This window comes from Homo sapiens, chromosome 18 (genome assembly GCF_000001405.40).
Source record: "Homo sapiens chromosome 18, GRCh38.p14 Primary Assembly".
Lineage (NCBI taxonomy): Eukaryota > Metazoa > Chordata > Mammalia > Primates > Hominidae > Homo > Homo sapiens.
Window position 1 is genome coordinate 30,131,771 of NC_000018.10, and position 72,089 is coordinate 30,203,859.

Sequence of the window (72,089 nt, forward strand, 5' to 3'; positions counted from 1 at the left end):
ATCTCCCCACAATTTAATTTTGTATATTGTGACAGAGCAAGAGCATTGCCGTCTTGGACAAGGCCCTCATTCTAAAGTTCACCTAAAAAAACAAACAAACAAAAAAACGCCTAAATCCAAAGGGACATCAACCTAATGGCTAAGGTTAGCATGACCATACACCACAAATAACATCTCCAACTAGAAACATCCCAAACTCCTCCTTGACCAGAGACATGCTAGACCTGAGATAAACCCCCTCCAGCTGGGAAGATGGTAGATTCAAGGTAACACTCCTCTGGGCCAGAAAGATGTCTGCCCCAAGATAACCTCCCCTCTTCCCAGAGAGATTCCAACTTCTCCACACACATAAACATTCAAAGCCTGTGATAAGTCCCCTCACCCTAAAACCAATATATACTCTTAGTCTGTAAGAGAAAGAGCTCCTGACTGAAATTGGCCAGGAGTGCCTCTCAGCTTTCATCTAAAGAAAACCTGTCTTTGACTGCCAAGCCATGTTTTGTGTTTCTTTCCTCTTTCTTTAACTCTTACATATTGACCTCGTACCTTGTGATCCTACCTACTGCACTTGTTGGTTCTTGTGTTTGTTTTCTGCAGCACTAAACATTTTCTATGTAAAGAATCATGCCATCCTCTGGGGAACATCACACACCAGGGCCTGTCGGGGGAGGAAGGAGGGATAGCATTAGGAGATATACCTAATGTAAATGACGAGTTAATGGGTGCAGCACACCAACATGGCACATGTATACATATGTAACAAACCTGCACGTTGTGCACATTTACCCTAGAACTTAAAGTATAACAAAAAAAAAAGAAAAAAATCTAGGCAATTTATCAACATATCTAAATTAAGTATTAATAAGCAGAGGGTGTATGCAGAATGAGAGAAGAGATCAGAATCTAGGGAAACAATGCTATTTGAATGGAGACTATAGGGGCAGAGGGGACAGTTTTCAACAGAAAACTATGCATTGCCCCATTCAGGAAAATCTTCCAAGCATTACTTAATTCTAGCTTTTTATTGAGTGAGCTAATTTTCAACTCTATAAGTTGTAGGTCTCTAATAGACCTGTAAATTACATCTTGCATAGTAGAGGTTCAACACGCTTCCCTTGCACTCTGTATTAAGACCAGTTTTGCCACCCTTTATGTATTTCTTTCAACATTCCTGATCTATAAATGTGCCTGCTTATACCATCCCCTTTGAACCAGTTATAACATGTGTATGGTAACCACATTAAATGAGGAGATTATTAAAATGTGTTTATTTTAAATCTGCAAAAAAAAGAATCATGACATCATCAAATATAAATGAATTCATATTTTTGTTTTCAATCCACATACAATCATATTTTCTTGCCTTACTGCCTTTTTCCCAAACTTAGAGCATTCATTATTTCATCACAATTATAATGTGACTCATACATCTTTCATGGAGTCCTCTTACTCAGTTGAGAAATCCCTTTGTATTTCTAATTTGTCAAATTTTTTAAACATGAATAGAAACTGGGTCTTTTATATATACCTATTGGGGTGATCACAGGATCTTTCTCTTATCGTCTCTTAATACAGTAAATTGCAACAGTGGACTTTTGAACATTGAACCAACCTCACATTCTAGGAATGAACACCAATCAGTTAGTGTGTGTTACTTCTATTACATATTGATGGATTTACCATCAGAAAATTCTGTGAGGAATTATTTGTATTTGTGAAAGTGTTCTGCAATTTTCTTTCCTCATAATATTCTTGTCATGTTTTTTTGTATTAGGTTATGCTTTCCACATGAAGCAAGCTTGTAAGTTCTTCCTTGCATTAAGTAACTTAAACCTTTCACAAATTATTTTATAGCAGGTTAGTTTTTACCTTCTAATTCGAAGTGGGGACTGAAGAGGGCTTAATTAATAAGTTTAAGGCAAAGAATAATTGTAGCACGTCTGTAGTTTTTTAACCAAAAAAGCTTACTCTTCCGATGTAAAACGTGATTCCAAAAAGTCTTGGCTATATAGTCTACCTATTTTACTGGTACCATCATGTCCCTAGTTTGAACAAGTTGTATTACTCTATCACATTGAAAACACACATTTGTTTCAAGTATATGTGTAGATGAGGAAGAGCAAAGGAGTCTCTCTGACAGATATATGGATGTTGGGAGAGAGAAGCCCTCTTCTTCCAATGACTGGGAAGTTAAAAAACTATGAAGTAGTGACTGCAGGTATAATAGCAATCTTGCCTAAAATGCAAAAGTGTCTTTCTTTGAAGATTAAAGCCCAGCATCTCAAGTCGATTCAGATAGGAAGAGAGGCAGAGACAGAGAGAAAGAGGGGGAGAGAGGGGTGGAGTTGGGGAGGGAAGGAGGGGGGGAGAGAGAGAGAGAGAATGATTGAGAAAGAGAGAGAGAAAAAAAAAAACTCAGAATAAAGTGGAGTAACCATACATGCTGGTTTGCCAGGGAGTTTTACCCTTGTTGTGTAAAAATTCATGCTTTTAAAATTAATTTTAGAAATTGTCTCTTACTCTGAAACATGTCTTAATAATGGATTATATGTTCACTCTTCCTAAAAATATTGTTTGCGTTCCTAGGGTCTGGCTATACTGTAAGCCAAATATAACCTAGATTTTCCAATTATATAGAATATTACTTCTCCATTCTTGCTTAAGGTAGATCAATTGGATTTCTGTCACTTGTAAACATATTAATCCTGAATATGGCTAAAATCTGGCAGAATTGGGATTTATGCCTTTATTTGCTTAACTCTGGGGTCAATGATTTTTACCTTATTCCATCTATTAAAACAAAAGTGTCAAAGTATTATTTTTTTTCGGATTTCCTGGCTTTTTAACTTGATAAACCTAAGACATTTTCATAATTGCACAAATGTTATCCAGAGTATAAGTTTTTGATACATATGTTTAATTGTAATTAAATTTTCTATTATTGAGTGCTTTTAATGTTTTTTTATTTTCTACCAATAGAAATATAATTCAGAACTAAATTTGAAAGTAGTGGCATTTTTGGTTTTCCCTGAGTGGCCCATAAAGTTATAATTTGAGTGCTAGAATAAAACTTCGATATCACTGGGCTGGGTTTTTTGTTTTTTTTTTTTTTTTTTTACATATTGGGGTAAAAAATTGTCTTATTTATCTTGAACTTTACATATTTTGCCCACAATTTTTCTTGGGATTTGATCAAGTTTTACTTTGTTTTCTTTTATTTCTGTGTGAAATTGTAATGCCACATGTATATGTTATCTTCACAAATATTTGTCATCTATTCCGCTCCCTATCATCTGTCTTCTTCTTGTAGATCTTATCATTTTTTCATATACTCTTTACATGAAAATGAAACTACTTTAATGTATTCTCTTTTGTTTTCTAAAAAAACAAACACATTACAGTATCAAAATTAGAATATCAGATGTAATATTTTATTTTTATTTATTTATTTATTTTTGAGTTGGAATCTCTGTCACTAAGGCTGGAGTCCAGTGACATGGTCTTGGCACACCACAACCTCCGCCTCCTGTGTTCAAGCAATTCTCCTGTCTTAGACTCCCAAGTAGCTGGGATTACAGATGTGTGCCACCATGCCCAGCTAATTTATGCATTTTTAGCAGAGGTAGGGCTTCACCATGTTGGCCAGACTGGTCTTGAACTTCCGGCCTCAAGTGATCTGCCCACCTCAGCCTCCCAAAGTGCTGGGAGTACAGGTGTGAGCCACTGCATCCAGCCCCAGATGTAATATTTTTAAATAAATATTTTAGCTACAGGTTCAAAAGTAATGTCTCAATTTATAAAACACAATTAAATATACTTTCCATTGATATTCAAATTTGAATTTTGAAATTCAAATTTGTGATTTACCAATTTCTGGCCCCAAAGCATTGTTTTTTTTTTCTTCTCTAACCCTTAATATCAGCCTTTGTCATAATGTTGATATTGTTTTTCTTTTCTTCCTAACCAGAAAAAATAATGATCACCTATCTGAGAACAACAAACAAAATACCGTACACATTAGCACAGACAATAATGCTGGTATTGATGTTAATGGTAAACGGGTATCCAGGTTCTCGGCATCTTGAACAAAGAATTGGACAAAATGCACAAACAAAGCAAGGAAAGAATGAAGAGATTTATTGAAAATGAAAGCACACTCCAAAGTGGGAGTGGGCCTGAGCATAATGGCTAAAAGGACCCGTTACACAATTTTGGGAGTTTAAACACCTCCTAGAGGATCCTTTTGTTACTTGGGGTACACCTTATATAAAAGGAGAGGGTGAAGTAAAGTTACAAAGTCATTTACTTGGTCTGTGCCCTATGGAGAGGATATTTCCTGTCATAGCTGAAGTGTGAATCAGCCTTATGTTGCCTGCCTCCAGGCCCTATTTTCCTGCCTCATCTCCCCCCGAGAAATGTGATCCCCGTAAATCTTTATGGGAGGCAGAGAAATCAATGGTCTTTTTTCTGTAACTGCTTCATGCTGGCTTGGGGCATAGTCCCTACCTATTGGGGATCACAGAACTCCCTGTTCTGTCTAGTGGAGGCAGGGTAGTTTCTTGACGGCCAGGAGTGGTGTCTTCACCTGGGAACTGGTTGAAATTCAAATTTGTGATTTGTTTGAGCCTTTGTTGCATAATTATCTGAAGCTTGATGGTCTCTAGGCCAGAGGAAACGAATTTGGTTAAAAGATTTAATGGGAATTTCAGGGGGTGGACACCTATGCTGTACCTATGTTGTGAGAAATGTTTGTTATAGAGATTTGCAGCAGAAAAAAACAAAACCTACTCTGTTCTAGAATCTGTGTGTTTCCTTAAAGTCTTAGCATGAGATACTCCATTTCGGTTTGGTATAGTTTGTTGGGGCCTAGTGCATAAGCCTAGTCCAAAACAATGGCCTCCCATAATTTTGTTTAAAAAAATTCCTCCTCTTTGGTCAGGCTCTCACTTAGGTGACAGTGTAAACAAAACTTAGGGCCTTAGTGCCACTCTCAGTTACCATCATTTTGGGTTTCCAGTCTCAGCAGGTCATTTATAGGTTACAATGTCCTCATGGTTGCACATTTATTTCAGCTCCTGTTATTCCAGTTGGAGAGAGACCATACGACATTCTAGAGATGGCTGCATGCAAGCATTTAAAACCTTTGAGAGAATACAGTACACCAGGGAGACTGTTATTATTACTACTGGGGGATAATACCAAGAGTTCAGAATATGCCCTTTACTTAAGGTCCCCACAAACCAAACCTCCTAAAATCAAACAGATCAAAAAATGGGCTAAAGAGTTTACTCACTTAATTAAGCAATGTCTTTGTTAATCTCCTACCACTGAATTTCTATAATCTTCATTTGATGTATTTCTCTATAGGCCACAAGTGCTTCTCTGTTTAGCCAACTCGATTATAACTTTCACAAGATAATTTAGTCTATTGTGTAACTGTAGGCTTTACTGTATAATTTGCTATATACATTTCTAATCATTGCTTCTTTTACTTTAAACCATGGAAAAAGGACATAACAAATAATGCCCTTTTAAAAGAATGAAGGCCTTCTGGCAGTGTTCTCTTTGGTCCATGATGTGGGTTAAGAAGAGTGAACCAATGTTTTGTTTCGACTGATTATGAGGTAACACATGTACCATTAAAGTTTCTTACCTACATTGGGCCTTCATCTTTTATCTATCAAAGTATAAGGTTGTCCATGTATAAGGTTTGCTGCAAACTCCTACACAAATAAAATTACACCCCATTAGTGCACATAACAGACCCTTTTCCACTTCTATTGTTCATAGAGGCATAAGTGAGAAAAAACTTTCAAAGATAAGAGTTTCATGACAGTAAAAATCTTAATCTGCGAACTGGAGAAAAGCTGTTCACATCAAGGATGCCACCTTCTTCTTGGGAGAAATTTCCCTAGTTAGCTTTACCTCAAGGGTTCCAATGGGTGCACAGTTCCAAAAGCGTGGAGGGACCCTTCTCAGTTGCGAGACCATGAACCCAAAGCCCAAAGTCCTGAAGTTTCGTTTTAGTGGGGATGGCAAGGACAGTCTTTCTCTGATGTTTCCAGAAGATTCAAACCATAAAAAGCTTTATTTACCTGGTGAAAATACACTGTAGCATAATAATCTACTGCTATAACATCAACTCTTTTGCATGGGAAAGCTTTTATACAACCAGAAAACATGCACTGAAAATAACAATGGAATGAAATCCCTTTATAAAATGTTTAAATGGCCCACCAGGTGACCAAATGTACCTGAAGCTTTGTTTTTCCAGAAATATGGGATCAAGCATTGCTTATAAACTATTTTAAAAAATTTCAGCATTAGCTTGTTTAACATGAAAGTATTTTCTTGATATTTAATTCAATTTTTCTGTTTTACTTGGGTTAGTAGCTTTATACAAGGAAATTTGGTTATTTCTGTAGTTTACAATAACTTAACATAATAACTATAATTGTGATTGGTAGCATGTACTTAGACATTAGAATTTTAGAAATCTCATACTACTTTGGAATATATATTAGTATTATTCACAAAATATAACCTAAAGAAGATTGAACATCATTTTGGCAATCCCATGTACCCAAATGTGGCAAATAATTCTGTTTACCTCTTTTCTGAATGTTTTCAGTAAAACATCTATCCAGAAAGCCAGGCATTAGGAAAGACAGTTTTGAAACTGAAGCTTGATTTTGGAATTTCAGATTATTATATATTATTTATTTTACCAAAATGATGACTCAGAAATTGTAAAGCAGCAAAAACCTTTTATAATCTTTAAAAAAATTAAAAAAACACATTCTACTGTTTTTACACACCTTGCATGTAAAACTGTTTCCAATAGTCTTAATTGCATGTTACAATGGTGACTCTTAGCAATTTTAACTTTAATGTAAAACCTGGTAAGTTATGTTCTGATAGTTTGACTGTTTCCAGCATAGTTAGGGCATGGCCAACTCCACATGTCCCCAGGCCTTACCTAGCTGGAAGGCAGGCAAGTTAAACAATTTTTAAAATCCAAAGAAGCAGTTTATGACCTTAAAGCATTTAGCAAACCTAATATTTGAACATAATTTAGACCACATGTTTACATTTTGAAGACATTGTATTTTACCAATAATCTTTAAAGCTGTTTTATTTCCCAAAGATTGCTAAAGTCACATGAACTAAAATGCATTACACTTTCTACTTTTCTGACAAAATATTTGATTATCCAGTTTACACAGAGAGAAAGAGGCCAGAGACTGACTAGCAGGAAATTGTTATCCTTTTGCTGGCATGCCAGGTTTCTGGGTTCCCTCTCCCTGAGCGGCTCTGGCAACCCTGCTAGACTGTATGCAAACAGACACATCGCCATAAATTAAGAATATTCATACATAGTGTACAAATTTTGGAGAAACTAAGCAGGGAGAGAAATATGACTTAAATTCTATTTGTAAGAGTATACTCCACACACTTAAAGTATCAGGCAGCCTAAAAGCCAAAAAGTTAGTTTAAGGATGAAAAGTTCGTGTGCTACATAAATTCCTGTAGCCTCACAAAGGTAGCTTAGAAATTCCACATAAATGGAACGAATAATGACTCGCTAGAAATGCATAGGAAATAAAATAACTATTCACAGAACAAAATAAAATCCTTCCATTAGAAACTAAAAAGCATCATGGCTATATATATATATATATATATATGCATACACAAGCAAAGCCAGAAGAGAATAAACAGCAAATGAATGAAAACTAGAAACAAAAACAAACATGAAATCAACCCTACATTTTCCTACTCAATTTACCCTAGAGCCTACAGTGTTATCTAAGCCCCTAAAAAGCACATATATTGAATATTTTATTCGTGATACACAATTCAATATCCTTAAGTTCACCATTATCATTGTAAATTCTGTGCAATCAAGAAATTCACCTTAGGCATGTGACCAATAACTACTTTAGCACTATCCACACAAAACAGTAAACATACAATGAAGATAAGGGTTTAAGCCCTGGTCACCTGCTGCATTCTGAGTCACCCCTGGTCACCTGCTCCCTCCTGAGTCACCCCTGGTCACCTGCTTTGACCTGAGTCACCTTTAGTCCATAATGGTCTTTCCCACTGAAACTGCTCACCCTGCGACTCTGGATTGTACCCCTGCTCTCTTTAAAATAGCCAACGAAATTAGCTTAGACTGTGCCATCCAACCCTAGCCAACAGGGGAACGACACAGCAGTAGGGGCCACCTGTGTCAGGAATAAAAACCCCTTCCCGTCCCTTGTTCAAGTGTGCTCTTGCCATTGTTCCATCTGTGAGACACACCCTTCTTTAGAAGTAAAATTGCCTTGCTGAGAAAATTCATGTTCAAGTGCTATTTCTTTTGTGGCATTGAAAATTTATTTCCAACATAGATATGAGCATTTACAGGTAAGAATAATTCCACAATTTTAGAACTATTTCCCCTATCATAACCCTTTCTTAATTGGAAATGACCGAGATATTGAGTATCAAAAATAACTTTAAGATTTTAATTTACAAGAAAGTTTACCTAAAATGTTTATCCCATTCACTGTACTTAATTTTTTACTTTTAGCAAGGGAGGCATGAGACATCAATCAACATGTGTAAAACAAACATTGGTTTGGTCCGGAAAGGCAGGACAACTTGAGGCGAGGAGGGGGCTTGGAAGCTTTCAGATTACAGGGGGGAGACAAACAGTTGCATTCCTTTGAGTTTCTGACTAGCCTTTCTTCAAAGGAAGCAGTTGGATATGCGTTTATCTCACTGAGATTTTGAATAGAATGGGAGGCAGGCTCCCCAGAAGCAGCTCCCAGCCCGAATTAACACTGACATTTTAAAATATCTAGCAAAGACAAACATAAAATTCAGACAAAATGTATGCTGACAATTCTGAAGGCCTTTCTATTTTTGTTCCACAAATAATTTTAAAGATAGCTTGTTTAGTAAAGTTATATTTAGGTCACATGGCCTTGAAAATTGCTTAGTCTTATTTGCTTAATTTATGAGTGCTCTTTTACTTATAAGCCAATTTGGTAGACAAAACATATAACAATAAGTGTACATACAAATAAACACATTTAGACATATATACACACACATAAATGAAGATCTGACAGCTTGGAATCTTAGCCATAAGATAGCAATATAAGCTTGCCATTTTTACTTTACCCTAATACATAATCCAAGGAAGGCTGCGAACCAAAATTTTGGCTAAAGCAGTCTCCAAGGCAGTTTGATTTTATTTTTTTTTTTTTTTCAGATGGAGTCTCGCTCTGTCACCTGGGATCAAGTGCAGTGGCGTGTTCTTGGCTCACTGCAACCTCTGCCTCCTGGGTTCCAGCAATTCTCCTGCCTCAGCCTGACAAGTAGCTTGGACTACAGGTGTGCACCACCATGCCCTGCTAATTTTTGTATTTTTAGTAGAGATGGGGTTTCACCATATTGTTCAGGCTGGTCTGGAATTCCTGACCTCGTGATCTACCTGCCTCAGCCTCCCAAAGTGCTGGGATTACAGGCATGAGCCACCATGCCCGGCTGACAGTTTGATTTTTAAAGGCTAAATCTCCCCAGACTCCAAGGAGCACTGGGACGAAACAGTTGTTATAAATTAAGTTCTGATGCCGCAAAAGAAATAGCACTTGAATATAAAATTTTCTTTTTAATTCTCAGCAAGGCAATATACTTCTGTAGAAGGGTACAACCTTACAGATGGAGCAATGGTGAGCACAAACTTGGACAATGGAAGGGAAGGGGGTCTTATCCCTGATGCATGTGGCCCCTGCTGCTGTGTCATTTCCTTATTGGCTAAGGTTAGACCGCACAGGCTAAACTAATTCTGACTGGGTAATTTAAAGCGAGTGATGGGGTGAGTCGTTTGGTGGGAAAAATGGTTATGGCAGAGCAGGAAATCAGAATGAGTCAGGGTGGAGAATGAGCAGGTAATTGGAATGAGTCGGAGTGGAGCAGGTAATCGGAATGAGTCAGGGTGCAGCAGGTAATTGGAATGAGTCAGGGTGGAGCAGGTAATTGAAAAAGGTTGCTTTATGAGGAAGTCAAGTTTAAAAGTAGAAGGCAAAGAATTGAACATACTGACATATTGATTCTTTGAAGAGAAATTTAGAACTCATACCTAACACAGTACCAAAGGAGGGCACCACACATTAACCAGGCCCCCTGCTTACAACAGCAGCACAAAAGCCTGGAGACATGCAACACCATCCCACTATCCCAACACGCAGTAAACTTCAGATTCTAAACAATTTTAGGGTCAAGCAGCATTGAAACTGTGAGATAAACTTCTAAGGAGACCTCAGAACCTCTGCCAAGCACGAACCCTTTGTGCAGGTTGAGGTCTGCAGGACCCACAGAGCATCCTCCTGTGGGGTCCAATCTTAGAGTTTCAGATGTCTCTGACCTTACTTAGGTGGGAACCAGTGCCACTTTGCATGCATTCCCACCAGAACCTGCTATGAGCTTTCCTTCAGTACCTGGGTGTAATCCTCGATTTTTAGCATCCTTATAATTTGATAAGGCCATGCTTTCCCATGCTTCCCATTCCATGAACTTTAATGATAGGAACTGGAGGCTGGGTGGGTTTCCTCTGACTTGGCCGGTTGAATAGGGGAAGGGAAGAATTTAGCATGAGAAAAGAAGGTTTAAGTCTCCTGAAACATGTGCAATTTGCTTCAAGCTGTGCCACATGTAGGGATCAGGGACCACACGTGGAAAAGATAAAAAAAAAAAGTCTTTCCCACTTTAGGGCAAGGCAAATATTCCCATTCATTTCTAGGCCTTCAGGCAGTACTAGGGAGTCACCCCAGCCAACTGCCCTCAATTTCCAAGGAGCTACGAGGAAACAGCCTCTGAAAGACTGAAAAAGAAAGAAAGAAAAAAAATTTGGAAAAGACCTGGGTTCCTAAAGTGAACTGGGTGGTAGTGGTCAGGCTTCTCCACATGGAAACTCCTCAGTTTCACTAGCCATGGCCAGAATCCTGCAGTTGCTTCCATGTTTAGGTGCTGCCCACCAAGCGTCCCAGGTTGGAAAGGAAAAGAGCTTTCCTGTATGGAGAAGAAAGGAAAAAGAGAAAGGAGAAGAATAAATTCCAAACTTTGGGCTTACATCTTCCCCCTGGCTGGCTCACCAAAATATGCTAACGATAGAAGGGTGTCCAGTTCTTGAACAAAAAAATTGGACAAAACAGACAAACAAAGAAAGGAAGGAATGCAGGGATTTACTGAAAATGAAAGTACACTCCACAGTGTGGGAGCGGGCCCAAGCATAGGCGCTCAAAGGCCCCGTTAACAGAATTTTGGGGAGTGAAAAACCCCCTAGAGGATTACACTGGGGTACACTGTATGTAAAAGGAGAGGATGAAGTGAAATTACAAGGTCATTTACTTGGCCTACGCCTCATGGACCTCTCCATATTTCCTGTTATAGCTGAAGTGTGGAATCAGCCTTATGTTTCCTGCCTCCAGATCCTATTTTCCTGCCTCATTGGGAAAACATATCTTCAAAAACAACTCGATTTGGTGAGGGAAAAAATGTGTTTATAATTCAGTTAAATTATGGTGCCATCTATATGGGACTAGAGCCCAATTAGAGCTTGATAAGAAATTAGAGGGTTTTGGTATTACCAATTATTCTATGTGATAACAATGTTCGAAAATTTTTCAATGTAATTTCAGAGGCATCTAGGGAATATCTGTCATGAGTTGATCTTCTTTTTAATAAAATACTCACAACTCCTGGATTCTTTATTAGGCTTCCCAAATCATTTGCTTTTTGCTTCTTATTTTAGCTATGGAACTCATTATTCAGAGACCCAAAGCCTCCTTGTGCTCTGGACTATTTGTGTTCAAGCTCCACAAATTCTTATGCCTTAAATAAGTCCATGGCCCTTATTTTTCAGTCAGAATAGACACTGTATGTAAAGAAATAAAAACATACCAGCATCTTCATGCCTTTTTGATGCATAATTAAAGCAAAGCAATCTTAAATTAAAAAATCAAGCTACCACACTTTCAATCTGCACTTTAATATTGGGATAGAAATTCCAATTCTGCCCTTACTTTTGAATCAAATAAAGGGCCCCTGTTTTTGACTCCATATAAACATGTTTTTGACACCTTTCATTGCACTGTGATTGTCTATAATTTATTATCCAGGCCAGTTATTTTGCTATCATTACCATGGGTTTCAATTAAGCCAGGTGCTTAAGAACATACAAATTTAATGTGTTATTTCAGTGAATGCAACACTAGACTGTAAAGATGACAAAGAACTCCTGAGCCCAAATTATCCAAGCTTTAGGTAATGTTTTCTGTATTAATAGAGCAGCTCTTGCAGCAATAATTTATTCTGAATAGTGTAATAAAAGGTAGCTGGCATCATCAACTAGCAAGTTATTATGAATTTGAAGAGAGTTTTGAAACCTCAAGCTGGAGAGCAACCGCAATTTCATTAAAATAAGGCATTGAATCAAAGATGTTCCCATCACAAGTACATTGATACAACAGAATAAAACATTGTGCTATTTCTTCCTATTAGTTCCATGATGAATTGCAAAACTGATATAACATATTTCTAGAAACTGGGAACATGTATATCACATATGATTTAACCAAATAGACAATGTGTATTGTTAAAAAGCTTTGTTTTGACTTTGAAACAAAATCATTTAGACCAAAAATATACTATATATACAGTATGCAGTGTGACATATTTGTATTCATAAATAATGATCTGTATTAGGACTGTTATCCAAAAAATATCTATGTCCTAGCACATAGTGGTTGGCTGAACAATTATGAGTCTTGTAAAATAATTCAGAGCTTATGTTTTAAAATAGCACACTGAACACATGAATGACTTCTCACTTCCTAAAACCCAACTGAAACTATACTATTTGGATACAAATAAAAAGGTGGAAATCCTCGATGACAAGAAAATGAGAAAAGAGATAGCAACAACATTTGAAAGCTGGAAGAAAGTTGGGTAAATATTGCCTGAAATAGTAAATCTAAGAGAGATGAAGTTGAAGGCACCAAAGACTCTAAAAATTTGATCTTGAGATGAAATCCTTGAAAGGCTCAGGAATTGGTAGCCATGGGAAACCTTTAATGTGGAGGGGGAGGGGTACTGAAAGTAGGGAGATTCAGATTTCTTTTCTCAGTCATCTCAGGTAGGAATGCTTATCTTCTGAAATAGGAGTGAGAGTTCATTCTGGAGAAAGTTAATCAGAGTGACTGACAGTGCTGCAGGGACATCTGAAGATTTTGGTTGTGCTACAAAGTGTATCTCCCTCGTACACTTTCTTGGGAGACTACTGGAGGTTGTCTTTTGCCAACATAAAAAGTAAACAAAGTAATAGAACACATAGGACATAAGTGAAAGATTCTCCCAGGGGCCTGAAGGCTTGAAGGGATGAGTAACTCCTCCCTTCTCAGGCCCAGTCCCAAGGCACAAGGCCACTTGTGCCAGCAGCGTGCGTCAGCAAGATAGCAGAAACAGGAAGAGAGCTGGCCAAAAGACACCTACCCTGGCCAGAAGATACCTACCCTGGCCGGAAGACACCTACCCTGGCCAGAAAACACCTACCCTGCCCTGAAGACACGTACCCCTGAAAATCGAGAAAGAGGCCATCCGGATACTAACGGTAGCAGTCACGTCAGACTGGGACACTTCCTGTTTACAGAGGACTATAAAACCCCTGCCCCATCCTCATTTGGGGCTGACGCCATTTTAGGCTTCAGCGCGTCTGCACCCAGGCGCTCAATAAAACAGGGTGTTCCTCCACACCACCTAATGTTGTCTGTTGGCACGTTCTCCGGGTTCGAACAAATACAAGAACCTTTCAATAAGAAACAAAAAATTCACCACAGAAGATAGAAAAGGGACATTCCAGGTTGATGTGAAAATGAAATGCTGTAATGGCATTTGTTCATTAACCCTAATGAGGGAAGCCATTTTCTACAGGAGCATGAAGAGAGGGTCTCTAGGAGAGAATTCCCCAGGTGTAGGTGTTTGAGTACCTTGAGAGAAGGATTATGCGCCTAGCAGAAAATTGTGTGATAATTAATCAAAGGCACATGGATAACTAAACACAACAGAAATGCGCATTAATCATTAATTTCAAGGAAAAAAATGTTGCACAAGAAAGAAAATGAAAATTTATATAGCGAAGCTTAGCTGCAACTTATATTTTTAGCCATGATAGTGTAAAGAATTGTATTAATACTTGTTTTCTATTGCCATATAACAAATTATCACGAAACTTAGCATCTTAAAGACATACAAATGTATGATTTATGTTATTGTTGTCAGGATTCATTTCCTTGTGATTGTATGACGGAGAGCCCTGGCTTCTTACTGTCTTTTTTCATCTTCTAGAGGCCACCAGCAGTTCCCTGCCATGTGGTCCTCTCTACTTCCTGTAAAACAATCCTGAGTTCCAGGAAGAAACACACCCAGCTAACACATTGCTTGTTTGCTTCCTCAAGGCCAGAAGGAGTGTTTCTTTCTCCAGTCTGCTAACACAGAGTCTTATATAAGGTAATCAAATCAAGGAGCTCACAACCAATCACCTTTCTTACATTGCTTTGACTAGAAGTAAGTAACAGGTTCCATCCACATTCAAGGGGAGGTGATTTTACATGATGTACCACCAAGGGCCAAACATCTTGGGGACCAACTTAAAATTCTGTTTAACACCATATTAAATATGAATTTTAAAAATAGCTTGAAATGGCAATATTGGAAAATTAGAGGAAAATATAGTACATGGAGGTTTATAAGATCTAATTTTTTTCATATTCCAACAGTTGGTAATATCTAAAACAAAAACAGTTAAAAATATTAGTTTAAGAAAACTAAGAATATGAAAAAATATGTCAGAAGAAAAATATTTAATCTTGTTCTATATTTTGCAAAGAGAAAATTAAATCAGCAATCGAAAAATATAAGTAACATTTCACCTAAAAAACAGAAATGGATTTAAGAGAATAAAGTAGATAACAGAACTACTAAAAGAAAGGTGGATGAGAAAGAAAAAAGTTAACTTAGACTTGGATGTAGAGATTATTGAAATGAAGATAATCATTCCAGGACACATGGCTAGAAGTATCATGTGGGCAACAAGCAGAAAATTGAACGTATGTTTCTAATAGTTTATCTGAGACTATTTCCTCCTATATATATAGGGTTTTCAAGAAATAAAGATCAGATACGATAATTTGTCAGAACACCATACACACTAAGGTAGCAGTAGTTTAAGAGAAATTTGTTAAATCGATTTTTCAAAAATGTATTCATTTAATCAGTATTCAATAAATAACATATGGAAGACTTTTGGACAACCGTGTTATGTAAAATAATATAGTAAAATGGAAAAAATGATGTGAGGGATTAATATTTACCTAAGAAATTTGCATTAGTCACAGACATATCAATGGAAATATTATTGTTAGAAAGTTACATTCAGCCACTTCACCAGCAAAAATACAGAGTAGAATTCTCATGACTACTAATATCCTGTGTGTGTGTACATGTGTGTGTGGATCTTTTGGGAAAGGGGCAAGAAACAGCAACAGGTACATATAAATAGAGAAATATCTCTGGTTTAAAATTTCAACTTATATGTCTCTATATATGAATATGCCATGCAAAAGAGCATTTGCCCCTTAAAAACAGATGGTCCTAAGGGTTTCTTCTGAACATCATTTTGGAGTTTGGTAGCAAACAAGTTAGGACCACAACTGAAATTTTAAGGAGCATCTGGAAATAAAATGAAAGTTAAGCAAAAGGAGAACATAAAGAATGTGAGCTATCCAGTGAATGGAGAGTCCAATAGATGGATTCAGACATTAACAAGCATTTGAAAAATCATAGCCAGAGGCCAACATTCCAAAATGATAGAATGAAGTAATTCCAAAATAATGGAATATTCTCCTTCTAAGAAAGTTTCATTTTATCTTCTATCTAAAGCAAGACAGATACTGTCCCAGCTATTTCACCTTCAATTTTACTTTGCACAGCAAATATATCAATCAGTAGTAAACCCTGACACAAACATGAAATTCTCATGTCTTGTAATCATTCATTTTATGAATAATGAAATCACTTTTAAATCTGCCCATCATGACAGGACAGGAGGGCTAGAGCAGAGGAAAGGGAGAGGAAAAAAGAAATATAGAAATTGAGCTAGAAAGAATATTCATTCTATCCACTAGTATAGTGAGGTTCAAAATTCTAAAAATAACTCATCAAAAATTATAAAATCCTGCACTGATGTCATCAATAATAAGAGATAAGAGAATGGAGCTGAAAATACTGGTTAAAACAAAACAAAACAAACACTGATAAAATTAAAGGGAAAAAATCATTTGGCTTTTCAGGAAAACAAAGCAAGAAAACAGCAACAATAACAATGGCAGTGTGGTTCACTGAGTATGTGCCCAGGGCATGAAAGAGAAGAGCACAATTTCCCTGACAGAGCTGAGATTGTGTTCTGCTTACTTCTGTGGGAATCGGGGGTAGGTGTGCAGCTGTTAAATGATACATGTTATTTACTCTAATACAATTAAATGTTATGGATTAAGACAACATTTCATATCAGCACTAAATATAGATGTTATATAATGGTAAAATGAACTTAAGCAAGTCAAGTATCTGCTCTTGTTTTGCTGTATAAAGAACAATATTTTAATAATAGAAGGATTTGTGAAACTATTTATAATTTATAATTATATGACTTGAAAGTAGCTATTTTCATTTCAAGTTTTACACCTAACTTCCTTTTGTGTCTTTTTTGAACAATCGTACTTCCTCTTAACTTGATGAATTCTAGTTTTCAAGATTGATATAGTCTAAATTGTGACTTTTCAAAATAGAATTAAATTCTATTAAAAAATAACATTAAATATGAAAGTAAAATATAGTTATACACAGGAAAACATTACTGACTAATTCCAAGAGTGTTTTAAAATAAAATAGGACAATCTTAGCTAGCCTGAAAAGATTCAGATGATCATATGCTATGACACGCTGAGTAACATGCTTTCAAACATCACTATCAATCCATCAACAAACTAAAATAAAATTATCCAAATTTCAATATAAGATTTAAGAATATTTAAAGTAACTTTGAAAAGTTGTCAGACTCTGGTAATTTAGCAATTGATTTTATTTGAATAGTTTATAAGAAATAGTATTAAGACTCCCATTATTTTCTGATTCTAAAAACTAAAATCAGAAGTATAACAAAGAGAAGAGCTGAGGATGTTTGTGTGAAAATGGAAGTCAGAAATGGTTCCTTAAGAAAATGATGGAGTATAAAGAATTTGGCCAATTGTGATCCCTCAGCACAGAAGGTCAAAGCTACCTGAAGTTAATTCTGCTTTCTGAAGCACACCAATGTGAAGATGAAGACATGCTGCTCCCAAATGACTTAGGATCAGCAAGTGCTTATTTACTATCTTGTTTAATAAGTGCTTAAGTTTCACTGCAGAACAGGCTTGATATCACCATGATACTATGAACATAACCCATTAATATTAATATGAATTATATATGCTATGCAAAGGTTTGAAAGATGTGCATCGGTTATTTTCTAAGTTGTTGGTCAGTTTCTAATAATATGGATGCACCATGTAGGTTACCACTTTGAATAAAAAGGTGATATTTATAAAACAGTGAGAAGACATCTTTAGTATTAAAATTGGAAAGATAGAAGGAAGAAAGTTTTCAGAATTTTTCATAAATTTTCATTATAATCCAGTTAAACCCAGTAAAATAGTTATAATAATCTCTGCAGCATGAAAGTATATCAAATTTGGCATGTTTGCAATATTTTCATTTAAATTTAAGGAATATATTTTTCTTTGTTGTTACAGAGTAAACTAAGTGAAAATAAACCATCTAAATGCCTAATGCTCATATACCAATATGTTAATTTTAAGTAGAGCATCAAAGTGGGTGAAAGAACATTCATAATTAATAAAAATAGCTGACTATCCAATTTTAGAGCAATTCAAAAATCCAACTCAAATATGGAGCACCAATTCTCTATCAGTAACACAGTAAACAAGTGAAATTAACTTCATGAGTGTTTTGAAAAATTAAGAAAATGATGACATAAAAATAGATGTCTTTATTGCTACTCATTCCTGAGATGCATCAACTATTGATCATCATGAATATGCACCTAGAATCTTGTTTGATTCCATGGAACTTAAAATGAGCATTATTTTACTAAAATTGAAAGCATCTTAGGAGCTTTTAGCATGTTTGTCACTTTAACTTGATTACAAAATTTTTCATGTGAACACAAATATTTTTAAACCACGTTGATACTAAAAAAAACTAGAATTAAAATGTATGTAAATTATATTAATATAGTCTCTAAAATATACTGCATTTTTATTTTGAGAAATTGGATTTTATGTTTTCATGAAACTTAACAATGTGGTAAAAATAACTATATAATTTCTGATTATAAATTTACTTTATCCACTTTCATAATACTTGATCTTTTATAGCTCATAATGAATATCAATCAGTAAATAAAATTTTTCATAAAAATAACTTCATATGAAATGATTACTAGTAGTTAAATCAAGGAAGCACAAGTTGTCATTTTAACTAACAGACTACAATAAAAAACACATGTAAAATAAAAAGACTACACATTTAAACCTTTGGAAAATGTATTCAGAATTAGTAAAATGTTAACTTTACAAGCTTTAGGTGAACATACCATTCCCTGAGTTGTATCCTGTAGTGTGCTGCACTAGCTAACCAATCAATTTAAATTGACATTTTGCTAGAACAGGAGTATTTGGGGAATAAAAGATGAACACCCTTTCATCCTTACTCATAAATCAGTTCTGTTCTGTGCACAAAATGTAGAAAATCCGTTAGCTCAAGTTATCAAAATACAATCCTAGTAAAACAGCTGCATTTTTTTCCTTTGGCCAATGTAAAGTCATAAAAAGTGAGCATAGTCATAAAAAGTGAGCATAAAGTATAAACCAAGAATGTTATTGTAATCACAATTGCTATAAAACACCATTTTATTACCCCCAAAAACATACTTTTAATGTATGTTCTTTATGTTATAAACAGGAGATTGGCTAGTAGGACATTTACAATGAAAGCACATATAATTTTAAATAGCTCTTATTTTAATCTTTAAGGAAACTAACCAGTCCTTGTGAAAACAGTCCAGAAAATATATTATATGGACGGAGTGATAGGATTTTCCTTAATCTTGCTAGTGATTGTGTCTGCTAAGCAGAAGGGTAATGCATGCTGAATCTTGACAAGCTATTTGTGTTTTGGCCTTATTAAGTTTTGACCCATTTCAGTAATTCATTCTGAGCACATCATTCCTTACTGAAAGACATTCTTGGCCTTAAATAGCTTTAACTGTGTCTGTAGATGACCTCTCATTTGGACTTTCTAGCAGAATATGGTGGTTTTAAAAGATGTTCACCTATTATTTAATAGCCTTCCCCTTCAAAAGGCAGAACCCAATTCCTCTTTCCTTAAGTGTGGGTGGTACTATGTGATTTGCTTCTAACCAATACAATATAGAAGAAATGACTGTGTGGTGTCTTGAGATTCAGAAATAAAAGACGTTATTACTTCTTCCTTATGCTTTCTATTGGATTGTCTTTCTCTCAAGTAAGTAGCTTCAGTGTATTGAGGACATCCAAGCAGTCCTATATCAGTTCTGTAACCTGCAGCCACAGTCATATGAATGGGCCATCTAGGAAATGGAAAACTCCAGTCCCAGTTACAATTCCAAGGTGCAGCCCAGCCACCCTCATGAAAGACCCAAATTCAGAACGACCCAAATGACCTCCTGGATTCTGAACTCTGAGAAACCATGTGAAATAGATATTTGTTGTTTCAAGTTTGGGGATCATTTGTTACACCAAGAATTACTTATTACAGCCATGCAACCCATAGGACACTTCAGTCAAGACTGGACACATATACGACAGCATTCCCCTAAGAATATGATACTGTATTTTCACTATACTTTTTCTACATTTAGATATGTTTAGGTACACAAATATTTACCCTTGTGTTACAACTGTAGACAATAGTCAGTACAGTAACATACTGTACAGGTTTGCAGCCTAGATGCAATAGGCTACACCATACAGTCTCAGTGTGTAGTGGGCTATAACGTCTGGATCTGTGGAAGTACACTCTATGATGTTGGCAGAATGACACAATTGCCTAACAATGACAAATGAATGACTGTATTTTATTCAGTCAACACTTGGAGCTGAAAAAAATGAATCTTTCTTATCAAAGTCTAATTGAAACAAGAGTTATTAGATCTTCTCGGACAATAAAAAGACCATACATAATTTTAACTGGTTACTTCCTTCTTGAATTACTTGCTATTTTTGCTTTGTATTTTGGTTCTATATATTTCGAAATCTCACTAGATATTATTATTGTCTTTGGTGCTGTTGTTGGACTGTTGATTTATGCAATCAATATTTGTAAAGTCTCTCTTTCTTCCCCTGAAAATGCTTTTCCTTCACCTTTATTCTTGCAAGATATTTATATCAGGTATAGAATTAATGGTTGCCATTTTTTTGTGTTTAGTACTTCAGAATACCATTCCATTGTCATTTGTCTTCCTATTTTTTTCCTTCAGTCCATTATCATTCTAATTTTTGTTCCATTGCAAATAATAACCTTGCACTTTAACTGTCCTAAATTTGTTCTCTGTTTTTGATTCCATGTAGTTTTACTATGATGACTCTAAGAATAGTTTATTGCATTCATCCTACTTTGGTTTCTCATGTTTTTTGAATTTCAGCCATTTTCTCTTCAAACATTACATCTGCTCAATCACATTCTTTTCCTCTCCCATACTTAAGTCAGGTATTTTATTTAACTTGTCTTCCGGATTATTCATTGTCTTTACAGCTGTCTTATCTACTATGAAATTTATCCACTGGATTTTTAACTTCAATTATGTTTTTTCCCCAAGGTCAACAATTATCATTTTACTTAAGGTGTCTTGAATTATTTTATGTTTAAGCAAACTCATCAAGTTTTAGAGTCAACAGTGTTTCTATGGTGTTAAAAAAACACATTTTCATAAATACATTTATCACTATTTGAGATTTTGTGTGAATATTTAATTTCCTAATCTGTGTGGAATGTATTCATTTTTATATATGAGGTGAAGTAGGGGATTGATTTCATTTTATATGAATAATTATATTTTACCTCCATTTATTGTAAAATCCTTCTTGTGGTCTATGATATGGCTGGCCAATTGTATTATGTATCAATATTTTGTCCATGCAGATATACATTTCTGGACTCATTCTATTTCATTGATAATTTAGTACACCATGTTTCAGAGAAATCCATTATGAATTATTATGGACCCTGATACCTTATAGCTCACATTCCCAGTCTTTACTGTCATTCAGAGGGCTTTTTCTTACTCTTCCCTTTCTAGACATTCATATGCACTTCAAAATTGCTTTACAATTATAGATCAATTTGGAAAGAATTCCAACATGTACGATATTTTCCTTTCCATAAACATGGCTGGCATATGTCTCTACTTATTTAGATTTTCTCCAATTCCTTTGACTTTTTTTATTTACTCTCTTTGTAAAATAAATGTAAAAATTTTTTTTAAATTCATATAAAATAGCAGATGTGCACAGATTTTTTTCATTGCATTTCACTTGTGTATATATTTTTAACATTTAAAATATATTTTTAGGGATACTCTGCTAAAAATTTAGGACTAAAGGAAAGCAAAACATAGTTTCTGTCATAAAAATTTTGTACTCTAGTAGAAGTCCTGCATGGAAATATATAATTGCAATTAACATTTACAGTTGCTTTACTTCTGCAAGGTAGTTTTTAAAAATTATCAACTTTTTCTATGTTGAGATCTTTAAACTTTTTTTGGTAATTTGGAAACATTATTTCATATTTAATGAATAATAAGTTGATGGATTATGTATTTACTGACAATATTTCTTTAATGTTCTTATAAATTACAAACAACTTCACTGGAAATCACACGTTGGAAATTATCTTTTCAATATCCTCAGTTGAATTTCATTTGATTTTTATCCTGTTGCATGGGATTTCTTTTCTCCTTGCTTCAACACTTTTCAAAATATTTCACACCATACTATCTTTACATTAGTTTGTTTGACTATTCAATGCATTCCTTAAATCTAGATTTGCTTTGGTATGCATTTTGCTTGTTTTATGATTGTTCAATGGCTGATGGAGGCTTTCCTTATGTCTAAAATGCTTTTCTTTTAGTTTTTTTTTTTTTTAATCATGGACTTATTCTTATTATCTCTTTTCTTTATGGAGATGCTAGTTATTCAACCAATATTGGTTGGTTCCAGGTGTACTCCATTCTGTCTGTTACTATTTTCCATTTTTAAAAAATTGATTAACTTCCTGTGCACTCTAGAAGCTTTTCTTAGTTTTTATTGTTTTATGCATCAGTAATTCAATTATCTTCCCTATTTTATGCCCGCAATGAAGATTTTATACCCACAGCAATTTTGGTTTTGTTGCATTGTTCACTTATCTCCATCTTTGCCTTCTGATGGTAGCCGTATGTTTAATAAAGACACCCGCCTTCTTGAAGATTTTCTAAAAATAAATACACCACTTTCTAAAAATGGTCTTTGTATGGCAGCATTCCTAATACAACTTGGTTGTCATTCAGTTTTACTTCTGTAGTAGAAAGAGTACTATCTGCATTTCATTTTACCCATTTGGTATGGACCACAACATCTGACCTACATTTACTACTACCTATGTGTTTCAGGTAATAAAATACACTGGCTTCTTTCTGATAATGTTCTTTCACTGGAATCCTTTTTACAAAATGACTAAAACTTGTTTAGTTGTTGTTGCTGTTTAATCTGGAGATTGATATTGAAAACAATCTATTCAAGCCCAGCCTACATTTTGTAGACAGCTTCTATTAGTTCAAATTCTTATAGTATACTCTTTCCTCTATTCAAATTTGAAAATTCTCAGATTTTTTACTGTACCTTGGTTAATGCTGTTTCTTCTTCTTTAAATTCTAACTAAAAATTAGTAGGCTTTAAATAACAAATATTGATGCCCTTATGAGGATTTTTTATCCTATTTTTTTGGTGATATTGTTTATCAGCTTATGCTTCTTTTTAAACTTCTTTAATGTTTTATGTCTTAATAAGATCTAAATCATCTTGGCTGCTACCATATATTTGCAAATTAGTCAAAGAATAATGAGAACCTACAGTACTAAATATTAAAAAACACTTACTGTGTAAGAGGATGAATGTCTTACCTCTATAAAATGCTAGGCTATGATAGCCTATGCTGAGCTTCTATGGTTTGAAATAATATAAAATGCACTTATGCAAATTAAATACATATTTAAAAAATATCAATAGAAAGCATATAATTTCTACTTAGAAAGCAGAGATACGAAATTTTGAAAATCCTTGTCATAAAACTTTGGCTAGTTATAAATGTTAACTGTATAATTCCTCACTCCAAAATATAAGCATCAATGGATGACCCAGCTCTATCTTATGTATGCATTTTTTCAATTTAATTGGACATAACGAATTTTAATTCTGGTAAACTGTGAAAACATGAATTATTTCATGCATTGTCAGTTAGAAAATTATAAAATTAAGGCAGTTGTTTTATCTTTTTCCCCTCTCAAGTTTCAAAGTTACTTCTGACATATCGACAAGAAGGCTTTCTTTTAAACATCCAAAATAATAAATATGGGGATAACTACTAATTATAACACCTTCTTGAATCCCTTTGCCTGTTATATTTGCTATCATAAGCTAAATACAATCTTGCTCACTTTTGTTTCTTTGGACAGCCTGTCATCTGAGGCACATATTAAACTGTAAATATTCTTTTATTTCCTGGAAAAGTTGGACAGTAAATTTTACTACTTTGACCTTTTTAATATTCTCCATTTTGACTGGTTGTCTGTTCCAATCACACTTCCTGGGATGGTAAACAGGGCAAGGTGGGTATGGCAAGCAAATCAAATTACAGAATACTGAAAAGGTCATGGTGAGACGGTTTTAACTTCACACAAGAGAGAAGGGGGAAAAATATTTATAATGTTTGAAAAATGAGTAAATATGATTTTGTGCATGTGTTAACAAGCAACTAGTAAAAGCCAATGATAAGCGTCCTCTTCTTTATCCCAAATTTTAAATTATTTTTGGACTTTATCTGAAAAGTCACAAGGCATATTCTCACAGTAGATTTAATATAATTCATTCTAATTCCCTTATATTTAATAACATATCACATCACCCCTAACAGGAGACCTTTAGTCTATTAGTACAGATAGTATTTAACAAAATAACAATTGTACAATAGTGTAAATTTCCACTTTTCCTTTCCATCCAGAAGATGGCTTAAAATATTGACTAGTAGACTCAGATGGAAGTTGAACTTTATTTGGTTTATTTAGCCTTCCTGAAATTTCCCACAGCTCCATTTATTTTCCCCTTGCTATTTGAAACTCAGAGGACCAATCTTTTCAATGTGCTATTACTTTCATAGATGGATAACTTCTCAAATGTTAACAACACATAAACAAAAATCAGTTGTACACATTAATCACAGGTGAAGTTTTTTCAAAACACAAATAGAGACATTGGCTGAATGTTGGCAGTGAAATGATTGTAAAGCATCATACAGGGATAAACTGATATGTACATCTGTGCTGTGAATAGTCATCTTAAGATAAAAACTCTGATAGTCTTATCAAACTATGGAAAAATATGGTAGAATTTAGTGACTTATTCGTCATTAAAAATACACCCTAAATTTTTACAATCAAATGAAACATTCAATTACCTAATACTGAGTTTAGCTGTCAACTCAGCCCATCATCTTCTCCTAAGGATTTATGTTGATAGGTCAGCAATCATCCCAAGCATTGTTGGTGTCCATGGCAAAGTTGGGGGAGATGATAGGCCGTGAAGCATGTCACTTTTACTCATAATTCTTTAGCTGGAACTTGCTGCTATATCCACCTGTATTACAGGGAGCAGGACACAAAATCTCACCATGTAGATAGAGGCAAGAAGTCGTAAATATTTCTTAGCAGTGTTAATAACTACCTCAAGGGGTAATAAGTACTTGGGAAAATACATTATATAGTGAAAGATAGGTTCACATTTTCATCCCGAACATTAGAGCCACACGTATTGAAATTCTCTTTTATTTTCCTTTGGATTTTAGCAAGAGCTGAAAGACTTGCAGTTATCTCCCCAAGAGTGGCCTTTGTGATTCATTAATAGATGAACACTCCTGAAGTGGGTATGTCTGACTAGGGTACTGATTGTCCCAGATGGTTGGCTTGAATAAATGTTCAGACCTAATATTCCATCATTTATGTAAACTGCCTGAAGTGCACAACAAATACAACAATAGTTATTAGCACATGTGACCTACGTTATTTAGGAATTAATTCATCACAAGTTACAGAAAAGGACTCAAGATGTTTTTCAGCAAAAAATAAAATAATTTATTAAGATGATATTAGTGTGGCTTGTAGAAAACAAGGATGATAATGAGTCTGGAGCTTAGAAAAAACTACCTAAGAAAGAAAATGCCATCAGAATCAACTCTCAGTCTTTTGTGTGTTCTTCTGTCCGTATGCTTTTCCCCTGCTCCTCTCTTCTCCTCTCTTCCGTCTCCTCCTCTTCCTCCTCCTTATTCTTCTTTAATAGCACAAGGCTTCTTTTTCTTAAGTGATCAACGTGGTTGGATACTTTTAAAAAGAAAGTTTAGAAAACTTTTTTGAATATCCTGAACATGAGGAATCAATTTCAAATTCAGTGTTGGGGGACAATGTTCTAAATTAGATCTTCTCTAGGAGAAGACCATGCTGTCTGAAAAGAGAGTAAGTTGGTGGTTATATTCAGGTTGAATATTCGCCCAAGGTTCCACCCATGATGGCTATGTGAAAGAGGGTCATAAGTAATATGTGTACACCCCCTGCAGTGAGTTCAGCAAAGAAGGTTTAGGTCATGGACTGATGTGGTCCCCACTCTATTACTTTATCGTAAACATTTTCTACGCCGCTGCTAGACTACATGTGTTACGTTATTTACTGTTACATTATCAATATCTATAAGTGCCCAACACATATTAAGTAGTAAAAATGTATTTATTAAGTAATAAAAACAAATATTTCTGAGAACATATAATTATTTGCAAATATCAGAAACTTATGAAATTTGTTTCCAACTGACCATTTTTAAGTATTTGTTTTAAAGTGAAGAAATAAAATTCCTTCTGTGGTAGATATAATTGGTTGTTTACCTGATATTTAGTTACTTCTTATTCTCTGTAAAATAATCCCAATTTTGTTAATCTGGCTCTTTGTGTCGTACATAGACTTTGTAAATCACAGGAAGCTAACTTTATCCTTCTGTCCAGAGGTAGGTCCTGACCCGTCTAAATAATCATGCTTATCTGTAATTGATACAGAAACAGGCTAAATTGAATCAGGACACAGAAGAGAATATTCTCGAGATAAACGTCAGTAGTTAAAGGTAGGTACAAGTCCTATACTGACTTGATCCCTATAAAGAAATAACTTTAATCTCTTGGCTATGAGAGAAGTTTCCTTTTTTTTCCACCCTATATATGAAAAGACAAAAAAGGCCCTAGGTTCTGCTAATAGCCATCTTGCAAATATGAAAACAATAAGACTGAATGAAGACTGGCATGATAAATAAGGTGAAAATCTGAGAAACAGAGCTAGGACTCAGATTCACCACATCTGGCACTGGCCCTTCCTTTGAATATCCTGCTATATGAGATAATGTTGCCATTTTTCTCAGAGCTGATTTGAAAAAGGCTATTTGTTACTCATAGCTGAGGAAAACAAATGAATAGTTATCCCTAAATATATCTTTGCCTTTAATTGTGAGCTAATGGCCCCTTATAACACTTAAGTGTCTTAAAATATATATTAAATTCCAAATGCAAATTTATTCTACTTAGCTTTATTCCCAGCTTTCAAAGTGGTTGTTCATTAATAGTATAGTAAAAGAGAAAAAAAAGGAAGAAAGAAAAGGGGAAAAAAAGAATGTATATTTACCTACCATTTTCCACCATAAAAGTTTGACTAGCCAAACTACAAATGATCCTTGTCTCTTAATATAATTAATCTGTATTCACTTAATTAGTCTTTGACTCAGATTACTATATGTATTTCAAAGTAATTGAACAGTCTTACAAGCCTTATAATTCAGACTTTTATTATGTCAGGTATCTGTTCTCTTTAATTATTTCACCTTAATTGTTTTTGAACAGTCCACTCCTCTCTAGAAAACTATGCATCTTTCAGGCATTTCTACTATTTCAGAATGACCATCGAAAGTGCACTTTATGACTTCTGTTTCTAAAAGTATCTACAATGAAATGGACTATTTAGAAAAATTTTATTTAATAAAGTGTGAAATAGGTAATCATACAAGAGGAAAAGTACAGATTTACCATCATCTGAAACAGCCTATAGAATTGTCATTAAAATGGGCTTTGGTGGCATGCACTCTTCCATTTTTTGGCAGGCTAGAAGTGTGAAGCAAACGTCGTTTAGTACAGTCCATATCCCTAATCACTGTGAAGTAAACGTCATTTAGTACAGTCCATATCCCTAATCACTGTGAAGTATACAGCAATGAAAACCTTTATCTTAAAGCACGTGTTTGCACCCTAAAATTGGAAGGAAAAGTTAACTAGTAGATACTTTAATGTTGCGATGAAGAAACATTATAGGGCAATTCTAAAGGCCATACAAGATTGCAGGGCAGAGTTGGGAAGCTTTTAAAAAAACACAAATTGAGATGGCAGAAAGAAGTGAGGCAGGAAGAAAATACTTGCCCAAAGTGGAGGGCAGCCAAGATTCTGAGATTTTGTCCCACGTGGCAGACCTTGGATGTCTCAAGTGACTTGGGCAACAATTTACTTCCCTTAAGATAGAGAACTTCCATAATTAAAAGGGACTAATAATTGTATTGTAAAATACTGACTTAATTCAGATATAAAGTAAAGGATAACTGTAATATTTCTTCAGGAGTAACCACTCGCCTGAATCTTATAAACAACCAGATAATCATGTTTAAAAGTGTTTAAACAGTATTTGTAAGTATGGGAAACATTAGTTAAATTTAGGCCTTTGAAAAAACAACTATATATATGAGATAATCTAATATGAACTTTTATTTTGATGTTTTAAACGGATGAAAATAAAGTCACATGGGTATGTTTAAAGTTTTCGACAACCACTTTATTACCATCTTTGCTACTTAAAATATGACCTTGATGCTTAAATTGCATGTTTAATAAAATGTTTCTTCTAAATATCATTTAATGAATTATTATTTTATAAGATTTTGTACTAAAGGGGGTTTTCTAGAAAAGTATTCATCTTTTCATAACAAAGATGACTCATCATTTTGTATTATTCATATTTGGCCAGGCAGGAGAAAAATATAATGGAGACTAATGGAATAGCTGGAATCATGTTGCCTTTTGAACAAAGAACTTTTAATCTCACCACTCACAAATAAGTTGGCCACAAGTTTTATTAGACAAGAATGTTGTTCCCAAATTATTTTGTCTTTTACTCAAACATATATCAAAATCCAATTGTATTATGTTGGCTGTTATGTTCTTGCCTCTTTAGAACAAGAAAGTTTTCAAAAGAGAAACAAGTATAATGGAGTGTGTATATGCTTACCAAATGTGGACAAGCAATAATGTGTACTGTATACATGGTCAGTTTTAACATATTACGAACACTTCTGATATCCTCATATGACTTATTTTTTTAAAATGTTGAGCTTTTTTAAGGTCCATATATTTAGCAATCTGGTTCTACTGTCAAGGGAAAACCCTTATTCATGAAAAAATAATAAGCTTAGGATAAGCATAATTAATTTTATTCTATAAGTCAAGACATATTTTGATTCTGATTCAGACATAGCTACCTGTTAAACTTATTTCTTGAAATTGTTTGATATTCAAAATCAAGAATTTTGAGTTTCCCTATTCTGACAAGAATCTCTGACTTTCCCACTCTCTACTGCCTTACTCTGTTGTATTTTCTCTTCATCATTATGTTTAATATCTTTGATTTTCTCCTATCTCCTCCTTTAAATGTTTAAAGATCCTCAATTGCTTTTATTTATATTATTCCTAGTGCTACCATCTTCCATTTGTAATGTATTCTGCACACTATTGTTAGATTAAACTTTCTAGTGAAAAACTTATGCTTATCCTGCTTTCTGTGAAAAAACTATCACTGTCTCCCTACTTCCAATGGAATGAGTTAGTTTCTTTAAAGTAATGTTTAAGGTGCCCTATCATCAAGTTCCTCCCGTCAATTCAACTTTGTTCTGCACTTTACGCAAAACTATGCTCCAGACAAAGTGAACCATTCACATTTTCTCACGCTCGTGTTACAGCCTTGTCAATCTTACCCTACATTAATCTCTTCATTTATGCTTTGTTATGACTACTGAAATTGTTGTTATCTATAAGGCAAAACATAAAGGTTACCTTTGAGAAAAATATCTTCTAATCTTACATCAAAGGGTGATTTTGCTCTTCTCTAAACTATCTATGATTTACCTGTACTTCCCTTATAATACTTGTTATAGACTTATTTGTATTAAAAATCTATGCAATATTATTTCATCATTCATATTAAAATATTACTTTCTTCAGGGAATAAATTAGACCTGCTTTTGTCATCTTGGGAAATCCTATAATACTAAAATAATGTATTATGTGATAAATATTAATATTTTAATATACCCTGAGATTTACTAAAATTATTTTATATAACAAAATATTTGCTAACTGAAAAATGTAATTTCCAAAATGATTCAAGGGAAAACATTTCACTTAAGATATTCACTAGTACTATTTAGAACATATAATCTATTAACCAATATATTTCTCATAGACATGAAAGTAAATAAACGCTATTGCGTTTATATTATGATGTACTTTCTGAATATTTTATGACATATTCTTATTCTGGTCTACTCTTCTAAAATGCTAGTTTTATTTTCTTTTAATTGTCTTAAATTCTTAGAATGTGGAATGCACATAACTAGTTACTGCTTATTAATTTAAAGACATTTGTCAGGAGGAAAACTTCCAAACAGATCTGTGTGCTTTTTGCTGCTGCTTTCTGAATAGTTAGCATAGTCCTTAGCACATAATAAACATTCGATAACTATTCACTGATTAAATGGAGGAATGAATGAATGGCTACATGAATGAAAATGTATAAACACATAACGGTCTGAATGTTTCTAGGAGTGCTTTAGTGATTTCACTTGCTATAATTTCATCTGGCACTGCATAGTTTGAACACTTTATGTAGCGTAATAGTTGCAACTCTGAATAAAGGTCACATTGAACCTACTTCAATGACATTTTACTTCACAAAGAAGAAAAAGGATTTCATTATAATCTCCACAGTTTAAAATTCATTTTGTAAAACTTAAAATTATGTCACAATGACATTTAGCACATGGATATAGTTGGAATTATAAAGGGATTTATTTTCTAAATTTAAAAATGCTTTTTATAGCTATGTCCTATGTCCTAATATCTGAATTTCTTCTCTAGAATATATATAATTATTTCCAAAACATTGCATGTATCACTGGATTAATACTGAATAGGCAAGTTGCCTTTTGAACAAAGAACTTTTAATCTCACCACTCACAAATAAGTTGGCCACAAGTTTTATTAGACAAGAATGTTGCTCCCAAATTATTTTGTCTTTTACTCAAACATATATCAAAATCCAATTGTATTATGTTGGCTGTTATGTTCTTGCCTCTTTAGAACAAGAAAGTTTTCAAAAGAAAACTCTGAGATATTCTTTATGACCAGATAATCATGTCTGTTTCTACCTGAAATTTCTCTGCTGGCCACAGATGACTAAATGAGGAATAGCTGTATAACTAAAAGGTAGCCAATGTATAGGCTATCAACCCATAAGTTGGTACAATAGCACCACCCAAGATAAATTCCTTAGGTTAATGCTAGGCAACTGATCTTATAATTTCTTTTTTGTTTGTTTGTTTGTTTGTTTTGAGATGGAGTCTTGCTTGTTGCTCAGGCTGGAGAGCAGTGGTGTGATCTTGGCTCACTGCAACCTTTGCCTTCCGGGTTTAAGCAATTTTCCTGCTTCAGCCTTCAGAGTGGCTGGGATTACAGACGTGCGCCACCACGCCCAGCTAATTTTTTTGTTTTGTTTTCTATTTTTGGTAGAGATAGGATTTCACCATGTTGGTCAGTCTGGTCTTGAACTCCTGACCTCAGGATCCACCCACCTCAGCCTCCCAAAGTGCTGAGATTACAGGCGTGAGCCACCACACCTGGCCATCTTAGAATTTCTGTATCAGGATTTGCTATATTATTCTATGATAGAAGAATCACCCTAAAATCTCAGTGGTGTAAAATAACAATCAAGAATGTCTTACTCATGGTACATATCCATTGTGGTTGACTGTAGATTTGTTCCAAGTGTCTTCAGTTCAGGAGACAGATTGACAGAGAACCTCTATTTGAACATTGTCAATCTGCTGGTTGAGGGGAAACGGACATAGTAAACAACATTCTGACTTATTGAAGCACCTACTTGGGCATGACATACACCACTTCTACTCACATTACATTGGCCAAGCAAGTGGCATGACATAGGTGTGGTCAAGAGAGCAGGCATGTGCAGTTTTTCCATAGAGCGGCCCATAGAAGAGACATGGTAGGTCGTGATAGTGAATATTGAGAAAATAATACAGTCAGCCACCTTGTCCCTTTAGAGTTTGAACTAGAGTGAGTCAGCATCACAAGCATAAAGCACCACAAGCATAAGGAGAAAACAGCTGAGCCACAAAAGTGGCAGATCAGGAAAGGAGAAAGCAAAGCATGCCTGGGGCCATGAGGTAGCTCACCTCTGCAGCCAGAGAAGGCCTGGGTTGTTCTCTCTTGTTATAGACATATAGGGAAAGCTGACTTTTTTCACTGAAGGTGTGCTCTTCAAACTATGTCCTATATTTTGTTATGCTTTCAATCATAAAAATAAACCTCCCTTGCTTAATGTTCATTCAGTGGCCATTTCTTCAAACACAAAAGAGTCTAACATCTAACAAGAAAACGGTAGTGAAGCTTTGTGGTTTTCTTTCTCTTCCTTAAAGAAAATAACTCTCAAATAATTAGAAGAAACTCTAATTCAATAGCTTATATGAGTATATACTTTTTAATTTTTAGAATGTATGCATAGTTTATTTAAAATAAATAAAAATTTAAACTAAGTTAAGCAGTTTGATGACAGAAAACACAGAAAAGGCATAAGTGCTGAAGGGTTCAATTTGACTAACGTAGTCTGGGACTTCAGAATGTGAAACCTGTTTATCCGCCAGTTTCCTAATGGGCATGTTATAGGCATCAGGTTAATATAAAACTAAAAGATGTATATGTATGTGTATGCATGGGGGCGAGTGTGTGGGGTGGAATTGGCTTATTTGTTTATTTTTATTTTTCTGTCCTCTTCCACAGATGGTGACGTTAGAATTGGCTTGTATAAATGACGGGTAGAACCATCTTATATAGCTTTATGTAATTACCAAAATAAACTTATAAAACAAAAATATTTTGTATTTTTATTATTTTATTGCTCCTTTCCTCTTTACAGCACATTGTCTTAAGAACAAAATCTCAGTTTATGATTTCATTTTTATTTTTTCTGCCATTTTCAGCTTTACAATATTTGCAACATATTATAATCTTCTCATATTGGTGAATTTTTACTGATCACAGCTTTATAAAAGTATGCATAAAAAAAACCATGATGAATAATGGCTAGAAGCTTATCCAAATTAAATATTGACATGAAAATTTACACTTACTTAAAAATATTAGTAAATATTTCATATGATACTTTATATATCCAGATACACTGGACTGTGTAATTATCTAAAATAAAGTCATGCCATATGATTCAATGGAATTATAGTTAAATAAGCTCATTTTATCCTAAGGCAGAGTAGACTCTCTCCCCCAGCCCCCCAAAAAATACTGGTGTTAATTATAAAAGGACAAGCATTTGTTAGTTGATAGCTTTATAGTTGGTTATTTATGAGGAAAACCTCGGATTTGATTTTGTTGTTTTTTTTTCCACTCATGCATTGTTCACTCAACAAATATTTCCATAGGCTTGACACTGCTAGGCACCTTGAGCATAAAACTGAATGAGAGCTTGTCTCTGCATTGAGAGTGTGCCTCGTTTACTGGAGAAATGTTCCCAACACCAGGACCTGTCACAGAAAAGTTATACTTAATACTGTGGTACACACTATTTTACCAACTGCCACTTGGATTCATGTGTCTATGGCCTGGCTCACTTAATAAAAGGAAGAGCACACTGGCAGTGGAACTTGAAAAAACAATGAAAATAAATTGTTGTTATAGAACTTCTTTAAGATTACTCAGAAAATATTGCTCACTGTTAATCCCATGAAATCAGCAAGGTGAAAATCTTAACTATGAACAGAGAAGATGGGGAAACATGAAAGTTTGATGTGAAATGGAGAGAAGGAAATACAAAAGGGGAAGTAGAAAGACAACAAGAAAATCCTCTTTGTCTCGGGCACAGGAAGGCAAAAAGGCCAGAGGAACAAAAAGTAAAAGAAAGAAAAAAATGTAGAAAAAGTGGAGCACATGCAAGGGGAAGGAACTCACTGTGGGCTTCTGGTGCATGAGCCACTGTGGGGGAAAGCTTAGTGGGATGAGCCGAAGGGCCATCATTCAAATCCTGGCAGGGAAGGTTTTGTGAACTTTAAGAACAGCAGAATTTATCCTACAGACGAACTGGAAAAGAAATCAAGACTGTGGAGAAAATGGGCTGACTGCAAAGCAGGGAAAGTCTAATATATATTTTTTCCATTTTATTTAGAAAGAAAATGACACTAAAATAAGAATGTATCAATTTCAAAATATTCTCAAGTGTAACAAGCTAAAAATTAAACAAGCGTGGAGTGAAAAAGTGGCAAATAAATGTGGGAGTTAAAATATTTTAATTTAAAAATGATACTTTTCAGTATTATAGACACATTTAAATCATTTATGGGGAAGGAAGTTAATAAGCTGTAATTAAAAGTTACATAAGCATGGATAATTATGAGTCCTATAACGAGGACATTAAATGTTTAAGGAAGTTGGAAAATCAATGAAATAAGCAAATACACAGTTGAAAGGAAAGAATGGACTGTCAAGGTTGGTTGAGGGGAGGGGACCATCTTTAGAATAGGACAGATACAGGTTAGAAACTCCAACCCTTCCCTTAACTATTTGTTGCTGGGAATACTATTTAACCTTAGTAAGTTTACTCACATTCCTACTTTTCTTTTAGTGGGAATAATGATGCCACTTTAATGATTAAATAAAATAATGTATGAAAAGTATCTACAGCACTAATTTTCACTAAGTTGACTGCATTAAAGTTACTATGTATGGCCTCACAGATTAAGTACATCACAAATTCATTATTCATATAGACCCAAATACAGCAATCCTACTATATTTGTTTTCATTTTCTGAGCAACAATGAAAACACAGAGTAAAAGGGAAGGAAAAAAATGAAGTAACATCTCTTAAAATAAAAAAATAATTAGTACCTTGAACTCTAAACACTTTGGAAAATAAAGCTTTCTATGAAAAAAGGGAAAGCAAAACAAAATATATAAAGCAACCAACAATTAAATTGTCTTAGTATAAAACAGAAGAGAAGAGGAGAACATTACAAATAATAAAAGTATACTGTGTTTTGAAATACAAAAATGAATGCCTCAATAATTTTCAGATATGCATTGGGAAATGAATTCTTACAGTTTGAATAATAAAATACAATCTGCAGAAGTGTTTAAAATAAACAAATATACTCTGGTTTGTCTTAAGATTGTATAACTCTCTTTAAGGGAAATAACTTTTATCACAAACTTTATATAGATGTAGTCATGTACACACATATAATAAATGTTTTTAAAGTAACTTTTATCACAAACTTTATATAGATGCAGTCATGTACACACATATAATAAACAATGTTTTTAAAGTAATTAAGTAATATCAACAGTCATTAAAAAAGGTAATAAGGCTAGGCACAGTGGCTCATGCCTGTAATCCCAGCATTTTGGGAGCCTGAGGTGGGTGGATCACTTGAGGTCAGGAGTTCAAGACCAGCCTGGCCAACATGGCAAAATCCCATCTCTACTAAAAATACAAAAATTAGCCAGGCATGGTGGTACAGATCTGTAGTCCCAGCTACTTGGGAGGCTGAGGGAGGAGAATCACTTGAACCCAGGAGGCAGAGGTTGCAGTGAGCTGAGATCACACCACTGCACTTCAGCCTGGGCAACAGAGTGAAGCTCTGTCTCAAGAAAAAAAAAATGGTAATAAAGCCAAATATGAATACAAGTGAAAAATAAAACTAGAAATTCCAATCTCTCAGACAACAAAATTCAAGATTGCTTTTTAAAATATACATAAGAAAGACACGTATACACTTAATGAATAGAGAAATGTCACAGTAGAATTATTAAAAAGGAAAGAAAACAAAAAATGGATTTCAAAGTGCCATAAATGGCTCCTGAATTCCAATACTTCATTGTACTTAATGTTAGGTAATATAACGTGAGAAATTAAATTCTCAAGAAAGGCAACACCACTGATGCCACTTTTCTAACCATGTATTCCATAACAGACTTGAATTCACCTTTTCCTCCTCCTCCCACACCTCACCATCATGGTTATTCTATGTCAGACACTGTTTCTGGGGGGTTACATGGCTCATCTCATTTTAACCTTCATTTTAGTGACAAAGGTCTGAGACCAACACAAAGTTTACACAACTTTCATGTGATAAAACTAATATAAAAAATGAGATGCTTTTGTCTAACATTAAAATAACAAAATTTTTTTTAGGAACCTCCATATGTTTTTCTATAATGACTATACTAGTTCACATTCCCACCAACTGTGCACAGGGTTCCCTTTTCTCCACATCCTTGCCAAAACTTATCTTTTGCCTTTTTGATAAAAGCCATTCTAACAGGTGTGAGGTGACATCTTATTGTGGTTTTGATTTGTATTTCCCTGATGATTGTGTTGAACATATATACATGTTGGCTATCTGGATGCCTTTTTGGAGAAACATCTATTCAGGTCCTTTGGCTAATTTTTCATCTGGTTGCTTTGTTGCTGCCGAGTTGCTTGAGTTCTTTATATATGTTGAATATTGACCCCTTATCAGATAGATAGTTTGCAAATATTTTCTCCCATTATATATGTTGTCTCTTCACTCTGTTGATTGTTTCCTGTGCTGTGCAGTCGCTTTTTAGTTTGATGCAATTCTGTTTGCTGTTTTTCCTTTTGTTGCCTGTGTTTTTGGGGTCAGAGCCACACAATTATTCCCTACAGGAATATCAAGAATGTTCCCGATATGGTTTACCTGTTTCCCCACCAAAATCTCACCTTGAACTGTAGTTCCCATAATCCCCACAAGTAGTGAGAGGGATCCGTTGGGAGGTAATTGAATCATGGGGACAGTTACCCTCATGTTGTTCTGCTGATATAGTGCGTGAGTTCTCATAAGATCTGATGGTTTTCAAGAGGCTTTTTCCCCTTTTGCTCTTCATTTCTCCTTGCTGCCATCATGTTTCCCCTCCTGCCATGGTCATAAGTTTCCTGAGGCCTCCCCAGCCCTGTAAAACTGTGTGTTAATGAAACCTCTTTCCTTTATAAATTACCCAGTCTCGGCCATGTCCTTATAGCAGTGTGAGAACAGACTAATACAATTTGTCTGTGCTTTCTTCTCAAAATGTTACAGTTTCAAGTCTTTCATTTAAGTCTCTAATCCATTTTGAATTGTGTTTTGTATGTGGTGTGAGATAATGGGCTAATTTCATTCCTCTGCATGTGGATATTCAATTTCCCCAACACTATTTACTGAAGAGATTTTTTTTTCCCAATTGTGTATTCTTGATACCTTCGTCAAAAATCAGTTTGCTGTAAAATAAATGCACTTATTTCTGGATGCTTTATTCTGTTCCATATGTCTATTATTGTATTATTATTGGTCTATTATTGGTCTATGTGTCTGTTTTTAGGTCAATACCATGCTATTTTGGTTACTATAGCTTTGTAGCATATTTTGCAATTAGGTAGTGTGATGTATCCAGCTTTGTTCTTTTTGATCAAGATTATTTTGACTATTTGGGTTTTATTGTGGTTTCATATAAATTTAGAATTTTTTTCATATTTCTGAAGACAATATCATTGCATGACCCAGGAATCCCACTTCTGGATATACACCCAAAGGAAATGAAATCAGTATGTCAGAGGTATCTGCACTCCCATGTTCATGGCCACATTATTCACAATAGTCAAAATATGGAATTTGCTTAAGTGTCCTTCAATGGATAAAGAAAATGTAGTACCTATATATAATAGGATAATAATAAAGATGAATGGATAAAGAAAATGTAGTACATATATATAATAGGATAATAATCAGCCTTGAAAAATAATATGCTGTCATATGATACAGCATGGATGACCTGGTAGGACATTAGGCTAAGTGAAACAAGCAATGCACATAAAGACATATACAAATATACAGAGAGAGTGTATATATGATTTATTATAAGGAATTGGCTCACAAAATTATGGAGGCTAAAAAGTCCCACCTCTGCTATCTGCAACCTAGGGACCCAAGAAAACTAGCACCATAGTTAGGAAAATCAGAGTACCGATGTTGTCTAAGTGGAGAGCAGGAGGAGATTGATGTCCTAGCTCAACAGTGAGGTAGAGAGAGAGAAGTCCACTCTCTTGTTCTATTTGTTCTGTTCAGGCTCTCAGTGGACTGGATGGTCTTCAACATTGGGGAAGAAAATCTGCTTTACTCAGCCAACCTATTCTAAGGCTACCTTCATCAGGAAATATGCTCACAGAAACACCCAGAAATAATGTTTAATCTGGACACCCATGTCCCAATCAAGTTGGCATATACAATTTACCATCACAGTAACTCTTCTATTTGTACTCATTTTAAACAACTTTGGGGGTCAGAAAACTATGATCAATATTATTCAAGCAATTTGCCAACATGATCTTAAATTAGAAATAAAAACCTCTCGCAGTGTGAAATATATTTAATCATATACCAGCCCTGAGTTATTTACTCATCCCAGCTCCTCCTATGTAAAAATTGATAAACTGTGTCACCATAGGCATAAATGGAGAGAGAACAATGGAGTTTTCAACATTTTATCTTTAAGAAATAAAAAGTTTCCCTTGTGCGAAATATTTTCAGCTTTTCAAAAGTTTAGTAGACTCTGAGGAACAAAACTCTATCCCAGAATTTGAGACTGAGGTCTTAGTACAAATGTTTATACTACGTAACAAACCTAAAATTTAAGTGGAGTACTAAGAGAAGTTGATGATATGCGCACTTTTCATTTTCATCTGGAAATTAAATTAACCATGAAAAATATCTCTATGTTTTCTCTTTTATATATACACTTGTGTTTCTTCTTCATATAAAGTCTAACTTTTTTTTTCTTTAAAATACTGTTCAGTGGTTATTCTTAGAGCACATTGTTAATCTCTTATATAAATACTAAAAAATGAGGTGTAACTCTCATCTACCACATAGAAAACAACATAAATATTTTAAAAAAACTTACCTGTAGCACAAACTGGAAGTGTTTGAGCATAGACACAGTTAGTGTATATATAGCTAAAGAGCTCCAAGCAAACAATACAGGAGGATATTTCTACATAATTAGAAAGGAATTTGATTCAGGAAATGACTTTTTATTTGAAAAATCATTAGCATCATTAGATAATTCACTTGCTAATAAATCATCCCTTTCCATTTTTAAGTGATTAAAAAAAGATATTTCCTTATATTAACCAAAAGTCATTTGGATTTTCAATATTGTACAATCAACAAGAATTCTTTTTAGTTTTATAAAAAGCAATACAGGCTTTAAAAATAAGTCCAGAAATATCTCCTTTGACCTAATTTCTCCACTAGGTACTATATTCTCTTCTTTATAGATAAGCTTCTTGAAAGGGTATTATTGCTTCTTATCTCCCCTTTATTTCTTACGTCCCCAGAAATCTGTTTTCTGCTCCTATCCCTCCAAAGGAGCTATTTATTCTAAGTACATGAAAGAAATCCAAATGTCTAATTTGCTTGATATTGTCCTTGCTAATATGAATCAATTTCGATATTTGCTATCTCTTTATTCTTAACAGAATTTATTCCATTGCTTTATTCGACGGTACTGTCATCTATCTTTAGTTCAGTTATGAAGTTACTAAACACAGTTAAATAAATTAATTCTGAAATACTGATAGAATGCAAAACACTTTGAATGTCAGGAGTAAAGGAGAAATAGTAGAGATATGAAGAGGCTGCGGTAACAGAAATGGAAAGAGGTCTAATTTCAGCTCAGTATATTCTATTTTCTCCAAATCCCCAATGAAAGTTGATATCACACCATATACAATATAGAGAGCTTAGAATGCACTGTTATTCAATGCCAGATGTACTAGTAATAAGAGCCATGTATTTCTATTTCCATACTATTGTCTCTGGAACAATTCCCAAAATAAAATACTTGTACTTAATCTTCACATAACAGTTTCTGAGGGAATCTAAACTAAACTTTATATAAGTGGAAAAAAAAAGATTGGATATTTGCCAATCTTTGGTATGTGGTTTTATTTAATTTTAAAATATTTGTACTTATTTTGAATTTTTATTTATTTTTGATGTCTAATTTACTAGTGGTTATAGTGGAATAAATTAAGCAATACATGCAAATTATAGAATGCAATTAAAAATAACAATTATCAAAATTATCACTATTGTAAGCTGTATTCAAATGAGTAAGAGGTCCAAAGGATAATGGATTCATTAAGACCATTGGTGATGACTTCTTATGACAAATAACACAAGCAGTATTTGTCTTCTTTGTTTCTTTTTCTTCTATGAGAAAATGTTTAAATACCATTTTATTTCTACCTTAAAAAACAGCAATAAAGCTTTAATACATTTGAAAAACATGAACTACATGGAACAGGATCTTGAATCCCTCAGTTGGGAAACACAGTCCTTAAAGGATGAATCTACAAGTGAGGAATAGGAAGATATTTGAGGCAAAACACCGTTTCATTAGGTATTAGCTCTGTGCTCTGGCCAATTCTAACTTGAGCTTCTCAACTGCAAAATAGTCACAATAATAGTGTGCATTTTGAAGGGTTATTAGGAGATATAAATGAGATAATATATAAAGTACTTAATAAATACTTGCTTTAGTGAACTCTTGTTAAATCTTAGCTATAGCTATTGCTGCTATTTGAATAATTATTACTTGTACTATCATTATTAATAAAGTATAGGTTAGAAATCAGGAAAGAAATTTAATCATCCTTACTATTGTGGAATATAAAAAAGTAGAAGCCAAAGCGAAGTCTTTGGACCTTAAACCAATGCTAACTTGAGAATTACAATTTGGGTCCTGATACCGTGTCTTAGTCAGTTGGGGCTACTGTAACAACCTACCATAGACTCAGTGGTACATAAACAACAGACATCAATTTCTCACAGTTTTGGAGGCTGAAAGTTCCAGATCAGGGTACTACCAGCACTGTAGCGTTCTGGTGAGAGTCCAGTTCCGGGTGCAGACTGATGATTTATTTTTATTTTTCTTTTTTTTTTTGAGATGGAGTTCCCCTCTTGCTGTCCAGGCTGGAGTGCAATGGCGCGATCTCAGGTCACTGCAATCTCCGCCTCCCGGATTCAAGTGATTCTCCTGTCTCAGCCTCCCAAGTAGGTGGGATTACAGGCATGTGCCACCACACCCAGCTAATTTCGTATTTTCAGTAGAGATGGGGTTTCTCCATGTTGGTCAGACTGGTGTCAAACTCCCGACCTCAGGTGATCCGCCTGCCTCGGCCTCCCAAAGTGCTGGGATTACAGGCGTTGGCGCCACCTCGCCCGACCCTGATTTCTTATTGTATGGCCACATGGTGAAGGGCAGAAAGGCAAGCTTCCTTTTGGGCTTTCATAAGAAGAACACTCATAATCCCAATTATGAAGAGCTCCACCCTCATGACCTCATCTAATCCTAATTACCTTCCAGAGGCCCCACTTATAAATACCGTCACATTATGGAAAAAGCTTTCAACATATGAATTAGGGGGCAAACTTTCAGTCCATTGCACTATACAAAGCACTGGAGGGTCACAGATGAATTCAGAATATTTTCCAAAGCAAAGAAACTCACATCATCTTGCAAAAGTAGGGCCTATTAAATATATGTTACAATTTTATGTTACATGCTATTGAAAAATAAAAATATATTTTGGAATATGTGTATCCACATATGTGAAGACAGTTTAGTTGTCTTAAAGTTTTCTTGTGCATTTTAATATGCAATATCTTATTGACGTGAAAATGTCTCCTATTGTTTAATATTGTTCAAAGATCATTAACTATAGTCACCTAAGAACTGCTGCTATATACAATAATAATTGAAATATAAGATGTGATATTTATATCTACTACATATATATTAGACATATATCTCATATATAATACATATGATTTTTATATGATACATTTTTACTTATTATTTTGTATACACGAAATAAGTAAGTTTTTATATCTGGACAAGAGAACTAGGAGGGTGCCACCAAAATGTTCTTCACTAAGATACCAGTGCACTGTCAGTGGCTTCCAAGAATCTTTATTTATTTATATATTTATTTATTTATTGAGACGGAGTTTAGCTCTTGTTGCCCAGGCTGGAGTGCAATGGCGCGATCTTGGCTCACAGCAACCTCCGCCTCCCGGGTTCAAGTGATTCTCCTGCCTCAGCTTCCTGAGTAGCTGAGATTACAGGTCCTGCCACCACGCCCACCTAATTTTTTGTATTTTTAGTAGACACAGGGTTTCAACATGTTGGCCAGGCTCATTTCGAACTCCTGACCTCAGGGGATCCACCCGCTTCGGCCTCCCAAAGTGCTAGGATTACAGGCATGAACCACTACGTCTGGCCCCAAGAATCTTTAATACTGACCCTGAATTATTTGTAAAATCTTAACATCATTCTTCCTTTAGAAGAGAAATGACTTTACAAATAATATCCTGATTTTAAAGCAATGCTTTGTACTTGGACAGGCTTGTACTTTGTTTATTAGTTCAGTACAACTATTTTATTGACCATGGTAATGTTACTTAACTCTGCTAAGCTCTCTTTTTCCTTCTATGAAATGGAAATGATAATGTGTCCGGAATTGGTGGGTTCTTGGTCTCACCAACTTCAAGAATGAAGCTGCGGACCCTCGCAGTGAGTGTCACAGTTCTTAAAGGCAGCCTGTCGGGAGAGTTTGTTCCTTCTGATGTTCCAATGTGTTCGGAGTTTCTTACTTCTGGTGGGTTCCTGGTCTCACTGGCTTCAGGAGTGAAGCTGCAGACCTTCGCAGTGAGTGTTACAGCTGATAAAGGCAGTGTGGACCCAAAGAGTGAGCAGCAGCAAGACATCGCAAAGAGCAAAAGAACAAAGCTTCCACACTGTGGAAGGGAACCCCAGGGGCTTGCCACTGCTGGTTTGGGCAGCCTGCTTTTATTCCCTTATCTGGCCCCACCACATCCTGCTGACTGGTCCATTTTACAGACAGCTGATTGGTCCATTTTACAGATAGCTGATTGGTCTGTTTTGACAGGCTGCTGATTGGTGCGTTTACAATCCCTGAGCTAGACACAAAACTTCTCCAAGTCCCCACTAGATTAGCTAGCTACAGAGTGCTGATTGGTGTATTTACAAACCCCCTAAGCTAGACACAGAGTACTGATTGGTGCATTTACAAACCTTGAGCTAGATACAGAGTGCTGATTGGTGTATTCACAATCCCTTAGCTACACATAAAGATTCTCCAAGTCCCCACCAGATTAGCCAGACACAGAGTGCTGACTGGTGCATCCACAAACCCTGAGCTAGACACAGGGTGCTGATCGGTGTATTTACAACCCCTTGGCTAGACATAAAGATTCTCCAAGTCCCCTCTAGACTCGGGAGCCCAGCTGGCTTCACCCAGTGGATCCTGCAGGAGGCCGCAGGTGGAGCTGCCTGCCAGTCCTGCGCCTTGCGCCCGCACTCCTCAGCCCTTCGGTGGTCGATGGGACCAGGCACCACAGAGCAGGCGGCGGCGCTAGTCAGTGAGGCTGCGGCGGCGCTAGTCAGTGAGGGTCCCGGCGGCGCAGCAGCCCACGGCGGTGGGGGAGGCTCAGGCATGGCGGGCTGCAGGTCCTAACCCCTGCCCCCCGGGGAGGCAGCTAAGGCCCGGCGAGAATTCGAGCACAGCGCTGGCGGGCCGGCACTGCTGGGGAACCCGCCGCACCCTCCGCAGCTGCTGGCGCGGGTGCTAAGCCCCTCACTGCCGCGGGCCGGTGGCGCCGGCCGGCCACTCGGAGTGTGGGGTCCGCCGAGACCACACCCACCCGGAACTCGCGCTGGCCCGCAAGAGCCGTGCGCAGGCCTGGTTTCGGCCCGCGCCTCTCCCTCCACACCTCCCCGCAAGCTGAGGGAGCCGGCTCCGGTCTCGGCCAGCCCAGAGAAAGGCTCCCACGGTGCAGCGGCGGGCTGAAGGGCTCCTCAAGCGCGGCCAGAGTGGGCGCCGAGGCCGAGGAGGCACCGAGAGCGAGCTAGCATGCTGTCACCTCTCAATAATATTTACTACTAAAGACTGTTAAGCTAAATATATATATATGGCTATATATGTGTGTGGATAGATATACATACATATTGAAACTGGAGAGGTTCCCTCATCCCTGTGGCAGGGCGTGCGACAAGCGGGGGCTCCCCTCGATGTCCTCTCAATGTCCGGTGGCTTGTCTTCTTTGGCCGATATTTTCATCTCGTCGTCCAGCAGCTTCCGTTTCTGTCTTGCTAGGGTCTCGGATTTTTATAGGCCCAGGATGGAGGTATGGCGGGCCAGAGTGGTCTTAGAAAACGCAACATTTGGGATAGAAAGTAGGAATGCGGGTCTTCACTTAAGTCTGTGGGGGTGGGGCCTTAGACAGGGGCCACGCCCTCCTCTACCCAGCACTTCCCTTCCCTGCTTCCCTATCTTTTAAAGAGACCATGCTCTTCCCTTCCCAGCACTCCCGTATCAATATGTAAAGAGAGAGATCTACATAGACAGATACATAGGTGGATAGACAGAGAAAGACAGAGAGAGAGAGAGAGGTGGAAGGGGCACGGACTCAGTAGATGTATTTTTATTTGATGTTTCAATCAGTTTATTTGATATTTCAATCAGTTTATTAATATAGTTAATGTGTGTATATTTCAATCAGTTTATTAATATAGTTAATGTGTGTATATTTCAATCAGTCACTATTCTAGAGATTATGAATAACATTTTTTTCTTTTTGTTGGTACTTAGCTATGTAACCCGGGCAGAAAGTCTAGAACCCAGGGAAAACTACATTATTGAAAATAAAGTAATAGGGACAGATTTTCTATCCTTTTTAAAAATATTCATTACGAAGGATATTCAATGCATCTGTAATCAAACGTCAGTGACAGTACGTGGAAGTACCTATTATATTTTGTGCCCTACTGTATCATATTCAGAATAAGCATCTTCATATGGGACTGGGACATTGGCTTCTAAAGTAAAAAAATCCATTGCCCTGCATGTGGATGTCATTTATCAGAGCTTGGCAACTTGAATTTATTTATTTATTTATTTACTTATTTATTTATAAATTTTAAGTTCTCTTTTTTTAATTTTTTTTTTTTTTTTTTTTTGAGACAGAGCTCTGTCACTCAGGTTGGAGTGCAATGGCACGATCTTGGCTCACTGCAACCTCAGCCTCCGGGTCAAGCGATTTTCGTGCCTCACCCTCCTGAGTAGCTGGGATTACAGGCCTGTGCCACCACGCCAAGCTAACTTTTGTATTTTTAGTAGACATGGGGTTTCACCATGTTGGCCAGGCTGGTCTCGAACTCCTGGCCTCAAGTGATCCACCGCCTTGGCTTCCCAAAGTGCTGGGATTATAGGCATGAGCCACTGCGCCAGGCCAGAATTAAAGTTAGGGGCTCTCCTGTTGAAAAGAGTGCTTAATTTTATTACTCCAAAATGAGTGAAAATATTTTCGTTGAATTCTACTGGAGTACGAAACCCTCATCTCAAGGACTCATTGTGGAAACCACGTCTAATTTTATTTGTGTCATTCTTCCACTACACAGTATGCCAAGCAGTCTTCATGTTGCCTCTCAAATAGTTTTCCAGTGTCTTGATAAAGCAAATTCCAGAAGTCATGAGTCAACGTCTAGAAATGTTTTAAAATGAATGATTAGCAATTTCACACAGTGAATTCTGTGGGGTTAGCAAAAATATGTTGAGCAAAATATGTCATTAGGACATTTTTTAATAATCAGCTCAGTCTAGGTCTCTTTACTTCAAGTTGTATGTATCAACATATACATGTGTTTATCTGCTTTCCCTGGTGAAGATTGCCTGTGCTGACAAAGATTTGGAAACCCAACCAACAATTACAGTCAATGGCTCTATATTATGACTCCCAATGTTTTCCATTCCATTGACATTGTTACCTAAACCTTGGTCAATTAAAACGTATTTTATTTAGACTAGTGCTAAGAATAGAAAGAACTGGATCATTTCTGTGACAGAACAGAACTTAACAGGTAAGAGATCAGGTCTCCTTCCTCAGCTCTAAGAATAGAATGCATGAAAGCAGAAGGGCAGAGATTATGTGATACCATATACCAGCAGAATGTCTATAAAAATGGGAATGGTGCAATTAAAACAGATCCCTCAGGCTTCTAGTCATTTTTACAAAATGTCCTTTGGGCCTCTGACATTAGTCATCTTACTGGACAATTCAAGTCACCAATAACTTTTATCCCAATTGGAAATGTAGTATCTACAAAAATACACCATCCCCTGAGTGTAATATGATGCTTTACTTCACACAGCAAAAGAAATACAACTTCAAAAGACAATAACTAAAGCTGACAAATATTGGCTACGTTGTCACATACAATCACCTAGTTCCGCACACTGATTTTTATTTTCCTGAGGACTGTGCCAACAGATGTTAATGTGGTATAAATGAACATGTCAATTTTCTCATAACTATGTTGACAAGTGTTAAAGAATTCAGCTTAAGAGGGACATGCTATCTGACTATTACCTGTCTTCCTCTTTTGTATCAAGTTACTGTGTTGCCTGTCCTGGGTTTGATGTCTTATCACAGGGTAGCATATGGCACATGATGAAAAAGCCAGAAATATTATTTTATCCACACTAACTCTGAAACAACGAGCCTTGCCCACTTTTTGGATGAAGATTAGCAGACCAATGAACACCTCTGCCTAAGGACATAGGGGAAGGAGGCAGGAGGCATTTGTTCCAGGGGCCTGGTTGTTGTCTATTTTGATTTAGCAGAAGAAATCTTTTCTTTGCTGCTTTAGTACTTTATTATTTCCTTGCAGGAAGCTTTTCAGAAATAAGGCATAATGAAATCTGCTAAAATATAACTCTTGCAGGCCAGGCACAGTGGCTCATGCCTGTAATCCCAGCATATTGGGAGGCTGAGATGGGTAGATCGTTTGAGCCCAAGAGTTCGAGAGCAGCCTGGGCAACATGGTGAAACCCCGTTTCTACCAAAAATACAAAAATTAGCTAGGCTGCAGTCCCACCTACTTGGGAGGCTGAGGTGGGAGGATCTTTTGACCTCAGGAGGCAGAGATTGGTTGCATTGTTTAAGATTGTGCCATTGCACTTCAGCCTGGGTGGCAGAGTGTGACCCTGTTTTGAAACAAACAAACAACAAATACACACACAGACATCACATCTTAATTCACAGCGTGCATCTAAGTTGATTTTAGTTAGTTGCATATGCTGTGGACCTAAATGACCCTCACCAAGCAGCATCACAAAGTTACCATTCCATCAAATGGTTTTCTGAGGTAACTGGCACAGGAGCTGAACTACATTTTTGGGATTAATATTAAGAAAATAAAATTATCAGTATTTAAATTCCAGCATCACCATACTATTGTTATTCCTATGGATTAATTCAATACGCTTTGAAAACCACCTGACCTTCAGCTAACATAGATACCATACCAGCTTGGTACAACTCACTATACAATTGATTTTTTTCCTTGTGGACTTCGTATTTATAGAATACCATTGTTTATCATGGAATTATGGAATGTATGTTTCTGTAGTTGTTTTGTTTTTTTGTTTTTTGTTTTTGTTTTTTGTTTTGTTTTGAGACAGAGTCTCACTCTGTCACCAGGCTGGAATGCAGTGGTGCAATCTCGGCTCACTGCAATCTCTGCCTCCCAGGTTCAAGCAATTCTCCTGCCTCAGCCTCCCAAGTAGCTGAGATTACAGGCACGCACCACCACGCCTGGCTAATTTTTGTATTTTTATTAGAGACAGAGTTTCATCATGTTGGCCAGGATGGTCTCGATCTCCTGACCTCATGATCCGCCTGCCTTGGCTTCCCAAAGTGCTGGGATTACATCTGTGAGCCACCATGCCCAGCCATGTTGTTTTGATCTTAGGATATTATACACAATACTGTCGTTGGATCTTTGGATACAATATTTTTAATAAAATCTGAGTTTTTTCTGATACATACAGTCAAATTCACCTGGCAAAAATGTGACCTGTTTTAGATTTTGTTACATGATACTCAATTCCTCTCCGGAAAGAGGAAACCAAATTTGAGTGTCACTGGTAAAACTTGCCAACATTGGTTTTTATCACTTTTATTTGTTTTAGCTACTTTAATGAAATCTGAAATTGTGCTAGAGAGTTCTTTTAATTGCATTTCTATAAGTGTTACTAAGTGTATACATTTATCTAATTTTAAATCTGTAATTTCTGATATATCAGAAATTAATATATTATTAATTATATATAATTATAATATTATTATATTAATAATATATCTACCTATTTCCTCCTCGTCCTCCCCATAAAATATTTGCAGAAAATAATATATTTGCCTAATCCCTTTTCTTTTAGAATATAGAATTTAACCAGATTGTACTAGTCTTCGGGCACAAATAGGAACATATTAACTCATTTATTAACACACATTTTACTGTTTCGTTGCATCTAAATGAATAACAAAGGACATTACTGTCACTCAGTCCCCTATAAATTCCTTTCTCAGAGAAATATGCCTGACAGTCACCAAGGGTGTCTTACCAATGCCTTCTAAGTTGCATTGCAGTTGCATGGGCACCTTGGTCTCCAGTGCTCCCAATGATCACTGGGTGCACAGTACCAATGGTGTATAATGGACCCTGGCAAAGTAGAACTTTAGCAGAGCTAATTTTATGTTTTAATTTCAGTTGAATTTATGCTCCCTATGCTACATATGAGACTAAGCCAAGGTTCCAAAATAATCTGAATGACATGCTGTCCCTTCCATTAAAAAGGTATTATTGAATTACAGTCACCATGCCACCCTCTGAAGAATGAAATGTACCAAGAAGTTCCTCAGGCTACCTGTAAATTGTTATTTAGTGGGTAGTACAGAGAGTCCTCTCAATTAGCTTGAAAGACATGTTCAAACATATCTAAAGCTTACTTGAATGGAAAACTGCTACAAAGAATAGCATATACAGGTTAGAACTTTGTCAGACATATTACTTGGTTTTGTAGCTGTTTAATCTATATATTTTATGTATATTGGACATATAAACTTTATTATTGTATATTTGCATATATTTGATGTGCCAAATGATCAAACCCACCATTTTTTCTATTTCTCTTTCTATACCAGGATAACTGTTGTATCCTGTGTTCTCATGGACATTTAAAATAAGATTTTCATAAATGTTTGATTTATCTAAAATTGAGTGTATGGAGAGGAGTAAGAGTTCCTCGTTTATGCAGCCATTTTATTTTTTAACAATAGTTATTAAATAATGATGTCTACGCTCACAGTTTTGTTGGTTTTGACATATTCTTAGTTCTTCCAATACTTAGCAATATTTAATGACGTTTATTTAATCTATTATGTTTTCTTTAAGTTTCATAATATATTAAGTGTTATAGTTTACCCTTTAGAATTGCGTCAAAATAAGTTGTATTTAATAATTATAACAATTTTCTAGGGTGGTAATTTATATTTCTGTTTTACAGTTGAGACAACTGAGACATGGAAAGTTTACATTATAGGTGGCAAAGCTATATTTTTAGAGTTTCAAATCCTATGTTTTTAGCCATTATTTTATCCTAACTTCTTTTGTTACATTTCTATTATATGTTATTGCATACAATAAAATTTTGCTAATTTTTGTTTTGTAATATGACACAATATTTAGTGAAACAAACACAACAGTCTATCTCTTCATGGACACACACACTCACACACACACACACATATACACACACACACAGTTGCTGCTATTTGTGTGATTTGCTAAATTAGTTAATTCTTTCAGTTGTACCTTAATTATGAGCCTATCAAGTTTTATTAAGTGTTCTATGATGGACTAATTGCTATTTTAATCAACTTCTATATTCACTTTGAATTTTATGGTCCTTACTTTTGAAAATGAAGTAAAAGATTTCTCATTGTTTAATTTCACCATTTTATTTCTATTAATTTTATTTTTAACTAACAAATAATTGTTGTATATGTGGGGTACAATGTGATATTTACACGCATGTACACTGTAGAGTAATTAAATCAGTCTAATTAATGTATCTATCACCTCACATACATTTTTTTGTAGTGAGAACATTTGGAATCTATTCTTTTAACAATTTTCAAATATACAGTACATGGTTAACTATAGTCACCATACTTAGCTCTCCAAAACTTATTCCTCCTGTCCGATAGAATCTTGGTAGCCTCTGAAAAACTCTTCTCATTCCCTCTCCCTTGTCCCAACCTCTGACAGCCACCTTCTGTGAGTCTGATATTTTTAGATTTCCATGTATAAGTGAGATCATGCAGTATTTATTTTATGGTACTGGCTTATTTCACTTAATATCTTTCAGGTTTATCTATGTTGTTACAAGTAACAGGATTTCCTTCTTTTTTTAAGGCCAAATAATATTTTACTCTGTGTGTGTGTGTATATATGTATATATAAATATATATATACATATATATATAAAACATTTTATCCATTAATCCACTGAGGGACATTTAGTTTGATTCCATATCTTGACTATTATGAATAATACAGTAATAAACATGGGAGTATAGATGTCTCTTTGACATACTTATTTTAATTTCTTTGCATATATTCACAGAAGTGAGATTGCTGGATCATATGATAATTCTAGGATCTTTCAGAATCCATACTAAAAAACCATACTGCATTCCATAATGCCTGTATTAATTTGCATTCCAAAAGACTGAATACCCAAGGTAATTTGGAGAAAAAAATACAAAGCCAGAGGCATTATACCTCCTGAATTCAGAATATATTAAAAAGCTACAGTAATCCATGGTACTATCTCCATGGTACTGTCATGAAAACAGTCACATGGAGCAATAGTAGAGAGTAAAGAGCTTAGAAAAAAATCCCATGTATTTATGGTCAATTGATTCTTGACAAAGGTGCCATGAACATACAATGGAAAAAGAATAGTCTCTTCAATTACTTGTGTGGGGAAAACTGGAAATCCACAGGCAAAAAAATAAAACTGGACCGTTTTCTCACATAGTATACAAAAATCAACTAAAAATGGATTAAAGACTTAAATTTAAGACCTAAAGTTTTAAAACTACTAGAAGAAAACATGGAAGAAAAAGTCTATGATATTGATCTGAACAAAAACTTTGGTGTCTAGGATATGGCCCCAAAAGCACAGGCATCAAAGGAAAATAGACAAAAGAGATTGCATCACAAACTAACATTTTTTTATGGAAAAATATTTAAAATATTTTGAGTAAACTATATTTTACATTTGTTTAGCTTTCATAGTACACAAAGTGATTTATAATATTTTAAAATTATTTACATTTATTTGATTAATTATATAGTGATGATGACCTTGAAATGGACAAAGGCTTTCATATGTCTTGTCTAGTACACACATCATAGTTACATAACATTTTCTTTGATTTCAGCTATATGTCAGCTCTAAAATTTGTTAAAATCTGTTAACCAATATCACTATTATTCCAAAAATGCAAATTAATTGTGTGTAATATAATTGAATTGCCTATTGCCCAATGGAAAGACACACTGTGCAACCATATGTAAATTCATTTTAGCATTTCTTCTTCGTCTTTTAAGTGTGCGGTTCTTTAAATTTTACCGTGACATTGTTGTGACGTCTTACTTGTTCACTTAATTAGTTAAGTAAAATTTAGGACACATGTTTATTTTAGACTTGTATAAAGTAATAATTTTACCTTACATTTAAATGTATTGTTTAACAAATGTGTTGAAAATTTTCTTATACAAAGCTAGATGCAATTTCTATAATTACAAATACATATTCATAACAATTTATATAAATAAACACATAAAATATTATTCCAATTACTAAGATTATTTAGGACTTTTATTTAATTTTTACTACAATTACCATACATATCCATATATGCACATTATATTTTTGAAACAAAACCACATTTTGCTGTCCTGGTTGTAGGTAGAGGATTGAACAACTACATCTAGCTTTATTTCCTCCTGAACCCCCATTACGATGATAGAAAAATATAGTTTAGAAATATTAAATTACAGGGATAAGTAAAGTGGAAGACAAGAACCAGTAAAATTTTTTAAGCTGAAAAGCTGATGGATAGCTGATTTAGAGAAGACCCAAAAAAGATGAGTCCGCTAAATCACCATTGTTGAAAGCTATGAGGTTAACACAATTTGATTCCCTGAAAATATAATTGAAAAATGGTAGCATGATGTGCCTCTGTCACTGACGTAACAGACAATGGGGACTCAGAAAGGTGTGAGGGTGAGGTCAGGCTGGTCTCGAACTCCTGACCTCAGGTGATCCACCCACCTTAGCCTCCTAAAGTGCTGGGATTACAGGCGTGAGCCACCATGCTGGGCCAGGGTAAAGATTTTTATGTAAAAAGTATATATGTATTTTCTTATTCTTAATTGATCTAAAATATAACTTTGTATTGTTTTAATAGTAAAATGCATTGGATAATTACAGTATACGGATAAATAAAAATAGGAATGCTACTAACAGTACTGGCATAAAGGCAGATATGTAGGCCAATAGAGAGCCCAGAAATAAACCCACACATATACAGTTAATTGATCTTCAACAAGAGTGCCAAGAACACACAATGGGGACAGAATCTTTTCTTAAACAAATGGTGTTGGGAAAATTACGTTGCCACATGCAAAAGAATAAAATCAGAACTCTGTCTTACACCATACACAAAAAATTAACTGAAAGTGGATTAAAGACTTAAATGAAGACCTAAATCTAAAAAATTCTATGAAAAATACATAAAGGAAAAGCTTCTTAACATTGCTTTTGGTAATAATTTCTTTGATTTGACACCAAAATCCCAGGCAACAAAATAAATATAGACAAGTAGAATTGACTGTATTGAACTGAAAAGCTTTTGCATAGCAAAGGAAACACTCAATAGAGTGAGAAAACAACCAACAGAATGGGAGAAAATATTTGCAAATCATCTATCTGATAATGGGTTAATATCCAAAATACTTAAGTTTCTTCCACAACTCAAAAGCAAAAATAAACCAAATAACTTATTTAAAAATGGGCAAAGGACTTCAGTAGACATTTCTCAAAAGAAGACAAAGGGCCCAAGGTATACAAAAAGGTGCTTAATATTGATAGCTGCAGCAGGCAGAGAAATTCTAGGCAGAAAAGGGTGTGTCCTGACAAAATCCCACCCTCTATCCAAGAAGCCTTAAACTGCAGCCCGCAGTGAGAACTTACATCTCTGTTTTCCCACATAAATGTTTCCTTTTCCTGAAACATGCAAGGCCCCGCCCCATTCTATCATGTGCCTATAAAGATCCCAGACTCAGCTGACAGAGAGGAGAAGCAGCTGGACATTGGTAACTACAGCTGGACATTGGAGAGAAGCAGCTTGACTTCAGAGGGACAGCTTGATGGTGTAACTTTTATAAAATATCTGGCCAGAGATGGCCAGCCTTCAGGAGAAGATTACCTACCCCTCCTGCCATCCCCTTTTCACTTCCCCTTCCCTCTGAGAGCCACTTTAGCAGCAATAAAATCCCCTGCACTTACTATCCTTCAATTTGTTCTTGTGACTTTATTTTTCCTGGATGCTGGACAAGAGCTCGGGAGCCATGAATGCAGATACAAAAGGCTGTCACACTGACACTGTGCCCTCGCTGGTAGAAGGAGGGCCCACTGAGCTGTTAACATTTAAGCCATCTGAAGATGGCATAGCTAAAAGAGCACTGTAACACACCCTGGGAGGCTTCAGGGGTAGCAGGCAGCCCCCTAGACACTGCTGTGAGGCCACACGGAATTTGCTCCTGCTGGCACCCAAAAGCACTCACCCTGAACAGTTTTTGGTTCTTTTGATTCTTTGTATGAATTTTTGGTTCTCAATTTCATTCAGTTCTGCTCTGGTTTTAGGTATTTCTTCTGCTAGATTTGTAGTTAATTTGTTCTTATTTTTCTTGTTTCTCTAGGTGTGATGCTAGATTGTTAGAGATCTAACTATTTGAGGTATGTATTAAGTGCTATAAACTTTCTCTTAATACTGCTTTTGCTGCATCTCAGAAATTTTAGTATATTGTATCTCTGTTTTCATTTATTTTAAGGATTTGTTTGATTGCTCCCTTAGTTTCATTGTTTAACCAGAAGCTACTCAGGGGGAAATTGTTTAATCTCCATATAGTTGTGTGGTTTTTAGATATCTTCTTGGTGTTGATTTCTATTTTTATTCCACTGTAATCTGAGAATATGGCTGGTATGATTTCAATTTTTTAAATTTATTGCTATTTGCTTTATGGCCAAGCATGTGGTTGATCTTGGAGTATATTCTGGCCATAACTTTCTTGTTTGGTAACCAGTTACAAAGTGCTTAGAAAATAGCACTTCTAAAAAGGTGACTATTATTTGCATCAACTTGGTAAATATCCCCTTATATTGAAATTGAAGATGTATAAAAATCATAAAATGTAAACACGTTTGTAAGAAATTTATAAAGTTATAAATGTGTATATATATGTGTGTGTCTATATATATGTATATCAAATACTGCAACATGGATGAACCTTAAAAATGAGCTAAGTGAAGGAAAACAAATACAAAAAGTAATATGTTATATGATTCCATTTATATGCAATGTTCATTACATGTAAATACATATAATCAGAAAGTAGCTTACTGTTTTCCAGGGGCTTGGGGAAGACAGAAATGAGAAAGTGACTGAAATTTTGTACCGGGTTTCTTTTTAGAGGGATGAAAATATTCAGTAATTAAATTATGCTGATGATTGCACAAATCTGTGGATATACTCAAATGACTGAATTGTACATGTAAAATGAGAGTTTGAAAGTTATGTTAATTACGTATCAAAAGAGTTGTTCTTAAAAAAGATAAATTTAACAAAGAGTGGTTTTGTATTTTTATACTTTATCAAAAATAAAATTTTTAATTGTCCTTTGAATATTAAAAATGTCACTGTGATATATTGTGAAAAATTCTTAATACAAGGATCTTGTTGACTCAACTATTGACTCTTTAAGATTGAGGATAATCAGTGTCCTTCCAGCAATAATCTGTGCTGATATGTATAAGACAGAACAGTGACAAAACTTCTGGCTCTTTGGATCTGGGAAGAAAGCTTCTCAACTATACTGCCAGAAGGGAAGGCATTGGCAAGTCCTTCTGACTGAATAGTCATGATATATGGGTATAATCTTCTATACTGCAGATCTATATGGTCTCTATGGTAACAGCATATGTAGATATTAGCAGTCATGAAAGGAGAGTTATTTCTGATGTGAGATTTATAATACTCAGCTGCTCTAATCAGCCTTACAGCACTAATTTCTTACAGAGAATAATAAGACGATCTCCCACAGACAGTCTGTGCGTTCTCTAGTCAAATGTGACATCTATCATCTGCATGCCTAATTTCTAATGTGCATTTAATTTAGGGTTGTCAGAAAAATAAGGATTTTAAGTGATCATCTAATCTGAGCCCTTTAGATCACATATAAAGGAATCAGAAACAAAGTCATAAAGTGATTTACACACATTTTAAATCTATTTAGAATAGATGTCAGGTAGGGATATTAGGTTTCTTTCTTTCCTTCCAACATCATCCCAAAGCAGTGTTTTGTTTTTCAGCAATTCCCTGTACCCCAATTCTTCTTAAACAATTAGATTTTGATACAAATTACATTCATAATAATAATTTTGTTACTGAGATAACTTGAGAGCTATCTATATTCTCCATGCTTGGTGTATTTTACCATACTTAATCTACCAAACAATATTAAATAATATTTTTTACAAATTAGAACAAAGATACTCAAAGTAGCTAGGTATTTTACAAATAAAAAATTGTCCCTCAAAGATGTTACCTAATGTGTTTAAAGTTATCTGGCTTTTAGTGTTTCTAGCTCTTGGTTTATACTTCCAAGAGCTAGAAATTGCACCCCATCATTCAAGCTGTATAGTCAGAGATCTAGTTAGTATACCCTATTATCTCCTGAAGCCTAGAAAATGCCATGCCTTGAGTAATTTTCTGCAAGTATGGAAAGACTTGTTTTGTGTGTTTGAAGATGTTAGTTACAATTAAGAACAAGCTCCAAGGCATAAGCAGTTCCCATATGACTATTGCAGAGTCAAGTTGTTACAATTATGAGAAAGAAAGTCATGCAAAACTTGACCTTACAAATTGAGTATTCCAGGTTGATTGAATCTGAAACATCAAAAATAATAATAGAAAAATTTTGTCACAGTAGGTACTTGTTTATGGAAATGTCACTGTATGTACGATATTGCTTTTGCATAATTGTTGCATTTTGGATTTGTTCACTCAACAAGCTAATTCAACAGACAAGTTGTCATTAAATTCCACTGGTGGGAGGTAGATAAGATTTGCAGGCTGTAAATAGTTCAAACATTTCGTCAGCCGTAATTGAAAAAATCTTTACTGCATATAGCTGCCTTTTACAATATAGAAGCAAAATCAGTAAAAATATTTTGAAATATATTCCTTAACTCTTTATTCGCAAAAATTTAGGGAAATATTTTGATAGTATTTCCATGGTGTTTCTTAATATTGCTAGAACATTTTCTCTATAATATACTTAATTCTAGTAGACATTCAATAAAAACTGGGTAAAGATAATTCTATTAATACTATGCATTTAAGGATTTTGAGTCAAAGCAAAATAAATGACATAGTATAAAGCACTGTTTTGATTTTATCTAACTGCTTAAAATACAATAATGTGTATATATAACCATCATTTAATTTTTCCAAAATGTATAATTTTGTTTTTTAATACTCTAATTTCTAATAAAATACATTATCTTTAATTCACATGCTTTATAGAAATAACTAGCAATTATTCCCGTAATTTAGAAAGGATACGATATAGGCCAGGTGTGGTGGCTCATGCTTATAATCCCAGCACTTTGAGAGGCCGAGGAGGGTGGATCACAAGATCAGGAGATCGAGACCAGCCTGGCCAAGATGGTGAAACCCCGTCTCTACTAAAAATACAACAATTAGCCAGGTGTGGTGGTGGGTGCCTGTAATCCCAGCTACTCAGGAGGCTGAGGCAGGAGAATTGCTTGAACCTGGGAGGCGAATGTTGCACTGAGCCGAGATCACACCACTACACTCTAGCCTGGGTGACAGAGCAAGACTCAGCCTCAAAAAAAAAAAAAAAGAAAGAAAGAAAGAAAGGATGCTATATAAAGTGTACTAGTCTGTTTTCACACTGCTGATAAAGACATACCCGGGACTCGGCAATTTAAAAAAGAAAGATTTAAGTGGACTCAGTTTTACGTGGCTGGGGAGGCCTCACAATCATGGAGGGAGGCAAGGAGAAGCAAGTCACATCTTACATGGATGGTGGCAGGCAAAAAGAGAACTTGTGCAGGGAAACTCCCATTTTTAAAACCATCAGATCTCATAAGACCCATTCACTATCATGAGAACAGCATGGGAAAGACCCACCCCCATGAATCAATCATCTCCCACCAGGACCCTCTGACAACACATGGAAATTAGAGAAGATACAAGATGAGATTTGGGTGGGGACACAGAGCCAAACCATATCGTAAAGTATTAAAAAATCTAAATATGTAACTAGCAAGTGCATGATATAGTGACTTGAAGTTAATAGTCTTTGTGTATATATCCTATACCTAAGAGTTCTATATTATTTCCTTCTTTCTGCTAATTTTTGGTTTGGTTCATTTTTGCTTTTCTAGTTATTTTGATGCACACCATTAGGTTATTTATTAAAAATCATTCTACTTTTTTGAGATAGGCATTTATGGTTAAAAACTACCCTCTTAACACTGCTTCTGCTGCATCCCCACAGGTTTTGGTGTGTTCTGTTTCCATTTTAATTTGTTTCAAAATTTGTTGATTTCCATCTTAATTTCTTAATTGACCTAGTGGTTATTCAAGAATATGTTGTTTAATTTTTATCTATTTGTATATTTTCCAAACTTTCTATGGGGTTAACTTCTAGTTTTATTCCACTGTGGTGGTTGAAGAAGATAGTTGATATTATTTTTATATTTTAAATTTTTTAGACTTGTTTTATGGCCTAACATATGTTCTATCCTGGATAATTTTTCATGTGCTGTTGAGAAGCATTTTATTAGGTAGCTGTTTGATAAAATGTTCTGTAGATGGCTGTTAGGTCTTTTTGGTCTAAAATCCATTTAAAATGCAACTTTTTCTGTTCATTTCCTACCTACACGATCTGTCTGATGGTCAGAGTAGGATGTTGAAGTCCCCCTCTATTACTGCATTGGATTTGATTTCTCTCTTAGCATCTAGTAATATTTGCTTTATCAATCTGAGTGTTCCAGCATTGGATGTACACATATTTACAATTGTTATATCCTCTTACTAGATTAATCCTTTTATCATTATATATTAACCTTCTTTGTTTTATTTTACTAGTTTTGAATTAAAGTCCACTTTATCTGATATAAGTGTAACTATTCCTATTAGCTTTCAATTTCTATTTGCATGGAATATCTTTTTTCATCACTTTACTTTCAGTCTATATGTGTCTCTATATGTAAAATTCATTTCCTATAGGCGGCATATAGTTGGATCATGTTCATTTGTTTGTTTGTTTCTCCATTCATCCACTCTGTATCTTGTAAGTGGAGAATTTAACCCATTTATGTTCCAGGTTATTATTGATATGTGAAGTTTTGTTCATATATATATATTTGGTCCTTTTTTATTATTATACTTTAAGTTCTAGGGTACGTGTGCACAACGTGCAGGTTTGTTACATATGTATACAAGTGCCATGTTGGCTTGCTGCACCCATTAATTAGTCATTTACATTAGGTATTTCTCCTAATGCTAATTGTTTTCTAGTTATTTTGATTTGATTTTTTGTTTGTTTCTTTTTCTTTTGTTGCTCGTCATTCTGATTTAATGGTTTCCTGCAGTGGCACCATTTGTGTTCTTTCTCGTCCTAATTTGTGTGTTTCCTTTACCAGTGAGTTTTATATATTCTTGTGTTATCATGATGGTGAATGTTGTCCATTCACTTCCAAATTTGGGACTTCCTTGAGCATTTCTTGGACGTTCAGTCTAGTGGTGATGAATTCCCTCATGTTATGTTTTTCTAGGCAAGATTTTCTTTCTCCTTCATTTATGAAGGATCATTTCGCTGGATATAGTATCCATGGCTGTCGGGGTTTTTTTAACCCCCTAACAATTGGGTATATAATTTTATTCTCACTTTGCCTGTAAGGTTCCTGCTGAGAAATCTGCTGCTAGTTTAATGGAGGAATCCTTTAAAGGTGACTCAACACTTTTATTGCTTTTAGAATTTTCTTTTTGTCTTTGACTTTAGACAGTTGATTATAATGTGCCTTGAAGACCTTTTTGCATTGTACCTGTTTGGGATTCTCTGGGCTTCTTGTATCTGATGTCTAAATCTCTAGCTGGCTTTGATAAGTTTTTATCTATTATTTTGTTAAATAGGTTTTCCAACCCTTCTGTTTCTCTTCACTCCCCTGGGAAAACAGATAACTAGAATAATTAGTCACTTTATGGTGTCCTATAGATCATGAAGGCTCTGCTCATTCTTTTAAATTATTTTTTCTTTATTTTTTTTTGTCTGACTGGGTTATTTCAAAAGACCTGTCCTCAAGTTCTGAGATGCTTTCTTCTGCTTTATGCTATCTATTGTCAAAGCTTTCATATGTATTTTGTATTCCATTCACTGAGTTCTTCAACTCCAGAATTTCTATTTGGTTCTTGTTACACTTCTATTAATATGTATTTGGTAAATTTCTCATTCCTATCCCAGTTTTTTCTGATTTATTTGTATTGTTTTTCAGCATTCTCTTGTATTTCACTAAACTTGTTTAAAATGAATATTTAATTTTTTTTTTTTACAAAATTTTGTAAATTTATTTTCAATTGGGATCTGTTGCTGGAGCATTACTTTATTCCTTTGGAGGTATCATATTTCCTTTTTTATGTTCTCAGTTTTCTTATGTTGATATTCATGCACTGGTTTTAACAGTTGCTTCTTTTAATGTTTTTGAATTTGCTTTTAGAGGAGGAGATTTTTTTCCCTAAAATGCATCTATAGTTTTGGTTGGGTAGGCGATTTCTGGCTTTGATTCTGGTTTCACGCAGTAGTATAGTGTATGTATGATTTATTTCACTGTAAACAGCATCAGTGGTATAAGTTATTTTTCTCAGTGGCTTAGGATGCACTTATTAGTGGAGGCTGCGGTGAAGTTTTCTGGGGACTTGGATGCCTGGCAGGCCAGTCTTTAGCCGCCAGTGGTGGCAAAAATAGACTGACCATGGCTGTTTTTTTGGCCCCAGAGTAGAATACTCTGAGATCAGTGTTAGCAGGTCCCAAGTGGACTAGTTCTTGGGCCTCCACATGGCTTGCTTGGATGCTAGTAGTGGCTGCAATGGACCGTGCAGGTGGGCAGATCCCTGGGCTCTTTGGTGGCTAGCATGGTGTGGGTGATGACAGTAGCAATGGTGAGACAACCTGCTGAATCCCAAGCAGTGCACATTGGTGTTGGTGGTGGCTGTGATGGACTGGGTGGGGCAGTCTCCAGGCCTGTAGGTGGCACTTTTAGGTAGGTGTCAGCTGTGGTGGTAGTGGTAGAGTGAACAAGCCCAAGCTCAGGACCGTGGGAAGAGTGTTCAGGTGCACTCTTCAGTGGCAGACTAGGCTGGGTAATCCCCTGGCCCTGGATTGTGTGCCATGGCATGGGAGGAGTGTGAAGCCAGGCTGAGCTTGCTTGTCCTGAGGCCCCCTGCTGGTGTGTGCAGGCGCTAGCCGTAGTGGGCAGAGAAGGTATGATCCCCAGGCCTCAGGCAGAGTACTCAGGTTGAAAGATGGTAGTGACCACACTGTGGCCCTGCCACTATGGAGCATTGGACCTCTTTCAGTGGCAGCAACCCAGATTAGCAGGTGGGGAACATGCACCTTGCTTGTGCTTCAGCCACTGCAGCAATCAAGCCTTACTTCCAGTGACAGTGGCCCATGCCTCACTCATGCCTCAGCTCCAGGGGGAATAGCCTGTACTTTTCTTGTGCCTCAGCTTCAAAACTATTGGGTCCCAGAATAGTGCCTTGTCAAGTGGAGGCAGGGCTCTAAAATGGTGCCTTGCTGTAGCTGCTCAGGAGTGTGTGGAACCCAGTGCAAGCTCCCTCTCAGGAGTAGTGCTGTTGCACCATCTCCTGATAGCTGCCTATGTAAGTTTCAAGGCCCAGGGATCAAGAGGCTCTCTTATGACTGAGATTACAGAAATACATGTGAGAATGTGGACCACTGAGGGTCTTTCATTTACCCTTCCCTCACATGTGGAAGTCCCTCCTGTCTCCCACCTGAACTTGGTCAAGTAGGCTCCCTCACTTCCCTCTCCTTCCTTGCTTTAGGTGTTTCCTGTCACATTTCTGTAGAATTCCAGTGTTCTCTCTTGGATGATCTATTCAAAGTATGATTATCTACTCACTATTTTGGCTCTTCTTAGTGGAGGAGGTGAGAACAAAATGCGTCTAGTAGGCCATCTTCCCCTATACCTAGAAATGTTTTAAAGTTCTTTCCTTCATATTATTTCCTTTAAAAAATACTTGACCAGCAAAACTAAAAATCATATTTCATGAGTCAATCTTAGAATATGACAAATTGACTGCTATTCACTTTCCCACCAACTTCTAAATTGTCTCCGCACCAAGCATTTACGGGGAACATCAGCTGACTAGGTACGAGTTAGGCCATCGGCTGTTTGGGCTCCAGAGGTAGGACCCAGTGTAGCTTTCTTCTTCATGGGCTGACAAGTCTACAAGAGTGTTGAGTGGAGCTCAAAGAAAGGAATGTGGCTCGCTTGGCGTGAGCTGAGCATTCAGCTCTGTGTGGATCAGGCAGAGATGGTGGAGACTGATTTAGCTGCTAAGATAAGGTCTTATTGATTACTAATCTAGAAGCTAATCTAGAAGATTGATTACTAATCTAGAATGCAAAATCCCACGAGCAACAAAACCTCACCATGCAACGTGATTTCAGAGAGCTAGAATTTTGTCTTTCATGAGTTACACAATCCTCGTCATTAAGAATGTATCAGTTAGATTAGACCCTCAAATCAGCAAACTGAGCAAAATAGCATTCAACCTAAAAAAGAAAAGACTCCAGCAATCTGAGACAGAAAAGACACAAGTAGAACAATTACACCATGTGCCCAGTCCTGAATTGTCTTTCATTAATTTGCTACCACACTCATTCTTTCTAAGACGTCCTCTACATTTAAGAGCAGAAATTTAGAGCTGTGTTTTTCAGATTCCTCTTCCCTGTTCAGTTTGAAGGTGGAATTTTCTCTATGAGAGAAACTTAAGTGACATCATAAAGGTAGGATGGAAATAGTTTTATTATATTCTGGAAACAGTTGCAACCATGGTATTAATTGCAGCTTCTTGGTGAGTGCTTTACTGCCACAGATGTAGAGAGATCTTAGGAATTCTCTCAGCACTCTTGAGAATGACTGTAGTTTCCTGATGTGCTTTAGGGAACAAGCTGCTTAGATACTTCAGGCTCAGTTTCTCAATATTTTCCTGATGTTCTACCTATAGATTCACTGATTTTCTTTGGCATCTTCCTTGACTTTCATTTCTCCAGCTTTTTCAATATTCAAGTAAAGCATGATATTAAATATTGAATATCCCCCAAAATACATATAGTATGTCTATTTTACTATATGCAGTATATCTACACTGGCTATAACAAACTGTTATACCCAATGAAATAAAACTGTTGCTGAAGGAAAGAGCTGAATACCTGAATTAAAAAATAATAATAATGAAAGATTCAAGTATAATGTGTATGTGTGTATGCATTTCTGGAGCTTCAACAATGATTTTGAAAAAAAAATTGGTACATGAATTAAGGGAGAGGACTGCCATTGTTGAGACCCAAGATAATAACCTGAAAACCAAGTACAGGAAATCTCACAAAGAAAGCAACAAAAATATTAGAAATCAAAAATTATAAAAGACAAGAGACATAGAGGATATTCATATATGTACCTAACCATCCAAAGAATGACAATTATTAAACAAATACTCAGAGAAAAGGTCCTTGGCCTTTGAAGAGGACTGCAGATCAAAGGGGCACACCAAAATCATCTTGAATTAGAAAACGAAGTACACATCTAGTCATATGCTAATAAAAATAGTGAACTCTAAGGATAAATACAAACAAGTGTTTAACCATATTCCCTGCAGATAGAACAAAACAAAACACTCATATATTTGTTTTAAATCACTGCCACACTTCTGTATGCCAGTGTGGTTTCATTACTGTGCAATTTTCTCAAAGATTCCGACTTCAGGGAATGTCCTCCCTGGCCAAGAGTTCATTGGTCTGTCAAAGGCAAATAAGTTATTCTTCCTTAATATTTATAGTTCTAAACTAAACTGAAGAAAAAGCTGTGATAATTTGAAACTTACTCTCCAGAATTCCAAATGTTAGAATCAAAGGTAAAACCTATCTCTAGATTAAATCTTATTACTTGATTAATCTAAAAATAAATAATGAGAAGGAAATTTTAGGATATCAGATTTGTAGACATCAGAAGAGGTCCACTGTCCCTTTATTCTCTACTAAAAAAAAGATAATGTCTATTTATTTTTTAAATATGTATTTATTTATATACATTAAATATTACCACACTGCTTTTGTCCCTCTGTGAGATTTAAATCTTTTTTAATGTTCGACCCAAAGTAGGTCCCCTGAGTGGAGCAGAAATAGGATTTTGCCAACAGAAAGTTATCTGCTTAAAAGGAGCAGTGGAAAGGTAATGTTCACATACTCTGGTTACTTGAAGAAAAGGTAAGAAATGTATGTAATCATATTTCTATTACCTCATCTGAAGAGTATTTACTAGATAATTTCTTGGTATTGGGTAATAATGTTTAAGCATCGTTTTTCAAACAATTATTTAAAAGGCTTTATGACAGTAATTTGTATATATAACATGTTCTATTTGTATCAGTATGAAACTTCTTTATTTAGTGAAATGGTTGTGGAAGTTATTTGTGCTTCTTGAAGGAGAAGCCTTAAGATCCAGGGTATGCTTTGCCATTTATCTTTAATTTATTCCTGCAATATTTCATATAAATGCTTTTCAGTCAGCCTAGATCCCCAGGTAATCCTCAACAGACATGTGCATGAGTAAGAAATAAACTGTTCGCCTTTTTAACGAATGAGTTTTATTTTTTTTATTTTTGCTTGGCCATGGTAGATACTTTTATACGACCTTTATGCAGATACAATTCACATACCATAAAATTCATCCTTTTAAAGAGAACAGTTCAGAGCTTTCAGAATGTGCACAGGTTGTATGCTAGTCACCATTATCTAATTCTAGAATATCTTTTTATCACTCCAATAGTAAGTTCCAACCCCATTAATAGTCACTTCCTATTTGCCCCTCTCCCATCCCCTGGCAACCACCAATGCCACACTGTCTTCCACAATGGTTGAACTAATTTACATTCCCACCAACAATGTAAAAGTGTTCCTATTTCTCCACAACCTTGCCAACATCTGTTGTTTTTTGACTTTTTTTTTTTTTGACATATTCTTGCTCTGTCGCTCAGGCTGGAGTGCGGTGGCATGATCTCAGCTCACTGCAACCTCCGCCTCCCAGGTTCAAGTGATTCTTCTGCCTCAGCCTCCCGAAAAGCTGGTACTACAGGTGCGTGCCACCACGCTTGGCTAATTTTCTTTTTATTTTTAGTACAGATGGGGTTTCACCATATCGGCCCGGATGGTCTCTAACTCCTGACCTCATGATTTGCCTGCTTCAGCCTCCCAAAGTGTTGGGATTACAGGTGTGAGCCACTGTGCCCAGCCCTGTTTCTTGACTTTTTAATAATCGCCCTTCTGACTGGTGCGAGATGGTGTCTCATTGTGGTTTTGATTTGCGTTTCTCTAATGATCAGTGATGTAGAGAATTTTATCATAGGTTTGTTGGCCACATGTATGCCTTTTTTTTTTTTTTTTGAGAAGTGTCTGTTCATATCCTTCGCCCAATTTTTAATGGGAATGTTTTTTTTTTTCTTGCAAATTTGCTTAAGTTCCTAGTAGATTCTGGATATTAGACATCTGTCAGATGGATAGATTGCAAAAATTTTCTCCCATTCTGTAGGGGGTATGTTCACTCTGATGATAGTTTCTTTTGCTGTGCAGAAGCTCTTTAGTTTAACTAGATTTCACTTTCTAATTTTCGCTTTTGTTGCAATTGCTTCTGGTGATTTCATCATAAAATCTTTGCCCATGTTTATGTCCTGAATGGTATTGCCTAGATTTTCTTCTAAGGTTATTAAGGTTTTGAGTTTTACATGTAAATCTTTAAACCATTTTGAGTTAATTTTTGTATAAGGGGTAAGGAAGAGATCCAGTTTCAGTTTTCTGCATATGGCTAGCCAGTTCTCACAGCACCCTTTATTAAATAGGATATCCTTTCTGCATTGCTTGTTTTTGTCAAGTTTGTCAAAGATCAGATAGTTGTAGGTTCCTGGCCTTATTTCTTGGTTCTCTATTCTGTTCCATTGGTCTATGTGTTTGTTTTTGCTCCAGTAGCATCTTGTTTTGGTTACTGTAGCCTTGAAGTACAGTTTGAAGTCAGGTAGCATGGTGTCTCCAGCTTTGTTCTTTTTGCTTAGGATTGTCCCGGCTATACAAGCTCTTTTTTGGTTTCATATGAATTTTAAAATAGTTTTTTCTAACTCTGTGAAAGATGTCAATGGTAGTTTAAAGGGAATAGCATCAAATCTATAAATTGCTTTGGGCAGTATGGCCGTTTTCATGATATTGATTCTTCCTATCCATGAGCATGGAAAGTTTTTCCATCTGCTGGTGTCCTCTCTGACTTCCTTGAGCAGTGACTTATAGTTCTCCTTGAAGAGGTCCTTCACTTCCCTTGTTATCTGTATTCCTAGGTATTGTATTCTCATTGTGGCAATTGTGAATGGGAGTTCATTTGTGATTCGGCTCTCTGCTTATCTGTTGTTGGTGTATAGGAATGCTTGTGATTTCTTCATATTGATTTTGTATCCTGAGATGTTGCTGAAATTGATTATCAGCTTAAGAAGCTTGTGAGCTGAGTCAGTGGGGTTTTCTAGATATAAGATCATGTTATTTGCAAACAAAGGCAGTTTGGCTTCCTCATTTTATGAGGCCAGCATCATTCTGATACCAAAACCTGGCGGAGATACAACAAAAAAGAAAACTTCAGGCCAATATCACTGATAAACTTCAATGCAAAAATCCTCAACAAAATATTGGCAAACCGAATCCAGCAGCACATCAAAAAGCTTATCCACCATGATCAAGTCTGCTTCATCCCCAGGATGCAAGGCTGGTTTGATATATGCAAATCAATAAATGTAATTCATCACATAAACAAAACTAAAAACAAAACCACATGATTATCTCAATAGTCACAGAAAAGGTTTTCAATAAAAGTCAACATCCCTTCATGTTAACAACTCTCAATAAACTAAGTATTGAAGGAACATACCTCAAAATGAGAAGAGCCATTTATGACAAACCTACCATCAATATCATACTGAATGGGCAAAAGCTGGAAGCATTCCCCTTGAAAACTGGCACAAGAAAAGGATGCCCTCTTTTACCACTCTTACTCAACATAGTTTGGAAGTTCTGGCCAGGGCAATCATGCAAGAGAAAGAAATAAAGAGTATTCAAATAGGAAGAAAGGTAATTCAGTTTTTAAGGCAAATAAAGCAAAATATGTCACTCAATTCATAACAACTATGATATTTTTGAAGTTTCCTCCTATTTTACTACTAAACTTGCCCCATGGAAGAACTATATTCATTTACTTCATATTTATAAGCCAAGTATTATTCTCTTTGCTAAAAATCTTCCCTTTAAAATATTTGGTGGTTCTATTTTAAGTTCTTAGAGAAATTTCCAAACCACTTTACAAATCAAAAGTTCTTTAAGTAATTTCCAAGCTGTTTTTAATAGAGTATTATTCTATTTGCTAAAATATACCATTTAAAATATTTGGTAGTTCTGTTTTAACTCCTTTGAAAAATTTCTAAACCATTTTCCACAATGGCTGAATGAATTTGCATTTCTACCAGCAGTGTATAAGTGTTTCCTTTTCTCTGCAGCCTCATCAGCATCTGTTACTTTTTGATTTCTTAATAAAAGCCATTCTGATTTATGTGAGATGGTATCTCATTTTAATTTTAATGGTAGTTTTAATTTGCATTTCTTTGATGATCAGTGATGTTGAGCATTTTTTCATCTGTTTGTTGGTGCTTACATGTCTTCTTTTGAGAAGTGTCTGTTCATGTCTTTTGCCCACTTTTTAATGGGGTCTTTTTTTTGAGTTGTGTAAGTTTCCTATAGATTCTGTATATTAGACCTTTGTCAAATGCATTGTTGGTGAATATTTTCTCCCATTCTGTAGGTTTTCTATCTACTCTATTGATAGTTTCTTTTGCTGTGCAGAAGCTCTTTAGTTTAATTAGGCTACATTTGTTAATTTTTGTTTTTGTTGCAATTGCTTTTGGAATCTTCATCATGAAATCTTTGCCAAGGCCTATGTCCAGAATGGTATTTACTAGGGTTTCTCCAGTAATCCCATTACTGGGTATGTACCCAAAGGAATATAAAACATTCTACCACAAAGATGCATTCACTTGTATGTTCATTGCAGCACTTTTCACAATAGCCTAACAAGAGTGGGTTGGATAAAGAAAATGTGGTACATATATACCATGGAATATTACGCAGTTATAAAAGAAATCATGTCCTTTGCAGCAGCATGGGTGCAGCAGGAAGCCAACATCTTAAGCAAGTTAATGTAGGAACAGAAAACCAAATACCTTCTTTTCACAGTTTAGTAAGTGAAAGCTAAACATTGAGTGCACATAGTCACAAAGAAGGATATAATAGACCCTGGGACTTACCTGAGGGTGGAGGGTGAAAGGAGCGTGAGAATTGAAAAACCACCTGTCATATGCTATGCTCATTACCTAAGTGACAAAATCATTTGTACACAAAACCCCAGCACACACCATTTACCCAAATAACAAAATTGCACATGTACCACCTGGACCTAAAATAAAAGTTGGAAGAGCAAAAATATTTGAGAGTTCCATACTACACAGAGTGAGCTGGAACAAGGTACATTTTGGAAGTATCTCAAAATATAAATATTTCAGATTATTTCAAATATAAAGGGCTACTAAACTGCTGAATGGAGTTTATTGGGACTGTTCAAAAAATTATTAGGACTATTAAAACAATTGAAACTCAAAAAAGAAATTAAGAAAGCAATCCCATTTATAATAGCAACAAAAATAGTGAAATACTTAGGAAAAATTTAACCAGTTTAACCAAGGAACAACCTGTAACCTGAAAAATATTAAACACTGATGAGAGAAGTTGAACAAGACACAACTAGAAATGAAAAGATATCCCAAGTTCATAGAGTGGAAAAACAAATACCATTAAAATTTTCATACGACCTGTAATAGTCATTTCTTTTCTCACACATATGAGCATAGGCTGTTAGATGCACCCAGGGCACATCTTGAATGCTTTGCTGCTTAGAAATTTCTTCTTCTGGATAACCTAAACCATCACTCTCAAGTTCAATTTTCCCCAGATTCCTAGAGCAGGGGCACAATGTAGCCAAGTTCTTTGCTAAAGCATAGCAAAAGTGAACTTTGTTCCAATTCCCAATAATTTTCTCATCTCCACTGAGACCTCATCAGCCCGGCCATCTCTGTCCACATCATTATTAGCATTTGGGTCACAATGATTCAACAAGTCCTTATGAAGTTCCAAATTCTCTCTCATCTTCCTGTCTTCTTCTTAACCCTTCACATTCTTCCAACCTCTGCCTGTTACCCAGTTCCAAAGTTGCTTTCACATTTTCAGGTATCTTTATAGCCATGCCCAACTCCTCAGTACTATTTTTCTGTATTAGTCCATTCTCATATTGCTATAGAGAAATACCTGAGACTGATAAATTTATAAAGAAAAGAGGTTTACTTGGTTCACAGTTCCACAGGCTGTACAGAAAGCATGACACTGGCATCTTCTCAGCTCCCAGGGGAGTGCTCAGTAAACTTACAATCATGGCAGAAGGCCAAGGGGGAGCCAGTACTTTGCATAGCCAGGACAGAAAGAAGAAAGAGAAGGGGGAGGTGCTACACAATTTTAAACAACTAGGTTTTGTGAGAACTCTATCAGTATACAGTACCAAGGGAGGATGGTGCTAAATCATTCATGACGAATCTACCCCCATGGTTTAATCACCTTCTACCAGTCCCACCTCCAACACTGAAGATTACAATTCAACATGAGATTTGGTTGGGGACACAAATCCAAACCATATTGCTGCCCAAAGTGATCTACAGATTAAATATAATCCCTATTAAGATTTTAAAGGCATTTTTTACAGAAATAGAAAACACAATCTTAAAATTCAAAAGGAACCTTAGAAGACCCTGAATAGGCAAACCAATCTTGAGTAAACAGAACAAAGCTGGCTGAATCACACTATCAGATTTCAAAATATACTACAAAGCTAATATACTACAAAGCTATTTTCTGCCAATACCATGCTGTAATCAAAACAGCATCGTATTGGCAGGAAAACACAGAAACCAATGAAACAGATCAAAGAGTCTAGAAATAAACCCACAAATATAGATTAACTGGTCTTCAACAAGTGCTCTGAGAATACCAAATAAGGAAAAGGATAGTCTCCTCAATAAATGGTATCAGTATATCTGGCTATCCACATAGAACAATAAAATTAGACCCTTAGCTCACACCATATAAAAATATCAACTCAAAATGGAGTAGACTCAAAGGTAAGTCTTGAAGCTATAAAACTAAAAGAAAACATAAGAAAAAACCTCCTTGACATTGGTCTAGGCGATGAGCTTTTGGACATGACCTCAAAAACACGGGAAACAAATGAAAAAATAGATTATTGGGATTATATCAAGCTACAAAGCTTCTTCACAGCCAAAAAAAGCAATCAACAGTGAAGAGTCAACTTAAGGAATGAAAGAAATTATTTGCAAGCCATACATCTAATAAGTCCTACAACTCAATAGGAAAAATAGATAAATAAGTAAACCAATTTAAAAGTGGGCAAAGAACCTAGATAGACATTTCTCCAAATAAGGCATCTAAATGCTAACATGCATATTAAAAAGGTATTCAACATCATTAGTCATCAAGGAAATGCAAATCAAAACCATGATGAGATATATATCATCTCATAACTGTTAGTATAGATATTTTTTTAAATATAAAAGATTATTGAAGAATGGAGAAAAATGAACCATTGTGGATGTTGGGGGGAGTATAAACTGGTGCATTCATTATCATAAACAGTGTGCAGTGTGTAAGGCCATTCTTGCATTACTATGAAGGAATACCTGAGGCCAGGTAATTCGTAATGAAAAGAGGTTTAATTTGCTCATGTTTCTGCATGCTATAGAAGCATGGTGCTGGCATCTGCTCAGCTTCTAGGGTGGCCTCAGGAAGCTTACAATTGTGGCACAAAGCTACCTGGGAGCAGCTGCGTCACATGGCCACAACAGGAGAAAAAAAGAGAGTGGGAGGGGTGTTGTCACACACCTTTAAACAATCAAATCTCATGAAAACTCACTATCTTGAGGACAGTACTGAGCTGTGAAGGGAGATTCCTCAAAAAAATTAAAAGCAGAACTACCAAATGATGCAGCAGTTTCTCTTCTGGGTATTTATTTTAAAGAATAGAAATAATGATCTCACAGAGATACTTGCATTCCCATGTTCATTTCAGCATTAGTCACAATAAGTACAATATGGAATCAACCTAAATGTTCATTAAAGGACAAATTAATAAAGAAAATGTGTATATACATGAAGTGGAATATAATTTGGCCTTTAAAAAGAAGGAAATTCTACCATTTGTGACAACATGGTTGGACTTGGAGGACCATATAGTAAGTGAAACAAGCCAGACACAGAAAGACAAGTCCTGTATCATCTCACCTATATGTGGAATACACAATAGTGAAACTAGAAGCAGAGAGTAGAATGCTGATTGCCAGGGGCTGTGGTGAAGGCATGTGTGGGGTGGGACATGGTGAGATGATGATCATAATGTACAAAATGTCACTTATGCAAGTTCTAATGCACAGCATAGTGTCTATCTCTAACAATATTGCATTGTATAAAGTTTTCTAAGAGAGTAGATCTTATGTTAAGTGTTCTTACCACACACATACACAAATATAATAATAACAAAAGAGAGTAGGAGAAAATGGAGGTAACACATATGTGTATGACCTTGGTGGTGATATTTTCACAGGTATATACTTCTCTTCAAGCTCATTAAGTTGAACGTATTAAATATGTACATCTTTTAATATGCCAATTATACAAAATAAAGTGATATTTAAAAATGTTCATTCTCTACTAAAAATTTAAATTTATTTTTGAACATTAAAAACAAATGTCATCAATTTCCTGTAAACTTGTCTTAATATTCAGTGTTATTAGCTGATTCAAGGATCTGTCATCATGCTCACCTTTAGATCAACAAGTGGCAATCTATGTTCTATCTGTATATTGTTAAGCTTAGGAAATTAATTGAATGAGACTTTATTAGTCTCTGACATTGTGAATTCTACACAATTTATGTCCAATGGCCTCACACTTTATACAGCATTTCACTAAATAGCACAGAAAGCATTGATGGAGCTCTCATTCACTTAGGTTTATCAGCCACACGTTCCAGGCAAAACTTGCTGAGTTTGAGGTCAGAATATTTGCACCATCTGAGAAGATGCAAAAGTAATTTCTTCCATGTATCTTGATTGTTGTGACTTCAAATAATATCTTTAAATGAGAAAGTTTTATTTGATTTACTATTTTCCTAATCAATCTACAATAGCCATTGATGTTTATCAATCAATGGCATTTTGTAGGCATTTTGTAGGCATACCATAGAATACTATATTGTTTTTATTTTTAAGATTCAAATACAGACATTAGTTTGTATACAAATGTTTACAAAACATTAGTTAGGCATGGTGGCAGGTACCTGTAATCCCAGCTACTCAGGAGGCCGAGGCAGGAGAATCGCTTGAACCTGGGAAGCAG

General features: G+C 35.5%; 1 long non-coding RNA gene across 1 annotated transcript, besides 2 other annotated features; it reads right to left on the reverse strand.

The window, feature by feature from the left end:
* Nucleotides 1-25,561: 25,561 nt before the first annotated feature.
* LOC124904344 (uncharacterized) lies at nt 25,562-44,245 on the reverse strand. Its single transcript, XR_007066444.1, has 2 exons — nt 43,971-44,245; nt 25,562-25,831 (listed from the first exon to the last, which is right to left on the reverse strand). It is a non-coding gene; the product is annotated as an uncharacterized LOC124904344 (long non-coding RNA).
* Nucleotides 43,948-44,139: a silencer, noted in NCBI's record as "fragment chr18:27755683-27755874 (GRCh37/hg19 assembly coordinates)". NCBI's record gives its function as "represses an EF-1alpha promoter that drives an FKBP-Casp9 reporter gene in an ReSE screen in phorbol 12-myristate 13-acetate-treated (for megakaryocytic differentiation) K562 erythroleukemia cells {active_cell/tissue: K562(+PMA)}" and the evidence as "EXISTENCE:reporter gene assay evidence [ECO:0000049][PMID:32094911]".
* Nucleotides 45,381-45,581: a silencer, noted in NCBI's record as "peak3089 fragment used in MPRA reporter construct". NCBI's record gives its function as "represses an SCP1 promoter by STARR-seq MPRAs in K562 erythroleukemia cells {active_cell/tissue: K562}" and the evidence as "EXISTENCE:reporter gene assay evidence [ECO:0000049][PMID:32103011]".